The 72,089-nt window shown below is 38.9% G+C and overlaps 1 protein-coding gene and 1 pseudogene across 1 annotated transcript; both read left to right on the top strand.

The window, feature by feature from the left end:
• The first annotated feature begins 17,333 nt into the window (after positions 1 to 17,333).
• LOC113637373 (C-type lectin-like) lies at positions 17,334 to 18,211 on the top strand. The gene is made up of 3 exons (XM_027137974.2): positions 17,334 to 17,651; positions 17,743 to 17,828; positions 18,020 to 18,211. Exons 1-3 carry the CDS (start codon positions 17,363 to 17,365, stop codon positions 18,119 to 18,121), a joined length of 477 nt encoding a protein of 158 aa, XP_026993775.1. The 5' UTR covers positions 17,334 to 17,362; the 3' UTR covers positions 18,122 to 18,211.
• Positions 18,212 to 25,354: 7,143 nt separating this feature from the next.
• On the top strand, positions 25,355 to 53,116 carry LOC113637402 (annotated as a pseudogene).
• The last annotated feature ends 18,973 nt before the right edge of the window (positions 53,117 to 72,089 follow it).

Here is a 72,089-nt window from a genome sequence, read left to right as displayed (position 1 = left end):
GTTTTTTGTTTATCATTTAACTAAACGATCCTGAGATTCTTTATGAGTGTTGCCCAAGTAGCAGATACAAAAGCAGGCTCTGAATTTTCTGGATTTCTGGGGTGATGCCTGTTGCATTGTTCAGGGACAGGTGTGAATGGATATGCTGGATAATATGTAGATCTCTCTTTCAGTTAGTTTATTCTTCCAGTGTACTGCAATTATGGATACACAAACAAACTGTAGCAAGTGCAATGTTCGCCTGTGCTTCTCAATAGAAAAGAACTGCCTTAGGGCCTATCACTGCAACCAATCACAGACTTCCAATCAAACCGAAAGTGACAGAAACAAAAGCTCTCCTAAATTTTTCCCTCTCTCAATACCCATATCAATAAATACATCATATGATTATGCACAGTAAGCAATCAACCCTGCAAATGAATCCCTAAATGCTCTGTGATCCCTAAATGATCAGGCAAAGTGAGTACAAATACAGAAGTTTCCCTAGAAAGAACATTTCCCTAAAAACTTACTAAAATGTAAAAAATAAAACAAATTTCCCCTGCTTTCTCTTTTTACTTCTCCCCAGCATTCAATCCTTTCGTTCATCTTCCTACATTTTCCCTCATCAAATGTCCCTCCATCAGGCCACTGCAACTGTAACGAAGCGAAGTCGTAAGGATTTGCAGCGTTTATTTAAATTAGACAGAACAGACAGGCAGGGTCAAGCATGGCAAACACAATGTCAGAGAAAGGCAGATCGGAGTCGAAGAACAGGCAGGAGTTCAGGGCAGGCAGCAAAGAATCAGAGAAACAGGTAACAGAAACAGAATCAAAACAATCAGAACAGACAATCGGGAAACGCTCGGAATGACTGCAGAAGCAAGTCGAGACTTCACAATGAGGTCAAGTTCATTTCCTTATTTAAGCACGTCAGCTGATGGGGAACAGTTGGCACTGTGATTAGGCTGAGCGGGGTGTAGTGGGAAGTGTAGTCCGGGAGCGCTTAGTATTCCGGAGACGATTCTCTCCGTTGTGAGTGAGGAGGTGAGGCAGGTGTGCTGATCAGCGACAGCAACTCTCTTTTTGTCCATTCTTGCCATATACTTTTTATTCCTTTTCAGCATCTTTGTGATTTATTATTACAATTGCAACTGGTGTGATTAGACTTTTACCCTTCTCCATCATGCACCCTTGTCTCGCTCCTGTGGCACTATCTCTTTAAGAAATAAAGTTTTAGTTACTTTAATTGAACATCTATCTATCTATCTATCTATCTATCTATCTATCTATCTATCTATCTATCTATCTATCTATCTATCTATCTATCTATCTATCTATCTATCTATCTATCTATCTATCTTTCTATCTATCGATCTATCTATCTATCTATTCTTTTTGTTAAATGTGGTTGTACAGGATTCTTTCTAGTTTGGCTCTCAAGAAGATTTAATCTGTTCAATAAGGCAGCTATTGCAAAATCAAATTGTTAACATTAAATTAAAAAAATTTATTAAGTTGAAAAAGTTAAAGTGTTGCGGTTGCTCAGCAAATAATTCTACCAACAGTTCCTCATCTTCATTAAATGGGTCTTTAATAAAAGTTCACGCCTATTGATAAGCCCTTTGACCACCAGGGGTTTCTACTAGGACTCTTAATACTGGGCTCAGCAGTCAGGCCGACAGAGTGCTTCTGCCCTCATACCACTCATCACATGGAAAGAAGCTTTTTACTGCCTATCTTTAATCAAAGCCTGTCTTTCTACACCACTTCTATCCTTATACACTTTGTCAACAAAATGTGTTCTTACTCCCTTGGTTTCTCCAAATCTGTCTCTTCTTCACTATCTGAACTCAATTGTTCATCATCCTTAAGTCTATATCATCTATTCACTATGTAATATGTTGTGTTATAACTTAAAATGACCTGACCAGTAGAGGTCAATAGTGTTGTGTATGTGTTGTGATGCACTGATGAGGAAGTAGACGAGGTGTTGGATGCAGCCCGGACCTGTGCTTGTCTGTGACTTTTTTAATACGAGGAATTAAAGCTTAAAAGCGGTATGACGTTTCTGTTCTTGCATATAAAATACAACACATTAATTCTTTCTCATGTGCTCTCTCCATACAACCTTGTGTGTACTATATTCTAATGTTCTAAATGTTTCGTGCAGTGTTGTAATGTAACGGAGTACAATTACGAAATACAAAAACTTCTGTACATTACTGTACTTCAAGTAGGAATTTCACGTATCTTCCTCTTTACGTCGCTATTTAAATTTATGTGAACTTTCATTTTTACTCCACTAATTTCCTAGATACAATGAATACTATGCATACTCTTACTCCGTTATTTTCCATAAGCATCTTCATTACTCATTACTAAAAACCAGAGATGGGAAGTAACGGAGTAAAAATACTTCGTTACTGTACTTAAGTAAATTTTTCTGGTATCGGTACTTTACTCCACTATTTATTTTTCGGACAACTTTTTACTTTTACTCATTACATTTTTACAATGTTTTTTTTTTACAATTGTTTAATATTTAATATAAACATTTTTAATATCTGTACTTTTTACTTCTTACATTTTCAAAATGGACTCGTTACTTTTAGTATTATTTCTTATCATTGAGCGCTGTTTCCAGCCTATCATCCTATCATTGTGCGGCTTTTTCCCCATGTGACTGGTGTACTGTATTATTTACTGGCTATCAAACATAGACTAAGGATAGCAGAGCTAGCAATGAGCAGCACGCCTACAAAAGGTATGGCTAATGTTAATTCAGAGGGAGTCACCGATGTTAAAATAACTAACAACGAGGACATTCCTGAACACCCATGGCCATATATGAGGGAGATGTTTGTAATAATCGGCGTCAAAAAGGATTCCTGGCGAATGCGTTGCGAATTGTGTCAACCAGGGGCGGTTCTAGCCCTTTTTTAGTGTGGCTTCAGCCCACTGTCTGTAATCTCAGCCACCCTAAAACTATAAGGATCATTTTTACTTTCATAAATAAACAATAAAAATTACATTAAAATGCAGGACATGTCGTCGATGGGAAAGAAAATTATTTATCAGTTTGATCCAAGAGCGATTTTTTTTTTACTTATTCCATACCTATACACGCGTGGACACATTAGATAGTACAATGGACATTAATCTCTGAAAGGTTGCTCCAGCATTAAGAAGTCCAAAAGCCATAACACGATATTTCATAAATACATCAGGAGTGGCAAAAGCAGAGATTTCTGATGCACATTCAGTCAAAGGTACCTGCCAATATCCTTTTAGCAGATCTAATTTAGTCACACACTTTGCATTCCCTACTCGATCGACACAATCTTCCATGCGGGGAAGTGGAAAAGAATCAGCTTTTGTTAAAGAGTTGACCTTGCGATAATCCGTACAGAATCTGGTTTAGGGACGAGTAGACATGGAGAACACCATGGACTAGCACTAGGAATAGCTAGATAACAACAATAACAACAGGTCTACTATTGTCAGACTCAGAACCTGACACTGGGTGCTCAGGCAAATCAGACAACTTGACGGCAGCTTTTATGCAATGACTCAAAGTTTGATCAGTACGTTGAGCTTCAATCAACATTGGTTTACTCATGGGTAAATCGAGATTTGGCAGTTCACACACTTCTACAGTACGTCACATGAATCCTTATTTTCCTTTACATTATCTGAATTTTCAGCATAGAGAAAAGAATCTGAGAGATCTACAGTATCTCTAAATTTACATGCTTGAGATCGATTAACAACACACGTGCCAAACACATCAGGAAATTCCTTACACAAAACATCGCCATCAGATGCAACAGGGGCATCAATCACCTCGGGCAGACAGAAAACTTTGTTACCTGCTAAATCATTCCCAAGAATGAGCGACACATCTTTAACAGGTAATTGTGTACGAATTGCCAGTTTAACATTGCCTGAAATAATTCCTGAATGCAGGAATACTTGATGCAAAGGAGCTTTAATGGCAGTGAGATCAATTCCTCGAATTAATACACTAGAACCACAGCTAGACTGTTCAGAAAATGGCAACACACTTTGCAAGATAAAGGACTGAGCAGAGCCAGTATCCCTGAGAATGCGAATACGCTTTGTCTCAGAACTGGTTTCAGACAGTGAAACAACACCATCATAAATGAATGGTTCAAAAGTTTACTCAATTGACAAATTTACAGATTCGTTTGCTCGAGTGGCAAACCTGACTTCTCAACAAATGCAACACTTTTTGAAGAGTTTACCCTACTGGTTTTGCGTTTCAAGGTGGGACAATAAGAAATGAGGTGCCCAACCTCATGACAATAATAGCGCTCACGGCTTTCCTTGCTGTCAACACTTCCCATTTTATTATATACTACAGCAGTATCCTTAACATTACATTTTACAGGTGAAAATGCTACCCTGTGCGTGAGTACAAACTCATCCGAAAATGTTGCGGCTTTAGAAAGTGACGACACTTTCTGTTCGTTTAAATACACCACAATTTTCTCTGGCAGATAATTCTTAAATTCCTCCAGCATTATTAATTCTTTAAGTTGCTCGAACGTGTCTACTTTATTTGCGGCACACCATCTATCAAACAAGTTTACTTTGTCTCTAGCGAATTCAACGAACGTTTGGTTAGGGGTTTTCACACGATTTCGAAACTTTTGCCGGTATGCTTCGGGGACTAACTCATATGCACGCAATACCGCATTTTTCATTACCTCGTAGTCTACGCTCTGTTCAAGCGTCGATGCGGAGCAGACTTCTTGAGCTCTACCTACGAGTTTGCATTGCAGCAACAGTGGCCAGACATTCCGTGGCCATTTCAATGTAGCACCAATCCGCTCAAACACAGTGAAATAAGTATCCACTTCACTTTCTCAAAACAATGGTACAAGTGAAATTTGTCGGCTAATATCAAACTCAGGCTGGGCTACCTGTAGATTCCGTCGGGGTGCAGGAATAGGGCTCGGGGTGAAAGCATTTATGGGTATCGGCACTGGCGCGCTCACGCCAAGCGCATCTGCAGCAGCTGAGGGTTGACCAGGTGTTTTATTTCTAAGCTCGAGCTCCAACTGCTTGAGCCTGATTGCTCTTTGAGACTCGATTTCAAGACTTTTGAGACTTCGTGCATTGAATAGCTGACTCTGGTATTGCTGCTTACTTAACTCCAAGTCAAGTTCCTTTAATCTGATCGCCAACCGACATGAAATGCACATGACAGCTTAAACTATGTGCCAAATCTTATTAAACTGTGTAGATTATGTATTGTTGAAAATGTAAAAACAAATGCAGAAACCTGAAAAATCACAATAATTAAAATCACTTAACAAATATTCTGGAGACATGATCAGATCTTCACAATATGATCCTAAACCACTTTGGAAGCTCCCGTTCTTTCCTACCCTCCACATCAAGGTGTCTAGGCCCATACTTGGCTCCCTTATAATAATAATAATAATAACAATAATAATAACAATTATTATTGTTATTATTATTATTATTATTATTATTATTATTTTTTCATAAAGCACTTTAAAACAACGAAAGCTGAACACAAAGTGGTTCAGATTTCGCTTTTGGTGTCAAGAAGCATTTGATGAGCTGGCCTAAGCGATCTTCCTTATTGTTGTGGGTCTTAGTGTTCATGGATTTGTGAGTCAGAGAAGCAGGAGATTCTGCACTTACTGTGCCTGGTTCAGGCTCTCAGTTTTAGAGTTTGGACCCAGACCTTACCCCTGGGACCCAGGTCATTCAGGGCTAGTTGATGCCTTGCTCGCATAGTCACCTGTGATGTTATCAGGACTCTGTTGGCCTGGCAGCATTGGTATTAATGCCCCCAAAGTGTCACATAAGGACAAGATGAGAGAATACAAGGACAAGTAAGACAATTAACTGAGAACAGCAAACACAACACAAAGCCAAAAACTGTATATTACTCCCAATCTAGCCACAGGGGATGCAAGCCAGTGATTTCTGTGCGGGCCCAAGCCTGGATAAATAGAGAGGGTTGCATCAGGACGAGCATCTGGTGTAAAAGGTGCCAAATTTAAACATGCGAGTCATCACTGTCTATACCATACCTGATTGGTCAATGACCACCACTGGCAGGGTGCCGGGGGAATTGGGCTACTGTTGGTCGAGGAAGGAGAGGAAAGTAAAGGGTTTGTAGACAGAGAGAGAAGAGATATATGTATATTTTAAATGAGGACATGAAGGTAACTGGTGCGAGAGTAGTGGATGCAGAGTATAGAGTTAGGTGGAACAGAAAATATGTTATGATATGCTATATTTTATATCTTTTTATGTGACAACACTGAAGAATTGACACTTTGATACAATGTAAAGTAGTGAGTGTATCTTGTATAACAGTGTAAATTTGCTGTTCCCTCAAAATAAATCAACATACAGAAATTAATGTCTAAACTGATGGCCACAAAAGTGAGTACTCCCCTAAGTGAAAATTGTCCAAACTGGGCCCAATCAGCCATTTTATCTCCCTGGTGTCATGTGACTCTCTCATATTGGTCACTGGATATTCAACATGGCACGGTGCCTTAGTGGTTAGCACGTTTGCCTCACACCTCCAGGGTTGGGGGTCCGATTCCCGCCTCCGCCTTGTTTGTGTGGAGTTTGTATGTTTTCCCCGTGCCTCGGGGGTTTCCTCCGGGTACTCCGGTTTCCTCCCCTGGTCCAAAGACATGCAAGGTAGGTTGATTGGCATCTCTGGAAAATTGTCCGTCGCGTGTGAGTGAGTGAGAGTGTGTGTGCCCTGCGATGGGTTGGCACTCCGTCCAGGGTGTATCCTGCCTTGATGTCCAATGACGCCAGAGGCACAGCCTCCCCATGACCCGAGAAGTTTGAATAAGCGGTAGAAAATGAGTGAGTGTTTACTCTTTTTTTAATATATTAAAAATATATATACAGCTCTACTTCAGTACAATTATTAATTAACACTGTTTATATATTTCAGTATATGTTATACTTGTGTTTGGTTAAGTATGTGACAAATAAAATTTGAATTTAAAATTTAATAACTGAACATAATCATCACAATGAGTGCAATGAAAAAGAGAGCTTTTAAACTGTGACAGTGAGTACATGTTGATTGACAACTGTGAATGTGGAAGTGCATGAGTGTTCTGGATGTTAGAGCCTCTGCCAGTTTGGGGAGGATGTTGCAGGTCATGCTCTTACAGCAATAATAATAGCAAAGTGATACCTCCATTCCTGACACAAACCTCCCATTTTCACTCCACTTGAGCACTATTCGGACGGGACTAGTTTTACGTGGGGACGTGGAGTAATGCAATTTTACCTCAGGACGCCTGTAATATTAATTGGCCAATTCGCACGGGACAAGACATCTCAGTAAAACTAGCAGAAGTGGGAGGGGTAACTCACTTTATGCACCTCCTTGTCGTCATGTGCGTATGACATTGCTTCCTGTTTCAAGTGCCTCCATGCTTGCAAAACGTGCCAAAAACTACTTTTAAACAGGAAATGACGGAATTTTACCGTACATATTTACAGCGGGTCTTTTCGGACGGGATTAGTATTACCTGAGGTAATTTTTCCGGACCTTTTTACAGAAGGTAAAAGTCGCCGTAATCTTTACTGACATTGTCCGTAATGATTAGCGAGATGGCACATTCGGACGGGACTAAAATCACAGAGAAGCTCTGGTAATAATTACTTTACCCCCACGTCCCCACATAAAACTAATCCCGTCCGAATAGTGCTTTGGTCTGTGTGTCAGTCACTGACATTTGGTTTTTAATCAGAGATTATGTAAATTAGGAAAAAAGGGACAGAGAGTTTGAATAAGCTAATTTGCCTTAAGGAAGACAAATTAGCAGCTGAGTTTATAACTAAATAGGAAAATGGCCACTGAAGGTCACATAAGAAAATAAAAACATAACATTGATGTTTTCTATCCAAATTTCAGCAGCATAATAATACACTACTCAAACACTCAAGCTTTTAAGACTTAAGGCAATGTACTATTTGCTATAAAGTGTTATAACTATGTACTTTTTATGGTTTCATTTTAATACTCAGCTTTCATACTCGGATTTAAAAGGTTTGTTTGTGTGCATTATGTAGGAATTATATGTCTGACATTTAAACTAATACTAATATGTCTGATATTTATAATACTAATAATACTAATTTAAACTAATACTAATATGTCTGATATTAATAATACTAATAATACTAATTTAAACTAATACTAATATGTCTGACATTTAAACTAAAAACTACTACAAAAATGACATTTTAAATTTAAGTTTGCGTAGCCAATTAACCCCTCCATAAACTTCCACCCACACTCTGATTTGGTTTAATTAAGGTTTTATGTAAAGTGGGTCTAAGGTACAGAGAGATTTGCATAAGTTAGCTTGCTTGAAGTAAGCAAATAAGCCATTTTCACCTGTTCTTCATGACTTTCCCACCAATTATCTTACTCCTTCAGCTTTCTTGAAGTTCTTTTTGTAATCATTAATGTAACCAGCTAATCTCAAGGTAATTCATTGTGGATTTATTCAGCCATTTATGTTTAATATCATAAAAGACCCCTAGCAGCTGAAGCACATGCTGTATTTCATCACATCTCCACATGACCAAAAACATTTTTGTCTAACAGTGAACAGTATATTTGTATATTTTAAACAGAAAGTCTATTATTTTTTGAAAGTGATATGAGGTAAATAAATAAATAAAGAAACGAAATTACAAAAGAAAAAGCATGAACAAAAATGTATACAATGTACTCAAGTGACTGTGGATGCCAGGTACATCACACAGCTGCTTTTCTTAAGCAAAACAAAGGTTCTCTGCAACATTTGGTCAGAATGCGACAATGGGCCTGGTGCCATGTTTTAAAAACAGGAGGGTGTGTGAGTGTCATAAGAGGCCTGATCATGGTCCTGTAGGGATTATACAGTACAGCACAGTGCAGCTTAACAAGTACAGAAAAAGAAAAAGAAGTAAAGAAGAAAACTCAACTGACTTAAACACCACCAGATTCATTCACCAGACATTCACCAGATTCAATATATATATTTTTTTTACAGTGCTCCTATTTATCTTAATTCATGTTCTCTTGCATTTTGCATTATTTAATATTTAATACTTTTAGCTAAATCCATTAATATGAACTGATTGGCTTTCACTATAGTTGAACAACTGAATTTGTAGTGTAATTAATTAATTAATTGATATGATATTTATATATGAAAGTGCAGTAACTCATTGCATTATTATATGAAACCAAACGATCAGGATAACCAACAATCAAGTTGTGTTAGTTCTTATTCATAAAATTACACACACTCAGTACCACAAATTGGGTATGAATATTTTTTAACATTTACTGGATTTTTAAAAATAAATTCTTCTGAAACTCGTTGTACAAAACATACTCAAATAAATAAGGTCCAGTGATTAAATTTCAGCTTTCCTACACAACACACTACACAATTTAATAAACATTTGGAATATTTACATTTAGGTTGTTGCTGTTTCCCAGTTACACTGTGTATGAGCAGATGGTAAAATCATACAGAGCGATTCAAAATATTGATTTAAATGAATTCCTCTCAAATTGACAGGATTTATGATTCCCTCTATACTGACACACCATTTACTGTATAATGCCAAAGACCAAACATTGTGTCTGTCTTAATAAAGTATGAAAAGCAATGATTCTCAAACAACAGTTCTTTGTGGTTCTTTAGGCACTCTCTTCCCTGATATCAGCCTTCTCCAAAGTGAACCCAAAGCAAATTCGACCAGTGTGCATGTGTGTGTGTGTGTGTTTGTCACGTGAGTTGAAAAATGAGGCAGAGGATGCAAATGCAGGTAGAAGATTTTGATTAAACAAAAGCACAAAGTAATCCAGGCAAGGGCAAGGGCAATGACGAAACAGGTCGAGAAACATGAAACAGACGTTACAGACAACAACCGACAAATAACATGGCACTCAGGGCCAAATACACATGGGGAACCAATGACAATGAGAACTAAACAACACATGACTAAAACCAACAATCACAACATGACACATACACAGGGCAATATGAGGGAAAAGGAAGCAAGACACAAATAAAGGTTACAAAATAAAAGACATGAAATGCATGACAAAACCCAAAACCTATGTTGCTCTGTGTGTGTGTGTGTGTGTGTGTGTTCACAATGCAGAAACAAACAGTCCCAATACCATCTCACTATGTATATATCTTTCTCCCAATACCACAGCCTTTTCTGAAATTGTCACACACATACTGTACACTAGCTGATGTTGGGCTTTCTCCATTCTATAATCTATCTATATTAAGTGAAACGACCTTCTTTATGAGCTCTGCACATGCACACCATGTGATCCGATTTGAACATGAAGTATATTTGTTGAAATTATCACCTGTTCACTGATGGAAAGTTGAGAGCAAATATAAATAAGAAATAAGTTCTGACCATGTTGTTGTAAATGTTTATGAATAATGAGCTCTTTGTGCCAAGTTAAATTGTTAAAACTAAACTGTATCATTCTCTTTCAAATTACACACTGAAGATAAATTTAAAAGCATCTCCAGAATTATGTTTTTCACGCCCTGTCCATCTCCGATTTACATACTTTTTTTTTTGTAAAGGAGAAAAGTGAAGGTGGAGGAGAAGATTTGCATTTGCAGTAAAAGAAGGCAAATAGTAACTCTGTTAGTCAGACACTGCAGGATACAGTGGGATCAGTAAAAGCTATAACACTGAGAGTTCACTCCTTCATATTTCAGGTATGTTTCTGTTCTTTTCTGAAATACTTCAGTTACAACACTTTATCAGCAAGAGTTTATAGAGTTTAACATGTGGAATAATGCATGTCTTTGGTATATTTGTATTCCTTAGAGCAGAGCTGTACAGAGATCTTGACACCAGCAGGTGGTTACTAGAGTCTAGAATATAAGAATCGGACCCACATCTAACTATTAGAAAAACTTGGACAGAGTCCAGAACATCAGTGGTGATGAAAAAAATAAATTAATATACAATACTATAAGTGTATACTGAATACTGTTAAAATTGATTGTTAAGGACAAAAACTAGTGAGTTCTACATTATTTATATACATAATTTGTATGTACTTAATACAGAGTTTTAACATATTTATATTGCAATTACTCCATTATTAATTAAATCATCTTTGATTATTTTATTTACATAAGCCTTTCTTTAACCAAAATGTTGTAGTACAAATGAAAAATAACCTAGAACTGAGTAAATAATCTTATTTTGAAAAATTATTAAACACCAAAAATGGCCATGTGAGCTCCATGAGAAACTCAATCAAGTAAAGAAATATAAATAATATCACAATTATACAAAGTATTACATTATAATAACTCCACATCATTCCTAATTGGAAAATAAAGTATCTTATCTCTGCATGGAGAACGGCATAATAAATTGGCAAACATAAAACTTATTCTCTGTCTTATGAGAATACACTCATATACTGTACTGACTCTAGTTACTACAATATAAAATTTTTCACCCCACATAAATTATACTTCATGGGTTTAAGCAAAATGAACAAATGTAAACACTGCCCTACATCCATAGATAATTACTATCATGCTCTCCAGATGTCCATACATCTAGCCCTTTTGGTCCTGAACACCTGTCTAAGATCCTGTGTGATGAATGTGCAGCCTGTGGTGAAATTATGTCCTTTCCAGATGCTTCCTTACCACATATTATTGGATCGTCTCCTGTTTTCATATTTTTTTTCGTAGTTTTTTGTTCTCTTTTTCCTTGCTGTTGTGTCCACTTCCTGGCCTGTTGAGCCTGTTTGTACATGTAACTTGTTTTATTGGTTTAAACAAACAAGCAACCAAAGAAAAAATCATTGAAAAATTTCCACCTCCTTTCAGGGTGAGCAAAATTTTAGATTTTTTTCCAAATAATTCTGTAAAGATTCATGACCTAGATGAGACTCTTGCAATCTCGCACACTTTTTCAACACTTTTTGAGCTTTTCTTTGTCGCTCTTACAAAATATAATATACACATACAGTACATATACATATACAGTATAACATAATACCTGCAAAGATGGTGAAACTGAATCATGTTCCACATGACCCCTCTTGAGGAATGATCTTGCTCACTAATTACACTCTGTCTACATGTTAGGGATCAGCGTGGATCAGTTAGGGATCAGCGCAGACTTGGTGTCATGTGCATTTGTTGTTTGTTTGTGTCACGTGATTGCCCCGTCCACGTCTGCTCCTCCCCGGTCAGCACACCTGTTTCTCATTGTGTGTGATTGTCCGTGTCGCTATATGTGAGCCGCGTTGCATTAGGCAGCGCGGCTTCATTGATAATATTGTTAGTTCCCCGTGTGTTGTGGTTTATGTTTGTCTTCCTAATGTGTTAAACCCCTTTTATTTGAAGCTATCCTGCGTACGGGTCTGTTCCAATCCACCTCTGCCAGTGTCCAGACAGAATGAAGCCGCCTCGACCATGCAGACCCAGCAGGATAGCTTCCAGCTTGGACCGGCTTTTTTTTCATTTTCCCCCTAGACTGTTCCTCCAGTCCTTCCGGTCACATCGCTCCGCATCTCGCCGGTGAAGGACGCCGCTCCACTTCCGGTTCCGTTCCGAGGAGGACGCCGCTTCACCACTTCCGCGGAGGGTGTCACCATGTTATTGGGGTTTCTTTTTTTTTTAGGTGCCCTGTGGCATCGCCCCGCATCTCTCCGGTGAAGGACGCCGCTCCACTTCCGGTTCCGTTGGTGCCCTTTACCTCAGCTCGCCGAGGCGTGGGTTTGGCCGCGGTGCGTCGGGGGAAGCTGCTCGGCCCTTCAGCTCGGCGGTGGATGTCACTCGGCCCTTCAGCTCGGCGGTGGACGTCACTTGGCCCTTCAGCTCGGCTGTGGACTTCGCTCGGCCTTCAGTTCGGATGCGGACGTCGCCTCAGCCCCTTAGCTCGGCTGTGGACGTCGCTCAGCCCTTTTCCGGCTGCGCTGCCGAGTGCCTCTGCCCCCCCCCACCACCTGCCTCGCCGTGTGCCACTGCTCCACTCGCCTACCTCGCCGTGGTCCTTGCTCTCCTCACTAGCCTCGCCGTCGTCCGTGCTTCCCTCACCTGCCATTCGCCGTGGACCTCGCCCCCCCCGGACCTTGCCGGGTTTTGCCGCTTCGGGAGCCGCGCCTTAAGGGGGGGATGCTCCCTGTTCCAATCCACCTCTGCCAGGGTCCAGACACTATAACTCCCCTATATTGAAATTTCAAAATTAATTGTATGTAGTGATCAGAATAAGAATCACAATTATTGGCAAGTAACATGGGTTTATATGAAAAAGGAATTTGTATTTGTCTATTGTCATTGTATATTAGTAATAATAAAGCAAAAAAGCTTAAAAACAAACATTTGTGGGTGGAAACATTTAGTCTTGATGGACTGCAGCCTCCTACTGGAGGAGAGTGCATTGTAAAGACCAGGGTCAGCCACAATCTTAACTGCCTACTTCAGGGTCCTGGATGTTTTTCAGGTCCTGTAGAGGCAACAAGTTGCAGCCAATCACCTTCGCAGCAGAGCAAATAACACTCTGAAGACTTATTTTGTCATTGACAATAGGAGTGGCAGTGATGTGATTTAATGTGATGTATTGTAATGTGATATTTGTAGTTATCAGTTTTACTGAAGCCAGTGTTTTTGATCACGTTTCTTATTTCTTAGTGAGTTTCAACACATCAGTGATGGAACAGCGTCTGTTCATACTCCTGTGTTTCACAGGTGAGCGAATAATACAGCAAAGAATACAGGCCACCTCTACCAAAAGAAATTATAATATTTATAGGAGACATGGTACTAATTACATATATATCATGTATATACAGTATATATGAAATACAAAGAATTACATTTAATGATTTGCATAAATAAATAATTAATTATTGTTGACACTGATCTAACATTGCTCTCATGAAGTGGAGGCAGAACAAGAAACGAGGCAGAGTCCAAATAACCAGAAAAGCCATCAATTAGGCAAATCCAAAACACAGAATCCACAAACACAAAACAAAGAAAACAGAAAGCTAGATCAAGACACAGAAAGAAAATGTGAACAAAGGAAAGGAAGTAAACTTAGGATTCTGTTCATGACTCCCTCTGGGGGAGGTGTGACTGGAGTTGTAACAACTGCATAAAACCTTAAAATATATCATCCACAGGAGCCGTCCATCTCGTCCTGTCTGTCCCTATTTACTTTCTGATCCAGCAGGGGAAAACATGGAGTGATGCTCAGGCTTACTGTCGAGCTGAATACACTGATTTGGCTATCATCAAAACCAGTTATGAAATTGGTCAATTTCAGTATGAAATACAGGGACAACAATTCAGTTCCAGTGCTTGGATTGGACTGTACAATGCCATTAACAGCTGGCGCTGGTCTATGGGAAATGAGCCACTGGGAAGTGCGAAACTGTGGAATCCAGGACAGCCTGACAACTGGGGGGGGGATGAAGCATGTGTTTTGTTGTACGGTTCTGGATGGTCTGATGAATCATGTAGCTCCACATACCCCTTTGTGTGCTTCGATGGTAAGGAACAGCATTTTTTTTCTCAGTAGAGAAGGACATAATAAAACTGTGTCGATAGTGTGATGTTAGTGTTCTCATTAAATATAACTATTCTCTAATATTAATAAATACCAGTATCATTATTGTGGCAACCTAAAAAACAACACATCTTTAAGACCTTTCCATTTGATGCAAAAAAATAGTTTACTGGTGTTCATACTTTTGAAGATATCTTTTAACTTGTATACATTCTATGTGTAATTACATCTACAAGTTTATACTTTTAGAAGTAATCCTTTGAACTTTTTTAGTTGCATTACAGCCATGCACACTGACAGAGGGAGATGTAGACCTCATTCCAGTAACAGCGTGCTGTGATAGATTAGTCGCTACGATGTTGGCCTCCTGATTAGTGGTTGTGAATTTAAATCTCATCAAGGTCGACTACGCTGCCACTGCTGGGCCCATGAGCAAAGTACTTAACCCCTAACAGCTCAGTTCTTATAAAAATGAGACAAAATGTATGTTGATCTGCATATGGTTTTTTGGTCAAATGTCTTAAAAAAAAGTCTAGTTCTATAAGACTTAAGGGAAATACATATTTATGTGAATGAGTGAAAAGTTTGCCACTGACTCTTCTGTGTAGATGAAGCTGCTAAACTGAATTTTTCAGTTTTTTGTAATTTGGGATTACAGAGGTCTTTGTGGGGAATAAAGAAAAGATCCTCTCTTTAGTTTGAGTAACAAGTTTTTGCTAACAATTTTTAAAAGTTTTTTTTTAAATTTAAGATTCCCACAGTTTAACACATTCCTCGCTTTATTTTATTTGTGCTGTTGGTTTTAGGCCTTTCTGTTTTTTTTTTAACCCACCATCACCTAATGCTTACTGGTGGATCAGTGTGTTAGGGCATTTGTAATAGCAATTCTGAGAACCAGGTTCAAGCTCATGTTTCTCACAGACTTTCTGACTGATTAAAACTGTGTGATTGCATTAAACCAAGTGTGTCCAATCTTATCTGGAAAGGGCTTTAATAAAACGAATGTGTGGCTTCTGCATAATTAGAATGAAAACCTGTACCCACACTGGCCTTTTTCGGAAAAGATTAGATACCACTGCATTACAGGGTTGTTAAGTTGTTCATCCTCATTACAGTAACATGTGACAAACCCTCTTTTACAACTTATGAATATTGCTGCAAGCAGCTATGGTGGCCCTCGCAGGTTTTTTTATCGCTATACAGTGCCTCCCAGAAAACAATGCACGGTGGGCAAGTGCATGAAGTGGGTAAATATCAATGGGATATTTTATGTTGTTACTGACCCATTTGGGGACTGTAGGTAAATGAAACCCCACATTTTAGACAAATGGGGGCGGTAGTGAGCCAATTAAGAGACACACCTTTGTCTGACCTTTTTGTCCAAGCTTAACAGCCGACAAATGTGATGTATATGTCAAATTTCAAGTTAATCTAAGCACTCCAAAAGCCTTAAATATGCCTGAATAAAAGTAAACTTTGACACAATGCCATGGCAACAGTGTTTGAGATATCAAAAATCCGTTCGCAATTTCGCATTTGATTCAATCGCATGAATCCTCTAGGAGGAGTATTTAAAAGTTCATTGCATGTAACTGTGAAAAAAATCCACCTTCGTGACTGACACACTTCCTGGGGCCTGTTGGTGGTGCTATGTCCGAGATTCACAATAAGCACATCGATACGATCGGAATCCTTGGCCGAACATACACACCGCGTGCCATCCCAATAAGACATTTTTTGCTTTAGATATTAGACACTACCTGTTTCTCTGAATTCGCCATAACTTAGTCGCCTTACCATGGCAGCACCGTTTGAGATATCAAAAATCCCATCGGAATTTAGCAAGAGCAATGTCTCGGCATCATGTTCACCACATTTGATGTCAATCTCATGAATTCCCTAGGAGGAGTATTTAAAAGTTAAAAAATCCACCTTTGTAACTGACACACTTCCTGGGGCCTGTTGGCGCTATACCAGGGACTCACAATAAGCACATCGATGCGATCGGAATCCTTGGCCGAACATACACACCGCGTGTTATTACACTAAGACATTTTTTGGCTTAGATAGAAGACACTTGCTGTTTCTCTGAATTCGCCATAACTTAGTCGCCTCGACGTGGCAGCACCGTTCGAAATCCCTTCGCAATTTAGCAAGTGCAACGTCTCGGCATCATGTTCACCACGTTTGGTGTCAATCGCATGAATGTCCTAGGAGGAGTATTTAAAAGTTCACCGCATGCACTTATAAAACAATCCAAAATGGCCGACTTCCTGTTGGGCAGAGCTCATAGTTTAGGCGTGAAAGTTGTCCGGGTCGATGAGATCTATATGCGTACCAACTCTCGTACATGTGCTTACATAATTGCCCAATCTGTGCACAAATGTTTGTTTTTGCATTACAGGGGGCGCTACAGAGCCCCCCGCCACGTCCGTATTCCAGCCTTTGCTCGAGCCTAGTGTTGCACAACTCTGACGTGTGTGCCAAATTTCAAGAGTTTTCGAGCATGTTAAGGGACCCCAATTGGCCAATGTGTGCAATAAACAAACAAACACAAAAATAAATAAATAAATAAATAAATAGATAAATAAATAAATAAATAAATAAATAAATAAATAAATAAATAAAAAACCTGAGCAAAAACAATACGGCTTTGCACCATTCGGTGCTCGGGCCCTAATTAACAAGTGGTAATGTTTTTATTCTTTCAGGAAATAAAACTGGCAATCAGAGGTACATTTACATCTCTAATAGAATGACATTGTTGGCAGCTCAGTCTTACTGCAGAACATATTATACTGATCTGGCCAGTGCTAGAAATGCAACAGAGAACTCAATTATAGCAGGACTGAACCCTAGCTTGGTTTGGATTGGTCTGTTCAGAGACTCCTGGAAGTGGACAGACAATACCAGCTTCTCCACCATCAGCTGGATGTCTGGAAAACCTGATAATGCTCTGGGGAATGAAAACTGTGGTTATATAAATAATGGTCAGACTGCTGATGCACAGTGCTCAGACATAATGCCTTTCTACTGTTACTCAGGTGAGTTAAAGTTTCATTGAGTCTCGTATTTAAATAATTATTTGAACATTTAAACATGTGTTTGTATGTGTCTATACATTTCTATATCCAGCAATCGAAAGACAAATTGTAAGGGTGAAGGTTCAGTCAAGTCAAGATGTGAATGATCCTGCACTAAAGGAGGCCATGTTGGAGCAGGTGAGTCTCATCCTCCTAAAGACTCCACTTATAACATACTTTTTCCTTCTTATTACTGCAGACAGAACCAGACACTGACACACTGTACTGTAATCACATTCTGACTGTTGTTTTCAGTTTCTCTAGTATTTTTACATATTTCACATAGTCTCTACCATGTGTTATTGAGTAATAAAAATCCTGTTTTTCAGATCAAGCAGAAGCTAAAGGATCATGGGATGGCAGAGAACATCACAGTGAAATGCAAAGAGAAACCAGATGGAAATGTGTTTTACAAGGAGAAAAATAATTAAAGTACAGGATAAGAATAGCTCTAGTCTGTTTCTCAAATTATAAAGATCTATATTATAATAGTATATAGTGTAAGTTATATGTGCATTATAGGCAGGGTGTAAACATAAATATCTATATATCTATATCTATTACATCTCTATCTCTATATCTATATCTATCTACTGTACATCTATATTTATCTATCTATATATATCTGTATCTATCTATCTATCTATCTATCTATCTATCTATCTATATATATATATATATATATATCTATATATATATATATATATATATATATATATATATATATCTCTCTATCTATCTATATATATATATATATGTGTCACTTTGTGCCAAATCTAATTAATCACCTGAGCTGTATTTGTCTATTTTTATGTTTAGGATTTTAAAGTAACAAACATGTAATAAAATACTATCATACCAAAAATATTGTGTATTTTTATATACTCACTTCATATAAATTTTCAAGATATGTAATCTTGTAATATTCCTATATAGATATTATATTGTTTTTTAATTAGAGATCATAGACTATGTGATGTGAGAATAAATTAATAATGTGCAGGACATTTCTGCTTCCTCCTGAGCTCCAAGCAGGAAAGTGAACAGCAGTGGGCTGAACACGGATCTAGTTGCAGAGGGAGGTGTTTAGGCCCAGCAGGCTCAGCTTCTTGATCAGGTGCTAAGGGATGATTGTGTTGAATTGAACTGAAGTCAATGAACAGCAATCATGTATGTATCATTATTGTCCAGGTGGGTGAGGGCCAGGTGAAGTGTTGCGGCACTGGCTTCGTCCATGGACCGGTTTGGACGATACACAAACTGCAAGGGGTCCAGTGAAGGTGGTAGCTGGGTCTTGATGTGCCTCATGACAATGGGTGTAAGTGTGACAGGACTATAGTCATTGAGTCAGTACATGCAAGACTTCTTTGGCACAGGAATGGTGATGGTTGTCTTGAGGCACCTAGGAAAAATGTTGAAGATGTCAGTGAATATATCCACTAGCGGTTCTGCACATTCCCGGTGCACTCTGCTCTGGTCCAGTAGCCTTCCGTGGGTTACCTCTGCATATAGTTTTCCTCAACCGGGCCATGGTTATACAGAGTACCTGTTCATGTAGTGTGAGGGATGGTCTTCCTTGCTGCTATGTTTTTTCTGCATCTCAAACCGAACATAGAATTAATTCAGCATCACTGTCACAGGCTTGTAGTTTGCTTCTCTGATGACTCGGGACAGTTTGGCACTTGCTGTTCTTAGGGCCATCCTGTCCTCTGCTCTGAAGGCTAAGTCTCTAGATTTCAGCAGAGCACTGATTTGGGATTTGCATGAATGAAATCTCCCACGATAATACACAGTCTGACAGGGTGGGCATACTGCAGATCGCTAATAGCTCCATAGAGTTCAAGTAGAGCCTTCTTAGCATTAGTGCTGGGTAGAATGTACACTCTGACAATGAAAATCATTGTGATTTCCCATGGTAAATTAAATGGCCTGCATCTAACAGTCAAAAACTCCACTAGTGATGAGCAGTAACTAGAAACATGCAGTTCTTTCACCAATTTGTGTTGGTATAAAGCCTTACCATATGTAACCCAGTTCCCTGAGAAGAGAATGAAATACTGCATCGCTTGCCACACTTCATGCATTCATTAGGTCTTTATTTCAGACAAGTTGAAGCTAGAAGGATGTGACCTAGATGCCTTTTTATGGTTTTACTTGCACAAAAGAAGAACATGTATACATAGGTTGTGTAACCTGGAAGCACTCTTTACAGGTATTTGCTGTAATATCACCATAATTTCAACCTACTGTCATACTATCAGATAAGGACAGGTTTGTGGATACAAGTACAAGTAAGGCAATTAATTAAGAAGAGCAAACAATTACAAAACATTAGCTAAAAGACAGCATCACAAACAGGCAGTGTTGAGGTTATCCAGTGGTATCAGTGCTAGGCAAAACACAGAGGTCAGAAGTTAAAAATCAGGAGAGCATCATAGAACAAAAGGCTTGGTAATATCACCTACTCTGTTTGCATCCCACAAGCTTGATGATTTCAGGGCCAGAGTCAAGTTACAGAGGGACAGTTGGGCCTGCAACATCCTCCGCTTAACTGTGACATTGCTGAAAGTAACTTTGCCAACCACGCCGTCCAGCCGGCAAAGTTCTTCTCTGTTTACCGCATGGAAAGATAAGTAAAGTTGTGGAAGTCAAGGAAGTGAACACTAGGTGGTGTGATAGCACTAGCGTTGTATACATTGTATTGAATGAGGGGTAATATGTTAAAATGCTGTTTATTGATTACAGTTCAGCATTTAACACTATTATCCTCTCCACACTCACCAAAAAAAAAAAGAAGAACCTATAAAACAGCGCTATAAAACAAGTCAATTTAATACACAAAACAAACAAACAAAAAATTTATTATTTTTAAAATGAATAAAAGAAATTTGTATAGGCACTTAAACTTTCAGTATGAAAATAGTGATCTCTATTGAGTCTAATTTATATCTTTGCAATGAAATAGTGACACAGGAGTATACACACAAACACACACAGGGGAAGTAACACATTACAAATTATGTGATGTGTGAGTCTGTGTTCTGTTTCACCCTTTTCTAAATGCTAAAGGTGGAGTATAACACTTGGATAGCCTCTAGTGTGTGCACCATGCAGAGCCATTTGACAATATCACACAGGGCATGTGACGCAGGATTTGTTATAAACACTTTCTCACTCCGGTCTTTTACATTACTCAGTTCGTACAGTGTTGAACCTCTTGTGCATCTTGGATCTGTGTGACCTGTTTAAATTGTTTATGGATATCATTTTATTTTTGAGGAATGTTTGTTATTGACAGATGATATAACAGAAATACCCACATTGAACTTCTGCAGCCCCAAGAAAATCTACCTTTGTTGTATAGTTCACTGCTTAATTAACTAATAATAATAATAATAATAATAATAATAATAATAATAATGCTTTTTATTTCATGGCGCCTTTCAGAACACCCAAGGTCTCCTTACAAGCAGTATACAGTACAGGTCACTGCATAAAATAAAACACATAAACAAACAGCATATACATATAAAGTGCATTTAAGTCTTAAAACTGGCAGATGTCAAATGAGATTTTAGTGTTATGAAGGAATATTTGTTATCAAACACACTAAATGTTATGTCCTAAGGGTGTGCAAACATTTTCACTCGGCTTGGTCTGTGTGTCAGTCACTGATTTGTTTTTTAATCAGAGATTAGGTTTGCATAAGCCAATTTACCAGAAGAAATACAAATAAACAGCTGAGTTTGTAACTAAATAGGAAAATGACAACTGAATGTCACATAAGAAAATAAAAACATGACATTGATGGTTTTCCTTCAAATTTCAGCAGCACAGTAATATACTACTCGAACACTCAAACTTTTTTCTGCACTATTTGTATACCACAAAGTGGTATAACTACTGTATGTATTGTTGATGGTTTTTAGTTTCATACACAGCCAATGTGTTTATCGGCTTCAAAATACTTGTTTTGGGGAATTTTGGAAATTTGGGAATCCATGTCTGGCTTTTTTTCTCTCTCTCTTTTCTACATTACCCTTTGAACCCCTCAGACACACACCACAAGTCCATGCTATGTATGACAACATTTTTCTTATTTAACTGGGGTTTTCTTGTGGGCTGTTACTGGTGTGCATTGATTAATACATAACAAAACGGCTCCAAAGAAGGAGAACCGGTGAGAACAGGGTGGAATGTGATATTTATTAGTTAATAAAAAAAGTGTAATTGTTGGAAAATGCTTAAAGACATACTACAATATGTCTGACTACTAAAAACTACTCGAAAATTTAGGTTTGTGTAGCCAGTTCACCCCTCTGTATACTTGATTACCAGCAGAGGTGGGAAGTAACGGAGTAAAAATACTTTGTTACTGTACTTAAATAAATTTTTCTAGTATCAGTACTTTACTCCACTATTTATTTTTCGGAAAACTTTTTAATTTTACTCATTACATTTTTACACAAATATCTGTACTTTTTACTTCTTACATTTTCAAAATGGACTCGTTACTTTTAGTATTTTTCTTCTCATTGAGCGCTGTTTCCAGCCTATCATTATATCATTGTGCGGCTTTTTCACCATATGACTGGTGTACTGTATTATTTACTGGCTATCAGACATAGACTAAGGATAGCGGAGCTAATGAGCAGCACGCCTACAAAAGGAATGGCTAATGTTAATTCAGAGGGAGTCACCGATGTTAAAATAACTAACAACGAGGACATTCCTGAACACACATGGCCATATATGAGGGAGATGTTTGAAATAATCGGCGTCAAAAAGGATTCCTGGCGAATGCGTTGCGAATTATGTCAACCAGGGGCGGTTCTAGCCCTTTTTTAGGGTGGCTTCAGCCCATACTTCTTTACTTTAACTTGATTAAAAGAGTGTAGTCACTACTTCTACTTTTACTGGAGTCTTTTAAAAAATGAGTATCTGTACTTCTAGTAAAGGATGTGTGTACTTTTGCCACCTCTGATTACCAGCCATACAATGATATGGTTTAATTAAGGTTTTATGTAAAGTAGGTCAAAGGTACTGTACAATGTGGTTTGCATAAGCTTGCTTGCTTGAAGTAAGCAAATAAGCCATTTTCACCTGTTCTTTATTACTTTCCCACCAATTACTCTACACTTTCGACTTTCTTGAAACTTACTTCTCTATTTGACTAATGACTAATATAACCAGCTGACCTCAAGGAAATTTATAGTGGATTTTTTCAGCCAATTATGTTTAATTTCATACAAGACCTCTAGCAGTGGAAGCACAGACTGTATTTCATCACATATCCACATGTAGTGATGGCTGACACAGCAACAAATGGAAATGGTTATGATTTAATGTCTTATCAATGTATGAGTGTTTAACTCAGTTGCATTAGTTTTTGAAACAACTGATGGAGTGAAAGAAACATTTCAAAATCATGCTTTTTTTTGTAAGCTTTTGTAAGTTGATAAAGATTAGTTTATTAACTTTATATCTTTAAGACACCCATGTTTGCACATCAATGCCTTTTCAAATGTGTTAAATTGATTGTATTAATATCTGCCGGCAGCAGCGGGATGAACTGGTGAACTGGATTATTGAACTGCTTCATTAAAATGAACTGTCCGAAAGAACCGGTTCACAGAAAAGAACCGAACTTCCCATCACTAGAAGTTAGATACTGTGTGTGCAGGAGACCAAGTGGAAAGGAAGCAAAGCACATACTGTACATAGTATTGGAGGGGGACACAAACTGTTTTATAATGGTGTGGTTAGGAAGAGGAATGGTGTACTGTTCTCTTTATATGTTTATCTATCAAGCATTAATATAAATAAACAGCAAGCCAAACTCTGTTCAAGATAATGATAACTTTGCAGTTACAGGGCAAACTCACAGATCAATGAACCGAGTAAAATGAATGAAAGAAATAACAAAACTTATTCAAATGCAAAATAGCATTATACTCATCAACAGTGATTGCTATCTCAAATTAAACAAGTGGCTAATGTAGCACGCTAGCGCAGATCAGCAATAACAAACATCTCCAATTATAAAGTGATTAAACTAAACATACATTTTAATGTTATGTGCCAGAGAGATACATTATTTAAAGTAGATTTACAACCGGTGCTTCTGTAGCATTTTGAAGAAGGATTAACTTGGATGCAACTCAAACATACACTCAGTGTGCACTACACCATGCTCGCTGCTACCTGGTTACCCAACATGCCGCGCTCGCATAGGCACGTCAAAATAAAAATTCTCCTATACAAAGTTACACATAAACGGCAGGTAAAGGTAAATGGATTATGAAAGGCATATTGAACATTAAGCAATTACAAAAATAAGATGAATATAAATGTAAATGTCCATTATAAATTACACACAGCCTCTAACAGAGGCAGAACAAATGGAGTAGGAGTTTGTGAGGAATGTTTAAGAGGTGAAAAGAGTGTCAGAAAGGGTAATCATTTTGAAATTAGAAATTGAAGGGGTGAATGTCATCTGTGGTTATACTCCAAAAGTAGACAGAGTTAGAAGAGAAGGAGAGATTCTGGAGTGAGTTAGATGAGGTGATAGAGAGTATTCCCTTCACTTCAGTGGGCATGTTGGTGTGGGAAACAGAAGTTATGAGAAGGCGTTGGGTAGGTTTAGTGTTAAGGAAACTAACCTAGAAGGACATATGGTGGTGGACTTTGTTAAGCAGAAGGAAATAGCTGTAGTTAACACTTATTTCCAGAACATTGAGTTGCATGCCTTTTTACACCTGGTCACTTCATGTGCTGTCTCTGATCCGATACAGTAGCTATCTGATTTGTAAAAACTGCTCCATTTACATTAGGCCACATAAGTGCGTCTTGGCGAATTGGATATCAATCTGATCTTTCTACTCCCGCCCAAAATGCTACAGTAATATATTTTACCTCATTTCCGGGGTAATTGAAATGGAACACGCTTTGGTGTATGTGGTTGCTACAAAAAACAGCATTTACTGTTTGCTGCATTTTCGCTGGTGCATTTTAAGACCAAATGAGACACCTGGGTGAAAGATCATAGCCAGCGCTGGTGGGAAAACATTTGTTTCTGGCGCGATGCACAACTCGCAGATTTACAGATATGATCAGATTTACAGATATGATCAGGGAGACAGAAAGGAGGGTGCTAGGTGTGTCAACTGGATGGAGAAAAGAAGATAAGGAAACATGGTGGTGGACCGAGGAAGTACCGGACAGCATTCATAGAAACGGCCTGAAGAAAGTAGGCAGGATTACAAGAAATCACAGCACAGAATGAAGAGGGATGTGGCAAAGGCCAAACAGAAAGCATTCACTGAGTTGTATGACAGGTTAGACACGAGGGAAGCCAAGAAGGACTTGTACTGGTAGTGAGACAGAGAGATAGAGATGGGAAGGATGTGCAACAGATAACAGTGTTTAAAAAAGGTGATAACAGGTATGGAGAGTGTGCAGAGAAGATTGAAGGAGTATTATGAGGAGCTGATGAATAGGAAAGGAAAATGAGAAGGCAAGATGAGTGAATATTCTAGAACAGTAAATTGTAAAGATTGGAAAGGATGGAATGAGAAATGCTTCAAGAGCTGTGGAAGTGTCTAGGAGAGACAGCAGTGGAGTTTCTATCTAGATTGTTTAACAGGATTTTAGAAAGTGAGAAGATGCATGAGGAATGGATGCGAAATGTTCTAGTGATCATCTTTGAAATCAAGGGTGATGTGCAGGGTTCTAGCTACTACAGAGGTATAAAGTTGATAAGCCACACAATGAAGCTATAAGAAAGATTAGTGGAAGCTAGGCTAAGAAAGGATATTTGTGAGCAGCAGTATGGCTTCATGCCCAGAAAGAGTACTATGCAACTTTTGCTCTGAGAATGTTAGAGAGATGGTCAGAAGGAGCTGGACAGAGAGGCGTCTTTGTGGATTTAGAGAACGCGATGGGGTGCGAGAGAGGAGCTATTGTACTGTATGAGGATGTCAGGAGTGGCAGAGAATTAGTTCAGGATATGTATGAGAGGAGACAGCAGAGAGATGTGCTGTAGATCAGACAGAGGAGTTCAAGGTTGAGGTTGGGCTACATCAAGGATTGACTTTGAGTCCCTTCTTCTTTGCCATGGTGTTGGACAGTTTGACAGATGAAGAACAGGAATCACTGTAGACAATGATGTCTGCGGAAGACATTGTGATCTGAGAATAGGGGAGTAGGTGGAGGAACACCTGGAAAGGTGGAGGACTGCATTGGAAAGTAGAGGAATGAAAGTCAGTCCTACTAATATAGAGTACATGTGCATGAATGAGAGAGAGGGAAGTAGAGGTTACAGTGGGGTTACAGGGGGCTGAGGTCAAGAAGGTGCAGGAGTTTAAGCATTTGGAGTCAACCATCTAGTGTGATGGGAAGTGGTGTTGAGTGGTAGAAGTGTGTCAGCAAGGAAAGGTGTACAAAACAGCAGTGAGACCAGCTATGCGGTATGAGTTAAAGATTATAGCAGTGAGGAAAAGACATGAGGCAGAGATGGAGGTAGCAGAGATGAAGATGTTGAGGCTCTCTTCAGGAGTGACAAGGATAGACAGGATTAGAAATGAGCACATTAGAGGGACAGCTCAGGTTGGCTGTTTTGGGGAAAAGTTTAGAGAATCTAGATTGAGATGTTTGTGCAGAGAAGGGGGAGTGGTTATATTGATAGAAGAATTTTGGAGATAAAGCTGCTAGGTAAGAGGTCAAGAGGAAGGCCAAAGAGGAGATATATGGATGTGTTAAATTTGGACATGAAGGTAAGTGGTGCAAGAGGATAGAGGATAGACTTAGGTGGAAACAGATGATTTGCTGTGGCGACCCCTAATGGGAAAACCCAAAAGTAGAAGAAGAAATAAATTTCTGACACAGAGCAAACATTGCTTAAAACCTTTAAAGCTCTTCTGTGTCTGTGCCTTGTTATTACATTCTAATCCAGCAGGGGAAAACATGGGGTGAAGCTCAGGAGGGCAAAACAGTTCTGGGTGTAGATCTCAAAGACTGGTGACTGTGGAGTGGAAGAGGTTCTTGCATCTTCCGCTGCTGCTGCACCCAGTGTCTGAAGTGCACAGGCACCAAAGGAAACAACACCTGGGCAGCTGCATCCTAGGTGCACACGGCATGTGCAGAGAAACATGTGGATTTGTAGTGGTGGGAGCTTCACACCACAAATTTATCTAATGTTATCTAAGGGTATCTAATGTACAGGGCACTGTGGACACCATGCACATCACACAGAGAAACTGCTTTTCTTATGCAAAACTCTTATTTCGAAATGTATCATGTGTCTGGTGCCATGTTTGAAATAGCAGGAGTGTGTCTGAGTGTTATAATATGCCTGTTGATGGCACTGTAGGGATTATGCCGCATATTATACAGATTATATCTAAATCTCTTTTTCACTTCATAAAATGGCTGATAGTAGAGAAGAAATGATAGTAGAGAAGGATGAAACAGATTCTGTTTAAAATCAGCAGCTCAATGTGTAAGATATATTTAATGTGAAAAGCTTATTGTTAATTACAACCTGAATTCCTTAACATAAAAACAATCAAATTATGCAGTAATAATAAATACAAAGTTACTTAAATAACTCTTTTCTTTTTGATAATTTCTTATTAATGTCTTAATATCCTTGTTATCATCTCTGTTTGGTTTCTCTCTGCACTTTTTCAAGTGTATTCCACACACTACACTAACTAATGTTGAGCGTTATCCAGATGCTTGTTTTCTGTGTTGAGTGAGACTCCTTTCTCACTAGTGGTGGGTGCTCATCAATATACCATAAAGATCTACAACACACTTCTCTGTCTTGCACCCTGGTGGATGAATGAACTTTGACTAGATGTCTGAACAGCTGGTTTATACATACAACTGGGCCCATTGTATGTGAGTCTGTATTTAGCCTGCTAACAGATATAAAACAGCACACATATGTGTAAGGCAAACATCCAGGTTTATATGTAAAAACAAAGTCATAAAAACTATTTTGTCTCAGTTTTCTTGCCATCTGGCTATGAAATATTTATCATGTGAGAACACACAATTATTTAATATTACAAACATCAACCAAAGACTGTAATCTGGATAGGGCTTATAAAATATGTAAAATATGTAATAATCCATTTAAGATTAATTATACCCTATATAATTTTTTTTACCCAAAAAAAATCATTAGAGATTAAATAAGATTAATTATACCCTATATATATTATAGCTTCTATTATGTAAAAAAAAATGGGAGCAATTACTATGGCAGTATGGATTAAGGGTTGGAAAGGTTGTTGTCTGGGCCATGCAAACTAGATATTTTATCAGCCTTACTGTTCTTGATGCCAGGTCTGAGACAGTGAAATTAAAACATGTAAAGAACACCGTTTTTGATGTGTTCAAGGTTTTTGTGATCAGTGATGACTTGGAATGGGAATTGTGCTACCTCTAACTAGGCAGGTGAAGACCTACTTATTCAGGTCTTCTTGTTCAGGAAACAACTAGCACTTCTTTCCTTATCTTTTGCATTAAAAAAAAACACAACCTTTGACACTTTTTCATTGTAACTTTGCACAAATGTTTTAAACTCATGGTATCTTAAGTATTTAACCTAGTGAGCCAGCATTAATGTAGACAATGTTAGAGATTTGTGACTTGAGACTTATGTACGTCGCTCTGGATAAGGGCATCTGCCAAATGTTGTAAATGTAAATGTAGGTGTCCTCACTCCTCCAGGGTGCCACTGATTGATAGTAGTTCCTTGTTCCCCATGTCATAGTTACCCCATGTCACAATTAGAGGTGTCTGCTTCTACAATTAATCGGGAGCTGGGGTCTGGGTGTCTCATAATTAGGGCAGTGGTGAAGATTTCCTTGAGCTCCTTGAAGGATGCTTAGGCAGCATTGTTTCTGCTGATTTTCTTGGGTTTTCCTCAAACTAGCACAGTTACAGGGGCTGCAATGGTGTTATGAAATATATCATAAAATTATGATAAACATTGGCAAAGCATAGGAAACATTGGACCTTTTCTGAGTTTTGTACAGGCCACTCAGTCAACATGTGCACCTTGCTCTGGTCCATGTCAACTCCTAGATGGCTGACGATATACTGTATCACTGAAAGCTTGTGGTTGTGGTACAGTGGAATTCAGTGGACTCTAAGAGACACTGAAATCTATAAAAGCTACAGCACTGAGTTTACTAAATTCACATTTCAGCTATGTTTCTGTTCTTGTGTTCTTTAGAGCAGGGCTGTACAGAGATCTTTACACCAGCAGGTGAGTACAGTTTAAAAGAAACTAATGGATCAGAGTCTAGAGCGGGCATCACCAAATGGCGGACCGCGGTCCGGATCCGGACCGAGTGACGACTCTGCCCGGACCCGTTAAAATTCTAATATTATCATATTAAGCATCTCCTTATTATAATCTAATATTATAAGATTAAAAGATTAGCATGGACAGCCCGCTTCAAATCACCCCACAGATGTTCAATGATATTCAGATCTGGAGACTGGGATGGCCATTCCAGATCATTGTACTTGTTCCTCGCCATAAATGCTTGTGTAGATTTTGAGCAGTGCTTTGGGTCATTGTCTTGTTGAAATATCCAGCCCTGGCATAACTTCAACTTTGTGACTGATTCCTCAACAGTATTCTCAAGAATCTGCTGATATTGAGTGAAATCCATGTGACCCTCAACTTTAACCAGATTCCCAGTACTGGTACTGGCCACACAGCCCCACAGCATGATGGAACCTCCACCAAATTTTACTGTGGGTAGCAAGTGTTTCTCTTGGAATGCTGTGTTATTTTGTCGCCATGCATAACATCCCTAGTTATGACCAAATAGCTCAATCTTTGTTTCATCACTCCACTGCACTTTATTCCAAAACGAAGCTGTTTTTTTCCAAATGTGTGTTTGCATACATCAAGCGACTCGTTTGAGTCCGTTTGTGGTGTGTGTGTGCAGAAAAGGCTTCTTCCGCATTACTCTACCATACAGCTTCACCTTGTGCAAAGTGTGCTGAATTGTTGAACGATGCACAGTGACACCATCTGCAGCAACCATCCTTCGCCTTTGCCTCTCCAGTGTTTTATGTGGCCTGCCACTTCTGGCCTTAACAAGAACTGTGCCTGTGGTCTTCCATTTCCTCACTATGTTCCTCACAGTGGACACTGACAGCTTATATATCTGTGATAACTTTTTGTAGCCTTCCTCAAAACCATAATGTTGAACCATCTTTGTTTTCAGGTCATTTGAGAGTTGTTTTGAGGCCTCCATATTGACACCAGGAGAGTCAAGGGGGCTTTTTACACCTGCTCACTTCATATTTTTCTGTGATCAGATAGCTATTTGATCGTAAAACGACCAGGTCTAAATGCCCTCCGAAATATTTTTGAGACGGATATAAATCCGATCATTCAAACCACTTCAGGAGGTGGTCTGGGACGCATTTCAGATGAAACTGGACAGGTGTAAATGAATGTGGTTGTTCAAGCCACATATGACAGCGCTATACTCCTCCCAAACGGAAGTACGTCACTCGCAAGTGACTCACGAGTTGTGCATTGTGCCAGAAACATGTTTTCCCACTAGTGCTGGCTCCGATCTTTCACCCAGGTGTCTCGTTGGGTCTTAAAATGCACTGCTACTGCCAGCAAAAATGCATTTCAATTACCCTGGAAATGAGGTAAAATATATTTGTATTTTGGGGGGGGGGGAGTAGAAAGATCGGATTGATATCCATTCGCCAAGACGCATTTATGTGGTCTAATGTAAATGGAACAGTTTTAACAAATCAGATAGCTATCGGATCAGAGACAACACATGAAGTGGCCAGGTGTAAAAAAAGGACCAAAGAGAACAACAACTTGTCATTGGCCACCTTAAATACCTTTTCTCATGATTGGATGCACCTGTCTATGAAGTCCAAGGCTTAATGAGCTCACCAAACCAATTGTGTGTTCCAATTAATCAGTGCTAAGTAGTTACAGGTATTCAAATCAACAAAATGGCAAGGGTGCATAAAAATGTATACACCTGTCTAAATTCGTTTTGATGCGTCCAATCCGTCTAATCTGTCCTCTGCAAATGATCCAAAATGCAGCTGCCCGGCTTGTTTTCAACCTGCCAAAGTTCTCGCATACCACCCCCCTGCTGCGATCCCTCCACTGGCTTCCTGTAGCTGCACGCATCCGATTCAAAACACTGATGCTGGCCTACAAAGCCAAAAATGGACCAGCTCCCTCTTACCTCAAAGCCCTCATCATTCCTCGCACTGCACCCCGCACACTCCGATCTACCAGCACTGCTCGACCGGTTCCACCATCTCTCAGAGTAAGAGGCAAGTATACTACAAGACTCTTCTCTGTTCTGGCACCAAGGTGGTGGAATGAACTTCCCCTAGAGGTCCGGACAGCTGAGTTACTGGCTATTTTCAAGCGGCGGTTGAAGACCTACTTATTCAGGAAACACTTCAACTAGCACTTCTTTCCTTATCTTTTGCATTTATAAAAAAAAAAAGAAAGAAAAAAAAACCTTTGACACTTTTTCATTGTAACTTTGAACAAATGTTTTAAACTCATGGTATCTTAAGTATGTAACCTAGTGAACCAGCATTAATGTATTCAATGTTAGAGATTTAAGCACTTATGTATGTCGCTTTGGATAAGGGTGTCTGCCAAATGCTGTAAATGTAAATGTAAATGATGCATATTGCACATTTTCTGTTAATCTAATAAACCCCATTTCCATACTGAAATTTGATCCAATAAACCTTATTTCCCTACTATGCCTTTGATTCTTGTATTTATATAAGCCTTTTATGATCCCAAGTGTAGCTTAAATGAAAATAAAACTAAAGCTGAAAGATTGTCATATTATTTCTTAAAATTATTAAACACCAAAAAATTCCAAAAAATAAAAAGCCAATTCAAGAGAAATATCACAAAAAAAAAAAAACTGTCCAACGGTGGATTCGAACCCCGAATCTCTGCATGCTAAACGGATTCGCTATCCACTACGCCATTTAGGAACACGAGAAAGCCTTTGCGGTTTTATGTATTAATTTACTAATGTGAAGAATGGCGAGTCTAACAGTACCCAAGTTTTATTATATTAAAGTCATTCTTATCATTCTTTGTGATATACGTGTCATATCATGTCAAAAAAAAATTATGTAATGTGAGGAGACAAAGAAAAAATGCGCTTAATTTTAATTAATGGGTGGCTCTTAAAAGAGCCGTTGCTGCTCTTAAAAGGACATTAGTTTAAAGTGAATTAAAAAAATTATAAAAACTACACTGATAGTTGAAAACAACAAAAAGTTATACAAATGGCAGAAACAACAACATATGTGACCGCCGTGCTGTCCAAGGCACGCGACCACTAGGTTTAAGCATTAAATACACGGTTAAATGTTATATTGTTTGAAAGCTTAGACTCTCGGGATTTTATTAAGCCCACACACAAAGCATAATATGATTTATAGCCATCACACTAATTTAATCCAAGTTGATAGTCACCGGAAATAGGCGGCGCTTACCTTTCTTCACTGGGGTAATATTTTCCAAAACAAATGCTTGTAAAAAATCCCCAAGAGTCTAAGGAACTGGAATATGTAAGCCTTTTAATCCAAAACGCGTTTCTTACCGAAAACTGTACTTCCTCCTTGATCTTTTTCTTCCAACGTTGTGTGATCTGACAGATTCACTGGTGTCTGCTGCCCTCTTTTGGATGTTAGCACATCTACAGAGAGGTTTTAAGAATTCCCCATTCAAGTCTATGGGGGGAAAAAACACCCCTTTGAGCTTCCATACTGGGAATTCTGGAATTCTGATCGCTTATAAAATCCATAGCACACCTCTCCTCAATGAGCCGGTCGATTTGACACCTCATTTATGGGTCTAGGACAAAAGCTGCGGGACAAGTTATGCGCCGAAAAAGTGTCCGGAAGAAGATGCATAATAATAATAATAATAATAATAATAATAATAATTATAATTATTATTATTATTATTATTATTATTATTATTATTATTATTATTATTATTATTATTATGTGCTTTGCAAGCACATTAATAATAAGTATGCAAGAGAATAAGAATGTGCTTTAGCAAGCACATTAAGTATGCAAGAGAATAAGAATGTGCTTTAGCAAGCACATTAATAAGACTATACATCAATCACTTTCCCCACATACACATAGACACACGTGTAGATAAAAAAGTTAACTTTTCCCATGAAATAAATGCCAATAAGTCTATATGTTAATTACTTTACCCACAGACACCCAGATAGAAGGTCATTAAGAGAAGTGTTCTCTCTATTTGTTTGTACATTTTTAGGTTAATTTGCATATGTTTAGGTCATAAAACATAAATGTTCTCTCATTTATTCATAAAGGTTTATGTTAAAAATAAAATATTATAGATGTTTTACAATTCTTATGTGACAGACACACACTGTCAGGAAATAAATGATGATAAAACGTTATATTAATTACTTTTAACACACACACTAAAAAAACAAAACTCCATTTTCTAACTTTCTTTACATACTTTCTTTCATATAAATTTTTATTCATGTAAGGATAAACTGCACTAATGAATTAATGAAAGTAGGGTATTTATGTGTTTATGTCTAAAATCCCCTTTTAGAAAATTTTTTTATAAAATATAAAAGAAAAAAATGTATTTGTTGAGGCAAAAGACCGAACCAAAATGGGAATGAACCCCATGGGAATAAAATGTCAAAAGACACACTCATCCTCTCAGGAGATAAAATGGTGAAAATAAATCATTTTACATCATTAACTTGTAATTAAATCTTTACAGTTAGAAAAACATTTAGTGAAGCATGTATGATTTTGTTCAGTGACAGCAATGAGTCATTTTGCTTAGAGAGAATGTTATATGTGTAGTCATCCTGTGGGAAAGTCATGAAAATACGACTTTTAAACATCTAAAACATTTCTTTTAATCTACACCTGTGTAAACAAATGACAGCTTTACTTTTTATGACCTATACACATACAAAGAAATAATAAACATTTATTTTTATGACCTTATGATAGCTGCCATGACCTTTGAGGGCTTAATAAAACTGTCAATTAATTTGACGATTTGTGTAGTACTGTATATATAATATATATGATGCTCATCTACACAACTGGGGCAAAGGATCTCTGAAACAGCAGGTCTTGTGGTTACTGGTGCATGTGATGTTCATTATTTTAAAAGTGTATTTTTTGGAAAATGCTTTAAGGCAAATATGTTTGACATTCAATCTAAAACTACTCCAAAAATTGACTCTTCACCGCTCCATAAACTTTCACCCTGACTCTGATTTGGTTTAGTTTTATGTAAAGTTGGTCACAGGTACATTTGCACAGGTGGTTTGCATAAGTAAGCTGGCTTAAAGTAAGCAAATAAACCATTCTCACCTGTTTCTAATGACTTTACCACCAATTATCCTACTCCCACTGCTTTCTTAAAACTTCTCTATTTTTAGTTTTCTTTTGTAATGATTAATGTAACCAGCTCATTTCAAGGTAATTCATAGTGGATTTACTCAGCCATATTTTAATTTTATATAACAGTGGAAGTGCATGCTGTATGTATTTCATTACATATTCAGATGTCCAAATACTTTTCTTTTTAATTGTGAACAGGATTTTTTTTATTCTATTATTTTGAAATATGTTTTTATTTTAAATAAATAAATAAATAAATAAATAAATAGATAGATAGATAGATAGATAGATAGATAGATAGATAGATAGATAGATAGATAGATAGATAGATAGATAGATAGATAAATAAATAAATAAGCAGAGAAAAAAATTATCCAATATACCCAAGTGACTGTGGACACCAGGCACATCAGACATGGAAGCTGCTTTTCTTATGCAAAAAAAAGAGTTTATCTGCAACATTTGGTCAGCATGTGCCTGGTGCCGTGTGCCTGGTGCTCATAAATATGCTATAGTTAGTCCAAAATGCAGCTGCCAGAGTTCTTACCAGGACACAAAAATATAATCATATATTCCCCAATTTCATCACTTCTATATTGGCTATCTGTTGTAAGAAATTACAGAAATTGCACCCAAATTCCACTCCAAGGTACACATCTAAAAGAGCTCATTCCTAAAAAGGTTCAAGTATCATAAGGTAATACGTTTAGGACTCTAAACGTATAAACTTGATTCATTTATAAATATGGGAACGGCAGCAGGACATCAAGGATCACCATGAACAAAGGGTTTACATGACCGCGATTACCATTTAAAGTGACCATTTGGTTGATAACTGTAACAATACCAAGCCAAGGTCTGCGTGACCGTGGTGAACGCGATTACCATTTAAAGGGACTATTTGACTGATAACAATTGTAACAATAACAAGACAAGGTATACGTGACCGTGATTAACATTTAACCCTCTGGGGTCTGACCATTTTGGGACACTGGCAGAGGTTCTGACATGCTCTTACATTTGGTCTTTTTTCAGTTATTTCAAAACATATTAATGGCTAATATCACATAACATTGTATTCAGCACAAACTGGGCTACAATATTATGTAAGTAAAATGTATGCAAATGTTTTTATTTTTAAGTAAATGATGTTTATGCGTGAGTAGTAAATATTGTCTTTTTGTGTAATTTGTATGATTACACGAGTGAATGAATCTGTTAAAACTTTGTGCTTCTTATAGCATTGTTTGGGGGCGTTGATCTTGTTTGCGTAGCCCGCACAGATCATTTTCATATGAATGGCGCGCGCGCGATAGGTGGGATCACATTAAGCGCTAATGAGGTCGAGCCAGAAAAACTGTACCTCTCTTTACTTACATACAGATTACACAAAAAGAAAATATTTGCTTTCGATTTTAATTACCTCATTTAAAAGACATTTCAGGCTTTCATTAGACATATGTATCATGTATCAAAGGAGAATCTCATTTAAACTACAAAGAGGAAAACAGTATAAAATGTGTGAGCAGGATTTGCTCTGGGTTCGTGTTCTGACCGACTCCGACGAACCCAAAGTACGCCATGTATTTTGTCACTGCTATGCTGGAATAAACTTCTTGTTCTTTATTAAGATCTTCAACATGATCGTCTTATTTTTACACTACGCATTTTTTATTTCTTACACTGTTAAGTTTAGAATTGGTTACAAATAGCTGATGCTTATGTACAATGCACATACAGTATCTAACCAGTCTTCTAACACACTATAATCCGTCACACTCTCTGATAACAAAACTCAGGACTTCTGGTAGTTCCCAGAATATTAAAGTTTACTATAGGTGGTAGAGGGTTTTTGTATTTGGCTTTTCAACTCTGGAATAGCCTTCTTGACAGTGTTCATGGCTCAGAAACACTTTCTCAGTTTAAATGTAGATTAAAGACATTTATCTTAAGCCAGACATACACATAATATATCCTCCAGTAGACACACACTACTGTCTAGTTCTGGTATAAATTGAATTGAACCTTATGATTCACCCTATACTGTCTGAATCTAGTCCCAGCTCATAAACTTGATGGTTTTTTAGTCTTGATTTTAATATTTTATGCTTTAAAGGTTGTCCTTGGCCACAGCACATCTAAACATATTGTTCCAGATCGTTTGCGGTGATATAGGTTGGCTTAGATTTTAGCCCACACATGTGAAGAATACAAGAGTACAATTCCCGGAAGCTATATGTATAATCACACCTTCCAGTGTAACCCAAATGAGGATGGGTTTCCTTTTGTGTCTGGTTCCTTTCAAGGTTCTTCCTCTTCCATAAAAGGGAGTTTTTCCTTGTCACAGTCACCTCAGGCTTGCCATTAGGGATAAATACAAACACATTTAAATATAAGTCTAATATTAATCGTGAATTTTTAAATTATATTAATGTTCATATAATATATTTTTTTGTATTATGTTTATGTTCTGTAAAGCTGCTTTGAGACAATGTTCATTGTTATAATTGCTATACAATAAATTTGAATTGAATTGAGTTCACAGTGGGACCAGTTGAGCAGTGCTAGTAATTCAGAGGAAGTGCGTTGCAGTGTGAGGAATGACAAGAGCTTGTCCATTTTTGGTTTTGTAGGCAAGCATAAGTGTTTTGAACACGATGCGTGCAGCTACCAGAAGCCAGTGGACGGAGCATGGCAATGGGGTGGTGTGTGAGAACTTTAACAGGTTGAACACAAATCACGCAGCTGCATTTTCATTTCATACGAAGACCTGCAGTAATCCATCCTCAAAATGATGAGACTGAATAATCACCGAGCTTATCGCATTAGCAACATGCAATGAAAAGGACAAATGATTGTCCAGGGTTACCCCAAGGTTGTGAGCTGTGGACAAAGGGGAGATCAGAGAGTTGTGAAAGGATACTGCAACATCCTCACCTGGGGATGATCCATCTTGGATGACCAGCAGTTCAGTTTAAGTTTTCAACTGATGACCCGTTCCATGATGACATTTCTGCCAGACATGCTGAGATTCATGCAGAAGCTGTGGTACAGTATTGTAGGGAGGGATGAAGAAGATAGGTTGAGTGTCATCAGTATAGCAGTGGTAAGAGCACCCATTTGAGGATATGACTTCACCAAGAGAGTGAATAAAATTGGACAACAGTGACCCTTTGGGACACCAGTCGAGAGTCTAAGTGGAGCAAATACCGCTCCCCTCCATGTTACCTGATATGAGCGACCTTCCAGGTTGAACAAAAACCATTGCCATGCTGATCCACAAATTCTTGGGATCTTAGAGGTTGTTCTGTGAGAGATAGACAGACAGTTGATTGTAAACAATGCCTTAAAATTTTGAAAGAAATGAGAAAAGTGATACCGGTCTGTAGTTGCTGATGTCTGATGGATCTTGAGCAGGTTTATTGAGGATGGAAATAACCCTTGCTCTCTTAAAGATAGTTAACCACATACTATGTCTTTCGTGATGGTCTGGAGTATGGTGAAAGGGATTGGATCCAATAGGCAGGTGGTAGGATTGCAAGAATGGATGACGTTGGTTGAAAAACATGACAATAAAGGAATAAGGGAATCCTGCCTGTAAAATATAGGCATAGTCAGGGCAGAAGTGAAGGTCTGGTAGATTGTCTCAATCTTCTTATTGTAAAAGGAGGCAAAGTCTTCAGCAGTTAGGGCAGGCGTGCTTCATCCGAAGCAGGTGGAGCAAAGAGAATTTAGCCAGGAGTGTACAGTAAGTCCAGATCTGCGTCGAGTTGTGATTTTTTTCTCTACTTTATCTCAGCTAATCTAATTTCTCTGCAATTGCTGTCCAACACATCTAATAGCCAAGGAGCAGGAGTTTAGTGGACAGTGGACAGAGAAGGCCCATGGTTGAGGAAAGAGATGAGAGGAAAGTGTCTGTGTACAGTATGAGTCCAAGGTTAGAAAGAAGAAGGTGTCAGTATCAGGAAAAGATGAACGAGTGCCAGAAGCTTCAGAGGTAGGGGAGATTATGACAGAAGTTACCCTGGAAGTTGGTTTTAGGTACATTTTACAGCATTTGGCAGATGCCCTTATCCAGAGCAATGTACATAAGTGCTTAAATCTCTATCATTGGTTACATTAATGCTGGTTCACTATGTTACATACAGTACTTAAGATACCATAAGTTTCAACGTTTTTTTTTTTTTTTTTTGAATGGCAGTTCAGTTTTGCTAGGATTGAGCTTAACTGATGACCAGTCATCCATGATGTTATTTCTGCCAGACATGCTGAGATCCAATCAGAAGCTGTGGTATCTGAGTGTGGGAAAGAGAAGATAAGTTGTGTATCATCAGCATAGCAGTAGTAAGAGAACCCAGGTGAGGAAATAACTTCACCAAGAGAGCGAGTATACAGGGAGAAAAGAGGTCCAAGTACAAGTTACCATGGTAGGATAGAGAGCGTGATAATGAAGGATACCAGGTGATTATCAGAGATGTGAATTAGTGTAGATCCAGAACATTTCCTTCCTTGTGTGTGGGGGTCAGCTGTTGAAAGTCAAGGACAGGGAATCCATAAAGGCAAGAAGACTGAAGCTTGTCAGAGGAGAGGCTGAAATCGCCTCTCTTTCAAAGCACTGTCAAAGGGGTACTGTCAGAAGGGAAAGCACTGAGGATTGTGTCTAATTCTTTCAGGAATTCTCCTATGGGACCAGAAGGATGGTAGATGACAATGATGCGGAGTTTAATTGAAGAGGTAACTGAAACTGTATAGAATTCAAAAGAAGAGATGGTGTTTCACACCTATCTCCTTGTCTCATTTAACCATCTCCTTGACAAAGGTACAGTAGGCCTGTACCACCACCCCTGCCTGTCTGTTGTGGTGAGTGAGAGAAAGCATAGGCAGAGGATAGAGCAGCCACTGTAGAAGTGTTCTTTGGGATATCCAAGTCTCAGTTAGCTCCGAAAATACTAGATGATGTGTAAGTGATATAACAGGATATGTGACTTGTGCTCTCTGGATCAGCGCACCTGCATCTGTAATTTTCCTCGTCAACCTGCCTCTTAAGTCATATGCCACACCTCTATTGACACCTTTTGTCACCCATTGTTATCACCTCGCTCTGTCTCAGTATTGCTATTCAAACACCAGTGATATTACTGTTAGATCAGACACATCAGTATCAGTGCAACTCTACTTTATCTGATGTTGGGCTTCCTCTATTTCCCTTTATCTATTTTGAGTGGGAAGACCTTCTTTGTTCGGTTGTACAACACGCAATCTTATCCAGAATGAAGCCAGATGAATTGTCTTGAACTTCTCCAAGTTCTCCCTCAACAACTTTTTTGCAGTGTTCAATTCACTGGTATTCTGTAGCTGCTGCATCAGATAAACACTGACATTCAGCAAAAAACAGAAAAGTTAAAGCACTTGTCATACCCTACGATGAAGATCTACAACACCACATTTTTTTTAACCAATGGAAATTTCTTGAAGCTTATTGTAATTGATTCAATGATGTTCTGTATTTAACCTGCTAATAAATATTTTTTTTATCTAATGTGCAGAGAAATTGAGACTGAAATTGTTTTATAAATATGATCTTTCTACCATAGTTAAAAGAATGATAAACAATAAATCTTCAGAGCTGGATGGCTTACCCTTTGAAGTTTTTTTTGGGATTCTATTTGGCATCTTTAATGTGTAGATAATGATGAATTGACAGAATCAATGGAAAAAGGTCTAATTTCTCTTATACCCAAGCCTAATAAGGATTTAAAATTTTTGAATAATTTGCACCCAGTTACTTTTTTGAGCTCTGATTGTAAGTTTTTGTCTTCTGTATATGCTGAAAATCTCAAACCCTTGTTTAGCAGACTTAAGAACTTTGATGGAGTTAGAAAATAGTGTACTGGTGTTCATGTTTTTGAAGTTACCCTGTAACTTGGTTATATTCTAAGAGTAATAACATACAAAACATATAATCCATTTAATTTATTGTGAAGTGTAGTCACATAACACCAATACACTTCCTTCCAGTAATAGTGCAGATTCATTACACCTATACGAATAACATCAATAAGTAGAACCCTGTTTTTGAACATGGGTTAAAAACTCAGTTTTTGTAAATAAGGCTGGTACCCTGCATATTTCCTGGTTCTGCAGTTCCAGAGGTCTTTCTAGAGAAAAAATAAAATAACTTTTTAGTTAAAAAAAATATTTATTTTATTTTCTCATTAAAGATTAGACTAGGTGATCTACACTCACCCGTTTCACTGACAAGATGTTTAAATTTAAAATCTCACCATTACTACTCATAATTAACAAGTGGTTGTGTTTTTATTCTTTCAGGAAGTAAAACTGGCAACCAGAGCTTCATTTACATCTCTAATAGTATGACATGGTTAGCAGCTCAGTCTTACTACAGAACGTATTATACTGACCTGGCCAGTGTTAGAGATGCAACAGAAAACTCATTTTTAGCAGGACCGAACCCCTTGAATGTTTGGATTGATCTGTTCCGAGATGCCTGGAAGTGGACAGACAATACCAGCTTCTCCACCATCAGCTGGATGTCTGGAAAATCTGATAATGCTCTGGATGCTGAAAACTTATTACATTGAAATTAAACTGGTTATATAAATAATGGCCAGGCTGCTGATGCACAGTGCTCAGACAAGATACCTTCCTATTGTTACTCAGGTGAGTTAAAGTTTCATTCAGACTTGTTTTTAGACTATATTTAGAAATGTAAGGTTGTGCATTGAATTTTGTGTTTTTATGTGTCTTTAAATTTCTACATTCAGATATCACTGGAAAACAACAAATCCTAAGGGTGAAGGTTCGGTCCAGTCAGGATGTGAACAATCCTACAGTAAAGGAGGCCATGTTGGAGCAGGTGAGTTTATATCAAGCTCACACTGAACTGTAATCACAATCTGACTGTTGGTTACAGTTTCTGTAACATTTTTACAGGTTTCACAAAGAGGAGTCTCTACCATATATTATTGAGTAAAAAAATTGACTGTTTTTCAGATCAAGCAGAAACTAATGGATCGTGGGATGCCAGAGACCATCACAGTGCAATGGAGAGAGAAACCAGATGGAAATGTGCTTTACATGTCTGTATTATGATCGTTCTAGCAAGCGTGGAAAACATACTGAGAAGTTAACTTTAAGTTAAAGTGTAGATAATAAATGTAAGTGTCTTAATCAACGATAGACATATCTAGCTTTCATTTTAGAAGTATTAATATTCAATGTTTAAAATTTTAAATGTAATTTTAAAAGTAGTAAAAAGTAACATTTTTAAATTAAGATGATTTGACATTGTGACATTGTGTGGAAAGAAACATTTACTTACTATTATTATTTATCCAAACCTGTTAAGACAATGTTTGTTTTAAAGCAATTACCCTAACACTTTATTCTGTCTCTGCAAGTGTACTGCTCATATGCTTCACTAATTCTAAATAGTTTACTAATTAATTAATCAGAAGTAAAATATCTCACAAACAATTGATATATACTGTGAGTCCTCATCATACATCTTTAAGGATTATCAATATTCAGACAGATTTATCAATAACTACGTTCTGCATAATGAAATGGTATCAGATAAAATTTAAAAAATGGTATGATTCAAGATCAGATTGTTTCAATAATGGAAATCATTGGATGTCATACCCAAAATATTTTGTGGAAAATGCATTCAAGTCTTTGTACACTCCCTCCAAATAACATGTCTAGGATATGTAACCTTGTATAATTTATAATAATTTAGTATAATTCATATAATTTATACTCAAGTAAAAGTCTTAAAGTATCTGATATATACTGTACTTGAGTATCAAAAGTAATTTTCTGTTATTTAATGTGCATTTGAAATAAAAATATAAAGTAAAATTTCAGTGATGTTCGGTAGGCATAAGTTCAGGGGCGGTTCTAGGATTTCATCTTTAGGGGGTTTAGCCCTCAGTGAGAATTTAAAACAAGAAGAGTCTTATGTTATATATTATATGACTATGTAGTAAGCCAAAAGTTATGGTATTATTAAATGGCAAAAGAGGAAACCAAAATTTTATGCATGATGTAATGATGCCAGTCTTGAATCAAATCAGTTCATGTATATGTGCATTGCCTACAAACAGTTTGTCCAATGAATGCAGTCATTAATATAGAAATATTCACAATACAAAGACCAAATAAATAAATGTTATTTTTATTTAGTATTGAATGGATTGTTTGCATAAAATTTCTGTTTGTGCTATAAACTCTGGTAATAAGAATAGTGACATTTCACTTTTTTGTTTGCCGTCTTTGTGGCTTTCCGCCGATTAACACGCTGCGTGTGCCTGTGCTTCTCCGTAGATCGTGCGGAGCGTAATGCAATCTAGAAGCAGTGATTCGCCAAACCTCCCTTATTGCAGTCGCACACATTTCTTCTGATTTTATTTTGTAGTAACGAGTAACGACGATGCTTAGTGGAAATATAACGGAGTAAAAGTATACATTTTGTCTAGGAAATGTAGTGGAGTAAAAGTTCACCTAAATTTTAATATTGAAGTAAAGTACATACATTCATTCATTCATTCATTCATTCATTCATTCATTCATTCATTCATTTTCTACCGCTTTTCCGAACTACTCGGGTCATGGGGAGCCTGTGCCTCAGGTGTCATTGGACATCAAGGCAGGATACACCCTGGACGGAGTGCCAACCCATCGAAGGGCACACACACTCTCATTCACTCACGCAATCACACACTACGGACAAATGTCTTTGGACCGAGGAGGAAAACGGCGTACCCAGAGGAAACCCCTGAGGCACGGGGAGAACATGCAAACTCCACACACAAGGTGGAGGTGTGAGGTGAGCGTGCTAACCACTAAGCCACCATGCCCCCCCCCCCCCCAAAGTAAGGATATGTGAAATATCTACTTAAGTATAGTAACGAAGTGCAATCACAACTAACACCACACTGCTCTCTAAATAATAAGGCTCTTCTCATAGCTATCTATATACTATATACTATCATTTTAATAGCTCATGCAAATCCAGTAACTGACTTCAGCACTTTAGTTATTCGAAAATACATTTACATCTCATGTTTGTGGGTCTGGGTTGGGGCCCTAAGGTCCTGTTCGGTGGGTATAAGGCTCATCGATCGGTCCGAGGGTGGGGCGGCTATCCAATGGTTTCCTCTCCCAAACCCATTCGGACCCTTGTTGTTGTTGGGGCTGGGGTGGGCTGGGGTGGCGCTCGAAGGTGTCCAGGAACACCTCAGAGTCGTCTTCGGCACAGAGCTTCCTGAGCCTGCGCTAGGCCTCGTGGGCGGGATCAGGGAGGGTAATTGATGCGGTGGGGGTGCCGAAGCTCCAGTAATTCTTCTGTGGCCCTCTTGACACTCTTGGCCAACACTCTTGGCTGGGTCACTTCGTGCTGATGGAGGCTGGCCTGCATAAGATGCTGTAACACCTACCCCACAGAGGGCTCTGAAATTGCTTCTGTGTCCGCTGCCTGCATTCTTCACCAGTGTATGGCTCTTAGAGAGATGGGACATGGATGAAGAGGCACAGAGACGGGATTAGCGTAAACAGTGAGGGTGGTATTTATTTTCTTAGGTAATTAGAAGTGCAGAAAAGAGTCAGGTAAGGAGAAAAATAAACATTTCCTTCCTTTAAGGGGCTGTAGGGGCATTTAGGAAGCAGTCCAGGCGACAAACCTAGGCAGCAGGAGGAGGACGGTGGTGAAAAGTGCAGCAGTCCTCTCTAGGAGCTTAGCACAGGCTCAGCCAGCAGTCTTGAAGTTCGGGATCAGCTGGATGGGTCTGAAAAAAGAGAATCAGAGAGACAACAAGCATTACTTTTCCTATGCACGCCCCCTTTTCCCCTCTCCAGCCGCTGAGCCTCACTTCTGGCTGTGCTTTCCTCCTGGAGGGTGAATGCCTCAGCAGCACTCCTGATTGGCCCCTGTTTTTCGGCGGGAGTTTCGGCCGCTCCACCGCTCTCTCACTCCCCGTGGCGCTGGCCACGGTGCTGAAGTTCGGGAGTTGATGAAAAAGATAGATTAAAAAGTATGACATGAACACGGGGTTTCTTCACTGCCAACTTTTTGGGAAATGAAGAAAACCGCGAGTTCTCCCTCTCGTGAACAGGCAGGCAAAAGCAATCCATCTTGTTGTAACAAACTAATAGAATGCAGATGAACTAAAACTACAAACAAATGACCTAGGTACATTTTATAAACAGCTGTAATCATATTCAAAATATTTGTAAATATTTAAATTCATATTTCAATCTGTCACATGTATAGATCATAAAAAGTAATGTTGTCATTTGTTTACACAAATGTAGATTAAAAGAACCAAAACCCCCTGGGGAAAAAAATTCCAAAGACACACTCATCCTATCAGGAGATAAAGTGCGTAGGGCCCCGCAAATTACGCAAGGCCCCGCCTCCCCTGCCTCGTGTTAATGTTTACTGTGTAGATGACAATATGAAGCGGAGCTATCCATCTGGCCATGAAAAGAGAAAAAAGAAACAAAATGAGAGTGAAATGCAAGGACAGCAATCAGGTAAAACTTGTGTTCAACACAGTGATACGGTATGGCAAGCCATTTTAGCTTTTATACATTCACATGATATGGATTTTTGATATCAAGAATTCAGTTTTCAAGACTTAAAATTTAAATATTAATAGGAATATCAGGAATTACATTTAAATTCACTTGCTAATATTCAACTCAAATGGAGCAAACTTTTTTTTTAAAGGAGGGAGGTTTGTAGAGGGAGCAGTGGGGTGTCAAGTGTGAATGTGTGGCAAATGGTTTACATGGCTCACGGGTCAGGTAGGAGGGCCCCTTAGCAGAATTTTGCTTAGGGCCCCAGGGAGGTCAGGATCAGCTCTGGTCATATGTTATAGATTAATTACTTCAAAGAGATATATAAATAGTAAAAAGCATCACATATGACAACCAATGAGCAGTACAATAAGTGGTCCTGGGTTTATCAGACAGAAAAGGTCCATGGCTGAGGAAAAAGAGGAGAGTATTACTGTATGTCTGTGACTGAGTCCAAGGGTAGGTAGGAGAAGGTGTCAAAATCAGGAAGAGATTAAAAGTGCAGGAAACTACAGATGAAGGAGAGATGATGGAAGTTGGTTGTAGGTAGACCTGTAACACCACCCTTGCCTGTTTATTGTGGTGAGTGAGAGAAAATTTAGGCAGAGGATTGAGCAGCCGGTGTTCTAGTGTTCTGTGTGAATATCCCGTCTGCTAGAGCCAGAAAATCAAAGGAGTAATGGGAGGTTAAACCAAGACAAATTCAGCTTTCCTTGTGGTGGACTGACAATTCCCATGGCAGACTGGCAATTACCATTGTGCAGAGTTTTTTTTATTAAGGGTTTAAGGATTAAGGGTTTTTGTCATTATTTTTACAGAAAATACATTTTTTTGTGTTTTTTTTAAACACAAATTTCAGTTTTTAGTGAATTTAGTTTTTAGCAAAAAAGCAGCAGTTCCAACATTGATTGTGCGACATTGGCTCGGTGTATTTTCATGTTTTACCCACCTACCAAAAGGTCTAAAGCTATAAAACTGAATGGAAATATTAACGTATTTTGAAGCATAATCCAATAGTAAGGCAGTAATTTAGTGCATCAGGAATGATCCAGGAATGATGGCCAATGAAAGTAAAAGACAATAAGAAGACGTTTCTTTAAGCAACAGACAGATGATATTTTATAATTTGACTGGTTGTTTTCTTGAAATATGATTTATAATCCTAAAACACCAAAGGTAAGAGCAAATTCAGTGTCATGCTTGGTTGTTTTGCGTTTTGTTTTCGGTCTGTCCACTTAATTGCTTGGTGTTGGAATTATGCTAATTGATGTATGGTCTTATTGCCATTTATTAACTGAGAATGAGTGTTTGTGTCACATAAGACTTTTAAACATTATTGTACTTTTAACATACACGTGTATAAACAAATGAGAATAAAACACTTAAAGGTTCTTCAGGAATGTTCTAGATGTTTAAGTCTTATGTGACTTAAACATCTAGAACATTATTCCTGATGAACCTTTAAGCTACACCTGTGTAAACAAATGACAGCTTTACTTTTTATGACCTATACACATACAGCTTTTAACATACACGTGTACAAATAAATAATAAACATTAATTTTAATGACCTTATGATAGCTGCCATAACCTTTGACTTTTAGGGAGTAATAAAACTGTCAAAATTAATTTTACGATTTGTATAGTATATATAATATATATGATCTCTAAAACAGCAGGTCTTGTGGACTTTTACTGGTGCAATTTGATGTTCATTAGTTTAAAAAGTGCATTTTTTGGAAAATGCTTTAAAACAAATATGTCTGACATTCAAACTAAAAACTAGTCCAAAAATTGAAAATTAAGTTTAAATTTGTATAGACTCTTCACCGCTCCATACACTTCCACTCTGACTCTGATTTGTTATAGTTTTATGTAAAGTAGGTCACAGGTACATTTGCATAGGTGGTTTGCGTATGGCAGCTGATTTAAAGTAAGCAAAAATGCCATTCTCGCCTGTTTCTCATGACTTTACCATCAATTATCCTACTCCTTCTGCTTTCTTGAAACTTACTTCTCTATTTTTAGGGTTTTTTTGTAATGATTAATATAACATATGTTTTTAATTTCATACAATACCACTAACAGTGGAAGTGCATCCTGTATTTCATTACATATTCAGATGTCCAAATACTTTTCTGAAAAGAATATATATATATATATATATATATATATATATATATATATATATATATATATATATATATATATATATATATTAAAAAGAATAATATTATTTTGTATTTTGAGATATGTTTGTTTAAAAAGTCTACTGAGTGATGTCTGAGGTAGGTAAATAAATAAATAAATAAATAAATAAATAAATAAATAAATAAATAAATAAAGCAGAGAAAAAAATTATCCAATGTACCCATGTGACTGTGGACACCAGGCACATCACACATGGAAAGTGCTTTTCTTATGCAAGAAAAAGAGTTTATCTGCAACATTTGGTCAGAATGTGCCTGGTGCCATGTGCCTGGTGCTCACAAATACGCTACAGTTAGTCCAAAATTCAGCTGACAGGGTTCTTATCAGGACATGAAAATATAATCATATTTACATTTACAGATACATTTACAGCATTTGGCAGACGCCCTTATCCAGAGCGACGTACATACGTGCTTAAATCTGTAGCATTGAATACATTAATGCTGGCTCACTAGGTTACATACTTAAGATACTATGAGTTTAAAACATTTGTTCAAAGTTATAATGAAAAAGTGTCAGTTTTTTTTAAATGCAAAAGATAGGTACTGTAAAGTAGTGCTAGTTGAAGTGTTTCCTGAATAAGTAGGTCTTCAATTGCCGCTTGAAAATAGCCAGTGACTCAGCTGTTTGGGCCTCTAGGGGAAGTTCATTCCACCACCTTGGTGCAAGAACAGAGAAGAGTCTTGTAGTACACTTGCCTCTTTCCCTGAGAGATGGTGGAACCAGTCGAGAAGTGCTGGTAGATCGGAGGGTGCGGGGTGCAGTGCGAGGAGTGATGAGGGCTTTTAGGTAAGAGGGAGCTGGTCCATTTTTGGCTTTGTAGGCCAGCTTCAGTGTTTTGAATCTGATGCGTGCAGCTACTGGAAGCCAGTGGAGGGGTGGTATGCGAGAACTTTGTCAGGTTGAAAACAAGCCGGGCAGCTGCATTTTGGATAACTAAACCTAACCCTGGGTCTATGGTGTCCACCATTACAGAGACAAATTTCGGGTCCTGGGGTTAGGAACAGCTTAGGTCGTGCCATTGGTTACAGCTCCGAGCTGTGAATGGCCTCTCAATTCCTTATATCGACTATTTAGAGTTGGATGTACAGTTTTGTGGGCGTGTGGTCTTCGGGTGCGGAGTGCTGGTGGTCAGAGATCCTCCCGGTGGTTTGTGTGCTCAAGTTCCTGGTGTTCCGGGAATGAATGTCCTGAGCCGCTGCTACCGGGAGCTTTTTGGCCAGCATGGCACAAGTCTCACGAGAAACAGGCAGGGGTGGTGGTACAGGTTTATTGTTGTCAAAGAAATGGTGTTTTACACCTCTACTCTTCTCTCATTTAACCATCTCTTCTTTTGAATTCCATGCCATTTCAGTTACCTCTCCTATCAACCTTGTTATCATTGTTGTCTACCGCCCTCCTGGTCCTTTCCTGGAAGAAATGGACTCACTGCTTAGTGCTTTCCCTTCCGATAGCTCCCCCCTGACAGTGAAAAACTTCTTGTTCTGCTCCTTGGTTTTCAGATGTGCTGCGCAACAATCGAAGAGAGCTAAGATCATCAGAGAGAAAGTGGAAGAAATCACAACTTGATGCAGATCTTGATTTTTACAGAACACTTCTTGTCAAGTTCTCCTCAGATGTGACTTCTGCCAAGACTTCCTTCTACAAGGAAAAGCTTGAAGCTTCCTCACATGACCCTCAGAAATTCCACAACATCATCTCTTCTCTGCTCAACCCCCCAGCTCCACCTTCTTCATCCTCCCTGACTGCAGAAGACTTTGCTTCTTTCACCAGGAGAAGATTGAGGAAATCTGCCGGACCTTCACTTCAGCCCCGACTGCACTTACATCTCAGAGTATGTATTCCCCTACACCTTCGTTGTCACATTTCTCAACTGTGGCAGCAGAAGAGATTTTACAACTCATCCAGTCCTGCAATCCTACCACCTGCCCATTGGATCCACTCCCTAACACTATGCTCCAGACCATCTCACAAGACCTCTTGCCCTTCATTTCCACTATCATCAATAGATCCATAGCATCTGGTCAGGTACCAACTACTTTCAAGAGAGCAAGGGTTCTTCCCATCCTAAAGAAACCTGCTCTGGGTCCATCAGACATCAGTAACTACAGACCAGTATCACTTCTCTCATTTCTTTCAAAAATTCTTGAACGCATTGTCTATAATCAACTGTCTGTCTATCTCTCACAGAACAACCTCCAAGATCCCAACCAGTCTGGCTTTAAAGCAGCTCACTCTACAGAGACAGCCCTTTTGGATGTCTCTGAGAAGCTACATATTGTTAGATCAGCCAAACTGTCATCCGTCCTTATCCTCCTTGACCTTTCAGCAGCGTTTGATACAGTCAACTACAAGACTTGCAGATCAGCTTGGGAATGCTTTGCCTCCTACCTGGTCTGCAAATGATTTGCGGATCAGCTTGGGAATGGTTTGCCTCCTACCTGGAAGGACGCTCATATCAGGTAACATGGAGGGGAGTGACATCTGCTCCACGCAGACTCTCCACTGGTGTCCCACAGGGCTCAGTACTTGGTCCTCTTCTTTTCTCCCTGTATACTCACTCTCTTGGGGAAGTTATTTCATCACATGGGTTCTCTTACCACTGCTATGCTGATGATACACAACTTATCTTCTCTTTCCCACCCTCAGATGCCACAGCTTCTGCCTGGATCTCAGCATGTCTGGCAGAAATTTCATCATGGATGACTGCTCATCAGTTAAAGCTCAATCCTAGCAAAACTGAACTGCTGTTCATCCCAGGTGATTCATCCCCAGGTCATGATCTTGCTATATCCTTGCACAACGATCTGATCTCCCCTTCAGCCACCGCTCGCAACCTTGGGGTAACCATGGACAATCAACTGTCCTTTTCCTCTCATGTTGCTAATGTGACTCGCTCATGTCGGTTTCTTCTCTACAACATTAGAAGGATTCAGCCATTTTTGTCCACACAGACTGCTCAGGTACTTGTTCAGTCTCTTGTCATTTCTATACCGGATTACTGCAATGCACTGCTGGCAGGTCTACCTATGAACGCAAACCGTCCTCTGCAAATGATCCAAAATGCAGCCCGGCTTGTTTTCAACCTGCCAAAGGTCTCGCATACCACCCGCTGCTGCGATCCTTCCACTGGCTTCCGGTAGCTGCACGCATCCGATTCAAAACACTGATGCTGGCCTACAAAGACAAAAATGGACCAGCTCCCTCTTACCTCAAAGCCCTCATCATTCCTCACACTGATCTACCAGCACTGGCACCAAGGTGGTGGAATGAACTTCCCCTAGAGGTCCGGACAGCTGAGTCACTGGCTATTTATTTAAATAGCCAAATGCTGTAAATGTAAATGTAAATGTCTCTTTGACTTACCCGTTGTGTCACGGGCCCCTATTTCTGTTTTCCAGGCCTTACAGCATTGCCATCACATCGACGTCCAGCCAGTTTTAGATCAGGGGAGTCGAGTCAAGGTGTGTGGACGCCGGGCGTGTCGCATCCCAAGGGGCACCATGAAAATGGTTGCTGTAACCTGTTCTGCACAGTACTCAAGTGGCACCATATTGTTAGAACCTCCAGATTCTGGCCATATAACAGGTTTGTTGGCATCTCCTGCTTTGGTGCATGTGCACCATGGCACGGCTTATGTGCCTGTGGTTAATGTGGGTACAATAAATGTAGTGATGTATGCTGGCACGATTGTAGGCACTGTCAACCATGTCTATGTTGTTAGCTTACCCCCAGAGGTCACTGAAGTTCAGGAGGTCTCAGCTACGGTGAGTACACAAGTTGTGCAGGCTTCCCCTTCTGTACACCAGCAGATCAGGGCAATTGACTTGTCTGTGTTGTCAGTGGAAGAGCAAGGCAAGGTGAGGGCACTACGAGATCTGTATTCATCTGTGTTTTCCATACATGATGGGGATTTGGGATGCACTAATCTCATTTCCCATGACATCCCCTTATTAGATGAAGTCCCTGTGCGCCAGCGGTATAGGCGTATTCCTCCTTCCGAATACGAGGTAGTGAAGGCTCACATTAACCAAATTCTTGAGGCCCAGGTAATTAGAGAGAGCTGCAGCCCTTACACTTCACCTATTGTTTTGGTCAAGAAGAAGGACGGTAGTCTACGAATGTGTGTAGACTACCGGCATTTAAATGCTAAGACCAGGAAGGATGCCTTCCCTCTACCTCGTATCGAGGAGACGTTGGACTCTCTGGCAGGGGCACGTTCATTTTCCACCATGGACCTTGCCAGTGGGTACAATCAGGTCTCTGTTAGCGAGGCAGATAGATCCAAGACAGCGTTTTGTACTCTGTTTGGGCTCTTTGAATGGAACAGGATGCCGTTTGGGCTTTGCAACGCCCCCAGCACCTTCCAGAGACTAATGGAACGATTGTTTGGGAACCAACAGTGCCAGTCTCTCCTCTTGTACCTTGATGACATTGTTGTTTTCTCCTCGTCAGTTGATCAACATCTAGCTGGGATGGAGGTAGTCTTAAGCTGGTTACGCAGGGAAGGTTTGAAGGCCAAGTTGTCCAAGTGCACCTTTTTCCAACGTGAAGTGCAGTACCTGGGTCATGTGATTTCCTCAGAAGGGGTCTCCACAGACTCAGGCAAGATTGAGGCAGTTTCTCAGTGGCCTCAGCCAACCAGTGTTGCAGGTTTGCGGTCATTTTTGGGGTTTGCCAGCTACTACCGCCATTTTGTTGAGGGGTTTGCGTGGCTGGCTGCCCCCTCCACCGGTTGGTAGCAGAGCTGGCAACCCCAAAGTAGTCAAAGTCTGGGTCCCGTGAGTTTGCTGAGGTATGGTCTAATGAGTGTCAGAGTAGCTTTGAGGAGTTAAAGAGTGGACTTACCACAGCCCCTGTGCTTGCCTATGCCGACTTTTTACTTCCTTTTATTTTGGAGGTGGATGCCAGCCATGGGGGGCTAGGGGCAGTGCTCTCACAAGAGCAACAAGGTAAGGTGCGTCCCATAGCTTATGGTAGCCGAGGTCTTAGGCCCACTGAGCGCAATACCTCAAACTACAGTTCTATGAAGCTGGAGTTTCTTGTGCTCAAGTGGGCCATGACCGAGAAGTTCCGGGAGTACCTGCTGGTACACAAGTGTGTAGTCTACACCGATAATAATCCTCTTAGCTACCTGACCTCTGCTAAGCTGGGTGCCATGGAACAGCGCTGGGCTGCCCAGTTGGCGGCCTTTGATTTTGAGCTCAAGTATAGATCAGGTAAGAGCAACCACAATGCTGATGCCTTGTCATGCCAGAATCCATCTGCTGTGGAGGTTCAGTATTTGTGCCCAGGTGTAGCCGTTCCTGCTGCGTTGCGTCAAGTCGACCAGGGCGGATTGGTGACTTGGGTTAACCAGATCGTATACTTTCCTGGTTATTCAATCAGTGATATGTCTGCTCAGCAGCAGGCCGATCCAGTTATTGGAGAGCTGCTGGTGTTTTGGAGGTGGAAATCTGTGGCACAGGTTTTGGTTGTTGAGTGGTTCTGTAAATTTGGGGTGCCTGGCCGTATCCATTCGACCAAGGCCGTAACTTTGAGTCGACTCTTATCCATCAGTTGTGTTGCTTATATGGAGTTGAAAAGTCACGCACTACTTCATGTCACCCTGCTGGAAACGGCCAGTGCGAGAGTTTCAACAGGACGTTGCACAACCTCTTGCGCACCTTGCCTGTGTCAAGGAAGGGGGACAGGCCATCTTGTCTCCCCCAGGTACTGTTCACCTACAACACTACCCCTCACCAAGCTACAGGGGAATGCCCGTATTTTTTGATGTTTGGGCAGCAGCCTAGACTTCCAGTTGACTTCTTGCTTGGTAGAGTTGAAGAACCATTGGCCGGTAGTGTTCATCGTTGGGTTATGGAACATCAGGATCAGTTGCAGGTGGCGCTCGTGAGCGGTTGGAGGCCGATGCTGATCGCCGAAAGGCCAGGCATGATCTGCAGGTACAAGAATCACCACTGAAGGAGGGTCAGATGGTATGTCTCCGTGACTATAGCGTGAGAGGTCGACATAAAATCCATGACCTGTGGAGCTCAGTGGTGTACTGGATTGTGAAGGCACCTAAGGAAGGAGGTGTGGTGTATACAATTGCTCCCACCATGGATCTAAGTAAGTTAAAGCATGTGCACTGATCTTTGCTGAAACCTCAGATTGGTAGGAACTCCTCCCCCACATTGCAGGACACTCAAGTAGTGGAACTGTTGCAGCCTCGGGAAGAGGAGTGGGATGAGGGAGATTTGTTTGTCCTGGTACCTGAAACACTGCAGGTTAGTAGTAGGCAAGCACCTCAGGGTATGGTTCAGTCTGAACCCCAAGGTTCTGGTGAGGACCAAGAATTAGAAGAAATCCCTGGGGCAGAAGTGAATGTACAGCCAGCAGTGAACCTTCCTTTACCCTCTGCTTCTGTGGGTGAGAGTGTGGTGAGAAGGACTGGAAGGAGTACGGCTGGGCAGCACTCTAATGTACATCACCTTCCGCGATCACTGGGGCCAGGTACGGTGTCTAGTATAGAGGGTGGTACAGTTGGGGCTTTGTTCCGTCCTTGGGACTGAAGGTTAAGAGTGTGGGCTTTTGGGTTAGTTCACCATCGGGGCGACAATGCAGAAGCCGGGGGTGAATTGTGACCATATGAACGAGGTATGAGTGGTGATTGACGCTCATGACCACCAATCAGTATCGAGCAGGCACTATTTAGAGCGGGTTGGTTTTGAGCCTGGGATGCGTCATGTCCGTATCCTCCCCTTTTTCTGCTACTATAGTGGTTTCAGGTATGTGCTGTTAGCATGTCGCATTGGCTAATTCGTTTCTTATCTTTACTCGTTGCACCAATGGCTCGTTTATTGCACCCTTAGCCTGTCTTTTCATGATTGTGTGTGTCCCTGTCGGATGCTGTTCGGATCTGTTTACTGCCCACCTTTCAGGTATGAGGAAGTTGCATTACAATGTCTAGCTTCAATACGGGTTGGGTGGCGTGAGTAATGTGCAGTCCTTGTACTTCGGTTTAACAGCGAGTTATTTGAGGACTGCGTATCCTGAGCGGTGAATTGATCCTCGTGAACTCATCTATCTGCACTTGGTAAGTTTTGTTCGGTTTTGCTAAGGGGAATTTCAGCATGTATTTGTGCAATTACTAGTAATTCTGTTTTGTACTACTTGTTGTAGGATTCTCCCTCTCTTTTTTTTTTGTCCTGGGCAATTATCACTACAGTTTGGTTTTTCCTCCACTGTGCGCCGAGTGAATAACATCGGCTTACAACCATTTAAAGGGACTTCTGCTGCTGCCGTCTGGTTTCTGGTTCTGGCCTATTCTGGGGGGAAGATCGCGCATTTCTTTGGGCTGGCCTAAGAACGACGTGGCCGCTCCTTTGAGTCCTGTTTCCCTCAAACTTTTTATAAAGTTTTCTGTTGTGTTGAATCATGACTTCTATTTGCTTTTCATTCATTTCTGTTTAGGAGAAGTATTTATATTGGTATTTTTGGGTCCCATGGGTGAAAAACCTTTTGGTGGTGGTGCTATTTTAACCTGTGCCATGCGACATTCTTGAAGTGTACGAGTGTGTGCTCTGAGTTCACGGTGAGGTGTGTGTGTGTGGAAGTGTGCAGTTGGATAACGAGCCCTGGTGATCACCTCGGTGGATAACCCCAGCCCTGTACTTAATTATGATATTTGGTTTTGTTTGTTTGGAAGTTGCGTAAATTGGTTGTTTAATATTTCTCTTATTGGACCGTTGTTATTTGTGTACTTGTCTGTCACTGGACCTTCTTAACAGTGAGGACATTTTCTCTTTTTTTGTTGCTTTTGTAATGGTTTGAGCTGTTAGGGCTCTTTAGGATTGGGCATATTTTAAGTGAGTTTCTATTTTAATTGCAAGTATTCAATAAACGTTGTACTTTTTATATGATGCCCACGTTTCTTGCTTACACTTATTCATAAGAGAAGCGAACTTGTGTGATCTGATAACAAACACTGGGGTTTACTTCTATTTCCTGGGTCTAACCCTCCCAGGTGGCAATGTCGAATTGGTTACAAATAGATAAACTTGGGTTTGTGTATCAATAAGTTGTGTATCATCAGCATAGCAGTGGTAAGAGAACCCAAGTGAGGAAATAACTTCACCAAGAGAGTGAGTGTACAGGGAGAAAAAAAGAGGACTAAGTACTGAGCCCTGTTGATGCCAGTGGAGAGTCTGTGTGGAGCAGATATCACTCCCCTCCATGTTACCTGATATAAGTGTCCTTCCAGGTAGGAAGCGAACCATTCCCAAGCTGATCCGCAAATCCCAAGACTCCTGAGTGTGGATAAGCGAGTCTTGTGGTTGACCGTATCAAATGCTGCTGAAAGTTCAACGAGGATGAGGACGAATGACAGTTTTGCTGATCTAGCAGCATGTAGTTTCTCAGAGACATCCAAAAGGGCTGTCACTGTGGAATGAGCTGCTTTAAAGCCAGACTGGTTGGGATCTTGGAGGTTGTTCTGTGAGAGGTAGACAGACAGTTGATTATAGACAATGCGTCCAAGAATTTTCATATAATCATATAACCTCGATTTCATCACTTCTACATTGGCTACCTATTAAGTTTAGAATTTGTTACAAATTGCTGATACTTATGTACAAGGCTTGTATCTAACCAGACTTCTAACACACTACAATCCCTCACACTCGCTGTGATCACAAAACTCAGGACTTCTGGTAGTTCCCAGAATATCAAAGTCTACTATAGGTGGTAGAGGGTTTTTGTATTTGGCTTGGAATTTAACCTTCCTATTTTCCCTGGGTCTTTTTGACCCGACTGGAAGATTTTAATGTGTCATAACTTGGGTTTTCTTCAACATATTTGCCTGAAATTTACCAGGATTGTTCCAAATCATGAACTTTGCAAGTAAAACAAATTTTGTCTATTTTCATTTGATCTATGTGTTCAGACCACTATATACTTTGTGTTTTGGATCCGCTTGGGTCCTTTTGACCCGGCCACATTTAGTAGGTCACACTTTTGCCCTTTTCAGCGCAATGAACATACATACAGACACAAAAATGCACACATAAAATGTCCACTAACATACGCACCCAAAACACACACTCACACCCCACACACACACACACACGCAAACAAACACACACACAAATTGGGCACAATATTAGGCCTCCAGAAAAAATACATATATATATATATATATTTGTAAATATTTCACACTTTTGATATGCCTTCGCCTAGCAGAGGGCAAGATATGATCTACTGAAATGATGCTACACACACACACACACACACACACACACACACACACACACACACAGTCAAAAACTGGTCAAAGCATTGGTCATTACAATTCAGTTGGCCTCAGACAAAACAAAAGCTACACATTTGTAAACATTTCAAACACACACACACACACACACACACACACACACACACACACACACACACACACGCATACACACATATGCACACACACAAACACACACACACATATTGGGCATTGCATTTCATTAGGCCTCCAGAAAAAAAAGCTACACATTTGTAAATATTTCTCACTTTTGATATACCTTTGCCTAGCAGAGGGCAAAATATGATCTCCCGAAATGATGCCACACACACACACACACACACACACACACACACACACACACACACACACACACTCATACACACATATGCACACACACACAAACACACACACATACACATATTGGGCATTGCATTTCATTAGGCCTCCAGAAAAAAAAAGCTACACATTTGTAAATATTTCTCACTTTTGATATACCTTTGCCTAGCAGAGGGCAAAATATGATCTCCCGAAATGATGCTACACACACACACACACACACACACACACACACACACACACACACACACACACACACACAAGCACTGGGCATAGTAATTCATTAGGCCTCCAGAAAACACAAAAGCTACTCGTTTGTAAATATTTCACACAGGGCAAAATATGATCTACCAAAATGATGCTACACACACACACACACACACACACAAACACACACACACAAACACTCACACACACACTCACACACAGACACACACACACAAGCATTGGGCATTGCAATTCTTTGGGTCTCCAAAAAAACAAAAACAAACATTTGTAAATATTTCACACTTGTTATATGCATTTGTTAAGCTGGGGACAATATCTTCTCTTCTCTTCTTCTTCTACCAACAATCTTTACACACACACACACACACACACATACACACACGTTGTGTTTTCATTTTTCAATTTCATATTTGTTTCCTCTCTTTTATTTATGAATTTAGTTGCATCAGTCAGCTTTGGCCTGGAGATATGCTGAGTAATGTTTGACATATATCAGTCAGTGGTTATCCAAAATAGTATTTAATAACTTCTGCTTATTTTACTCAAAACATGGCAAAATTTCATAAGGTTTATCGTTCATAAATTAAGTATAATAATAAAACATAAGCAGGTAAACAAAGTTTTATTCACATGAAATTATGGCGTGTGTGTGTGTGTGTGTGTGTGTGTATAGCCTGTTGTTGGTGCCCTTGAAATATACCAGCCTGTAATTGTGCATCAACCTTTGTGCCTCTATAGTGAAAATAATTAAAATTTTCTGTTTTTTTTACTAAAAAATTTTGGTCGACCCGGCCGACTCGGCTGGTTCCGTCGGTTCGGCAGGTTCCGTCGACCCGGTCGGTTCCGTCGACCCGGTCGGTTCGGCGGGTTCCGTCGACCCGGTCGGTTCGGCGGGTTCCGTCGACCCGGTCGGTTCGGCGGGTTCCGTCGACCCGGCTGGTTCTGTCGATCCGGTTGGTTCCGGTGACCCGGCTGGTCCAGCTGGCGGCTTAGGGATGCCGGCCGCCCGAGCCGACCTCATTGGGGTATGTGCCAGTTTGGAGACCAGCCGGTTAACACAACCCTCTGCCGAGCTCGCCGGTACGGTAGCCATGGCCACTACAGGAGACATGGGACTGAGAGAACGTACCTCTGTAGCCCTGGGGATCCTTAAACTTGACATAACTGGATTTTGACTCTTAGACACCTGTACAGACGTCATCTGGGGGTCCAGTAGACTAGACACTAGTAGTTGTGGCTTAGCAGGAGCAGGAGAGGTAGGTGAGGCAGCCATTTTGTGAAGTGGTTGGGGTGTGGCAGCCATTTTGTGCAGTGGTTGGGATGCAGGAATGGCAGCCACCTTGACCACAGGTTCCCGGGATGGTGACGGCCCTCTGAGGGACAGGTGTTGTCAGGACAGTGGCTTTTTTAACCGCTAGTGCAGATACGGTAGTAGCCCTCTTGAAAACAGGGGCAGGTAAAATGGTAGCCATTTTAGGGGTAGGTGCAGACCCGGCAGCCTTGCTTGCGAAACGTTCTCTTCTGATTGCCCTCCTAGACAAGGGTTCAGGCATAGTAGTGGTCATTTTCTGATATGAGCCAGGCGTGTTGGTGGCCATTTTGTCACCCGATTTTCCATCTGGGGTTTCCCACAAGTTCCATCGGGTTCGGCTTTCTAAGTTGCTGACAAAACCCCAAAGGTCCAAAATTTGTAAGCTTTGCATTTCTGCTTGCGACAAAGGTTTATCCAAACAGTCATTTAAGTACAACTTTAATTCCACATTACTGAGGTTCAAACCAGTCGCACATGTCCAGAACAATTGGGCAAAACCACTCACCGCTCGTCCTTCTTGGCGGAGAGACATCAAGTCGTCCAACCTGTCCCACCATTCTTCTTCAGTGGACGGGGGTAACACTTGGACTTGTATGCCACTGTATCGGTACATGTCGGGGTACGGGAACACAACAATCGGAACGGGGAAAGATCACTGCTGAATCCTTAGATGAGGGGTCGGAGAAGGTGCCGGAAGACTTGGGAATGCTGGGTTTGGTTGTTGGGTTTATGGCTGATGCAGTGATGAAACCAGGGTGGATGCAATAAACTGCTGGATCTTGTACGGCGAGGTATTCTGTCACGACGTGAAACAGGTTAGATCCAAATGCTGGTTTATTAGGCAATATCCAAGACAGGCAAGGGTCACACATCAGGCAAACAACAACATCAAAGGAAATCCAAAAGCAGAAGTCAATAATCCAGGCGTAGGTCAGGGCAGGCAGCAAACGTTCACAAACACAAAAAACAAGCAAGGTCAAAAACAGGGAAACAGACAGAACAGAATAAACGCTTAGTATGAAGACAGTGCTAACAATACCTCGCGATATGAAAGGGTTCTGAGTGAGCTTAAATAGACCGGGTGATTACAGACAGGAAACAGGTGTGCTGTGCAATGAATAGTGGGAAATAGAGTCCTGATACTCAAGTGCAGCAAATCCTCTGCAGGCCAGCAGAGGGAGCCCTCATATGTTGGCTTGAATTTTTTTTTGGTCAGACTAGTGTAGCAATTTTGGCTCGCAAAGCAAGGTAAATATTTCTAAGTAATTATAACTTGTTATAGTGACTCCTGAATATTTTAACCTAAGTTGAAATTAACAGTAATGGAATTAACGTTACACTTATTTGGTCTGTTCATCCGCCGAACAGGCCGTGTAACCTTTATTAATTCTATGAAGGCGGTATCTTCCCGGCCAAGAAAGATTCACTTCCCTTTTACTTTACACCGTAATTTGAATTAAATTAACTTAATAGAGCATGTAGTTCAGACCAGATGTTGCAGGTACCTTAAGTTTGTGAGCGATACTCAAAGACAATCACTTGTGGCACAAAAATATGGCATTTAGTGAATGAGACAAACACAACATAAAACTAACTACACAAAGAAACAAAAGAAATAGGGAAAACAAAGATGAAAATAAAATAACAGAGAAGAAATTAGATAATAAAGAAATTAAAATTGGGGAAAGGGAGGAAGAGACTGGAAAGAAGAAATTGCAAGCTTAAACTTCAAGTTATCCTGAAGATCAGAGCAGTTGTCGTTCTTGGAAGTGAAGCTTCCTGGAACCTCTTTGAAGGAAGATGGAGTCGTCTCCAAGCTGTTCCGAAAGTCTGACCACGGATTGGTGGTGTTTGTGACATTTTAAAGGTCCCGAACTCCACCCATCTTTGGGGAGATGGCCAATATTCTGGCCTGAAATTTCAGAGGGAAAAACTCCCTTTGTTTCAGGTGTCTGTGGGTGTGGTTTAGCTATAAAACTTTAAAGTTTAAACTTTAAAGACTTTAAAGTTTTATCCAAGGTGTATTAAGACGGTATGGCACCTTTTGTGCTCAAATAAATTACACCATTGTTTGAAAAAATGAGTAAACGATAATTTTGTGGTCATTTGGATACTAAACATGAAGGGTACTGACGGTATAAAGGCAGCGGTACATTACATACACAGATCAGTAATCAAAGTGTAACTGATGTTACTACAGTGTTGTGTTCTGACACATGAATAAAATACACGCTTGTCAGGAAAGTAAGGAGTAAATAATTTTAAGTCAGGCAAGCCTTAACAGAAGAAACAAATTACAACAGAGTTATAAGAATAAGAATCTTAGAGTATCTTATCTACTTGTTTTATTAGTAAAAGGAATGTCTCATTGTGTTTTGTGTGTGTGTGTGTGTGTGTGTGTGTGTGTGTGTGTGTGTGTGTGTGTGTGTGTGTGTGTGTGTTCTGGTTGAGGGCCCCTATGAGTTCAATCAGAGAAGCGGCATGGGGTTACCTGGTCTTTGTGTAGGCTCCAGTCATTCTGGAGCCACTTGTGTGTTTGTAAAACTGGCTTGCTCATCGGTTGATTGAAGAGTAGATGCCAAAGTTTAGGGTGCCTGGGACCTGAAATCTAAATGACCTGTAACAGATGCTACACTAGCCATCCTATCCCATAGCCGACACGTGAAGAATACATGAGTTTGTTGCTACATGCTGATATTCAGAACTTGCCACATTTGCATTTACATTTGCAATTGTGGCATTTGGCAGACGCCCTTATTCAAAGTGACTTACAAAAGTGCTTTGACGACTCTATCAATGAACACATTAACACTGGTTTAAGAGGTAACAGATTTAAGAAACCTTCAACCTAAAACTCTCTTTAGTATTTTCTTTTTAAATATACACATAAACTACCAGGTATTTTCCCTGTTTGTTTTAAGTGTTTCAGGAAGAGGTAGGTCTTCACCCATCATTTGAAGATGGCCAATGTCTCAGCTTTATGGCCATCCAGGGGATGTTCATTCCACCCCCTTGGAGTCAGAACAGAATGGAGTCTTGCTGTATACCTACCTCTTACCCTGATAGTGTTTTCGTATTTTTCTCTCAAACTTTGGAATAGCCTTCCTCATAATGTTTGTGGCTCAGACACACTTTCCCAGTTTAAGTGTCAATAAAAGACATATCTCTTTAGTTAGGAGTACACGTAATACTTCCAATAACCTTGTGCTCTAGTGCATCTGTTGAATTTCATATTATTATCATCTTATGCTTGCTGCTATTATAAACAGCAGCTATGCTAATTCCTTTCCATTGCTTCTCTTTTTCTGCCCATCCCTGATGCATCCAGACATTGTACCAGATCTTTTTGTGTTCCGTGTCATGAAGATTTTAGACCTTTCGACCATCATTAAGATTTTGGTCCTTCACAGGCCAACCCTGTGAGGATTCTGCGGCATCTAAAGATGTACTGGATTTCGCTTTGGACATTCTAAGAGGAGATACCAACTACATGTGGTCTTTGAGGCCAACAGCCCCAATAAATACACAATTTCCTGAATGTATTTATAATCACACCTTCCAGTTTCACCCAAATGAGGATGGGTTTCATTTTGTGTCTGGTTCCTTTCAAGGTTCTTCCTCTTCCATACAAGGGAGTTTTTCCTTGTCACAGTCACCTCAGTCACCTCAGGCTTGTTGATTAGGGATAAATACAAACACATTTAAAAATAATTCTAATATTAATCTTGACTTTTTCAATTATATTAATCTTCGTAAAATATAGATATTTTTTGTTCCGTGAGAGATAGACAGACAGTTGTTTATAAACAATGCCTTAAAAATTTTTGAACGGAATGAGAGAAGTGATACGGGTCTGATGTCTGATGGATTCAGAGCAGGTTTATTGAAGATGGAAATCTTCAATAAACTTGCTCTCTTGAAGTTGCTCTTGCTCTCTTGAAGTTGACCAGATACTATAATCCATTGTTGATTGTGTAGATGGAGGGCAGGAAGTCTTGCGTGATGGTCTGGGGCATGGTGAAAGAGATTGGATCCAATGGGCAGGTGGTATAGTAGGATTGCATGACTGGATGGTGTAAAATCTTTTTTTCTGCTAAAGTTGAAAAACATGACAATAAAGGGAATCCTGCCTGTAAAATATAGGCATAGTCAGGGCAGAAGCTTTGGTAGCCAGTGTAGCAGTGTTCTTTGGGGATATCCAAGTCTCAGTTAGTGCCAAAAATAGTAGATGATGTGTATGTGATATACCAGGATATGTGATCTGTGCTCTGTGGATAGAGCAGCCTCATCTGTAATCTTCCTCATCAACCTGCGACTTAAGTCATATGCCACCACCTCTTTTGACACATTTTGTCACCCATTGTTATCGCCTTTTGCTGCAAATAGATGAAAGACCAAACCTTTGAAGACCAAACCTTTAAACTTTGGAGAGCATTGCTACTCAAACACCACTTCTTTGTGCTTCTTTACTCTGTTTCCTGACATTACTGTTAGTTCAGTAGCATCAGTATCAGTGAAACTCTAATTCTATCATTGTGCATGTGTGTGTTTACAATGCAGAGACCAACAAAGACGCCAACTGGCCACAATGCAATTGTTGTAAATACAATCTCACTATGTTCTTCCTCACAATACCACATTCAACTCTATTTTATTCTGCACACATACTTTATCTGAGGTTGGGCTTCCTCCATTTCCCTTTATCTATTTTGAGTAAGATGACCTTCTTTGTCAGGTTTGCACTTGCACAACATGCAATCTTAACCAGAATGAAGCCGGATGAATTATCTTGAACTTCTCCAAGTTCTCCCTCAACACATTTGCAGTGTTCCATCTACTGGCCATCTGTACAGAGCAAAAAACAGAAAAGTAACCACTTATCCTGCACCTAATACAGAAGCTCTGTGAACATCTGAACCTGACCAATGCACACAGATATGTAAACTCCTATAGCCACATGTTCACTAGTTAAATCTGTTTTTTCTCAAAAATCTCATATAGAAATGTTACTAAGATCATAATGCAACTCTTTTAATTTTATTCGATTTTATGCAACACTTTTAATATTTGTCATCAGCAGAAATTTCACCCTTACTTTTAACAAATCATTCAGTAATTGATATTATTTTATCTGATGGAAATTCTAAGAGAAGAAAAGTAACCCCAGGTTACTGAAAGTTTAATTGTTTTTATTTACCATCAGACTCATATTGTCTGGAAACTCAGACAATTGCTTATGGTGTGAAGTCACAGGTTATTATCTCAGCAATAACTTTAAAAGGAACTATTTAAATATGAATGTAGTGAATTCTCTGTTAAATTTGGACAACCTAGAATGTCTGTTAAAATTAAGGAAATTGCAGATTTAATTGGAAAGTCACAGTCAAAGTTAAAAACATCCAAAACCAGGAGAGGATGACAAAGAATCTCTTTATAGAATTACAATGCAGTCTGGATGATTTTTTTTTTCTAGAGAAAGCAAGGGGCTCCTATATTAGATCGAGAGCCAAATGGCTTGAGTTTCGAGAAAAAAATAATTCTGATTCCTTTTTCAACCTGGTAGTAATAAGAAAATCTATCTATATATTAATAATACATTGACTAATGAACTCTTTGTGATCTCTTTTCATGTTTTCAAATTTTATTAAAATTTACTGTATATACCTCTTCTTTTGACCTTAACGCTTCATCTTTATTTTTTCATAATATTCAATCTATTTTTCTTAAAATCTATTAAAATCTATGACAACAACAGAGAAATTGAAAAGAACCATTTCATAAAGATGATCTTTCTACCATAGTTAAAAGATTTATAAACAATAAATCTCCAGAGCTGGTTGGCTTTCCCTTTGAAGTTTTTTTGGGACTCCATTAAGCATCTTTAAGATGATGCCCTTATTGACAGTGTAAATTATGGTGAATTGGCAGAATCAATGAAAAAGGGCTCATTTGTCTTATACCCAAGCCTAATAAGGACTTAAAACTTTTGAATAATTTGCACCCAATTACTTTTTTGAGCTCTGATTGTAAGTTTTTGGCTTCTATATATGCTGAAAAGCTCAAAACCTTGTTTAGCTCTAACAATAGTAGATTCATTATAGATATTTTAGATTATTCTGAATTTATAAATGAAAAGTTGTTGATTTTGTTTATCGACTTTCACAAAGCATTCCATACAATTTCTTTATTTTTGAAGCCCTCAATAAATTTGGCTAAATTTGGTAGTTCAATTATTAGTGCAATTTATAGTATCTATAATGGAATTTGCAGATGTATGTCCTTAGCTTCCGTTGCTTCCTCTGGTTTCCTGTGTTTTGCGGTATTCGCCAGGGATGTTCATTTACATTTACCTGATGATATGTATATTTCACTTGATAATTTTATATTTTAAATGAATCACACATTTTGGTTGCCTTAAATGAATTGAAACTTTTCTCTAAAGCTTCAGGATTGGTGGTAAACAATCTTTCACAGGGAATGGTTTCTTCAGTGCTCATGGGAATCTGTTTTCTTTTCCTAATTTTGTGTCTTTGAAAGGTACAATTCAATTCAATTCAATTCAAGTTTATTTGTATAGCGCTTTTTACAATAGACATTGTCTCAAAGCAGCTTTACAGAACAAACACAGAACAGAAGGTAAACATAATTAATGATAAAGGAAATAACGAATAATAAAAGAAATAAGAATTTACAGAATACAAATTCTAGATTATTATTAGATGTATATAGTTCACAGTGTGTATGTATTTATTCCCCTATGAGCAAGTCTGAGGTGACTCAGGCAGCAGTGGCAAGGAAAAACTCCCTTGAATTGGTAAAGGAAGAAACCTTGAGAGGAACCGGACTCAAGGGGGAACCCATCCTCATATGGGTGACACTGGGGGTGTGATTGTAATATACAGTCAGTTAAATGTTGTATTGGTGTGAGGTTCAAGGACTTCTGATCTCCTGAGTACCACAGAGTCTAACTGGAGATGTCTCAGGATTCTTAGAGTCGGCCTCGGTTCAGTGGACGTCCAAAGGCTTCGTCCTACAACAATCTCACTAAGACAATTTAATAAAGTGATTTAAAGTACTCCTATTAGTTTAAAACCTTTGATTAAAGCGCAATGCAAGTTATCACATTGTTAACAACTATATTCCTACACTTACAATCAGTAGTGTTTGTCTTAGATCGTCTTTATTAGAAATGCTCTTTCTTCAGCCCCAGGAAGTCTCTGTAAAGCACAATCTAAATGAAGTATGCGTTACCCGAACGCTGACTTCATATAAAAACGTATGGACCTTTTCTCACAAACTTTCTATTGCAAACAACATTAAAGAACATTATTTTACAAATTATTTTTTTGAGTAGTTTTTCTGATAATGCTGCATCTTTGTGTTCATTTTGTAATGTTAAAGAATCTATTCTACATTTATCTTATCAATTCCCATTCTCCAAGTCTTTCTGGTCAGAAGATACCATCTTAATTGCTTGCTTTTGCTGTAACAAGTTGATATTTTATATTTTTATATATATATCGATATATATCGATATATATATTTTTTTTTGATATTTTTGATTTTTAAACTATTGTTTTATTATGTCTAAGGACATTAATCTTGAACAGACTGTTGTTGCTTTGTCTTCTGGGTAAATTTAATCTTCTCCCAAGCCAAAAGCATTCACTGTAACCCTTTAGAATTTTAGAATTTTTTCCTATTATATTAAGTCTCTTATTAATTAATTTATAAATATGTCATAACCTTTGAAGTCAATGGATGCGTGGTAAGGTTTCTTTAATTTATTTTATTTTACATTTTCTTTTTCAACCTTCTGTGATGTCCATTTGCTTCGTTAACTGTTAACCTATAACTCATGTTTGTTTTGTCATTTTCCTTCGCACTGGAAAAAAGACTTGGCAATACTTCACACTGAATGCTGGCACAAACACGGGTTAAATAGCCTAAAAACTCTGAAGTCACCTCGAGCCGGAAGTGTTTCAATATTAGGGTGATGGCTTCCTCTGGTGGTTTGATGTGGGCTGACGAGTCACACTTAATACTGCCCCAGGACACATCTTAAAGTATAATGATTGCTGGTGTTGACTACATACTCTGTATAGATTCAAGATTAATTTAGAATATACTGTAAGCAATGGCTTGCAATGATGTTTATCAGTTTCACTGAAGTCACTGTTTTTAATCACATTTCTTATTTCTTAGTGTTCTAACACTTCAGTGATGAAGCAGCACCTGTTTATACTAATGTGTTTTACAGGTGTGTGTGTGTGTGTGTGTGTGTGTGTGTGTGTGTGTGTGTGTGTGTGTGTGTGTGTGTGTGTGTGTGTGTGTGTGTGTGTGTTTTAAATAATGGCTGCACCTGTGCTATATAAAGGAGGCCTTATTTCTAAACTGATAGCCCTACTGTCTGATACAGGACACCTCCACCTACAGGAATTATAATATTTATACAAGACACAGCACTAGATGAAGCTAGTTACAGATATATGATGTTTATGTTGATGTGTTTATAAACAAATACATTTAGCATTTTATGTTTTACACTGATGGAATTATAAAAAAAAATCCAATTAAATAAAATTGTAATTTTTACAAACAGATAACATTGCATAAAAACTTTAAACCTCTTCTTCACAGGAGTCATCCCTTTCATCCTGCCTGTCCCTCGTTATTACTTTCTGATCCAACAAGGAAAAACATGGAGCTCAACACACTGACCTGGCTATCATCGAAACCAGTGATGATGTGGTTCAATTTCAGGATGAAGCACAGAGACAACACTTCAGTTCCAGTGCTTGGGTTGGACTGTACAATGACATTAACAGCTGGCGCTGGTCAATGAGAAATGAGCAACTGGGAAGTATGAGACCGTGGGGCCAAAAACAGCCTGACAACTGGCACGGAAATGAAACATGTGTTTCAATATACTACTCTGTATGGGTTGATGTAATATGTAATACCACATTGAACTTTGTCTGCTTTAATGGTAAGGAAAAGCATTTGTTTCGTCGGTAGTGAAGGAAAACATAATAAAAACACTGCTGGCATTGTGCTGTCAGTGTTCTCATTAAATCCCCTTAATCGGGTCAAACAAAAGAAACAACCTGTCTTTAAGAACTTTGATGGAGATAGAAAATAGTGTACTGGTGTTCATGCTTTTGAAGTTACACTGTAACTTGTTTACATTCTGAGAGTAATTACATACAAAACATATAATCCATTTAATTTATTCTGAAGTGCAGTCGCATAACACCAGTGTACTTTCTTCCAGTAATAGTGTAGATTCATTACACATATAAGAATAGCAACAATTAGTAGCACCCTATTTTTGAACATGGCTTAAAAACTCAGTTTGCGTAGATAAGGCTGGTACCCTGTATATTTCCTGGTTCTGCAGTTCCAGAGGTCTTTCTAGAGAAAGAATAACGAAAAGAAAAAAATACTTTTTAGTTAAGGAAAAATAATATTTTTTTTATTTTCTCATTAAAGATTAGATTAGGTGACCTTCACTGACCCTTTTCTCTGACAAGATGTTTAAAGTTAAAATTGATTTGTGAACCTAATATTCACCTGTCTCATAATCTTTGTTTTTCACCTCAATGCTTGCCTTTCCCAGAGAGGATCTCATTTTTCCACAGTTTATTCTGCCTGTGCTATCATCTCTAGGCCTTTCTAATTTTCCTGCACCACCATCTATTAATTCTTACTGGTGGATCAGTGTGTTAGAGCATTTGTGATTGCAATCCTGAGAACCAGGTTTAAGCTAGTGTTGAACACAAACTTACTGACTAATCGAAACTCTTTTATTGCACTACAGGATTTAGCTGTTCCTCCTGATTACAGTACATATTAAAACCCCTTTACTTCATATAACTAACAAGTGGTTATGTTTTTATTTTTTCAGGAAATAAAACTGGCAATCAGAGGTTCATTTACATCTCTAATAGTATGACATGGTTAGCAGCTCAGTCTTACTGCAGAACGTATTATACTGATCTGGCCAGTGTTAGAGATACAACAGAAAACTCATTTATAGGGGGACTGAACCCTTGGTATAATGTTTGGATTGGTCTGTTCCGAGATGCCTGGAAGTGGACAGACAATACCAACTTCTCCACCATCAGCTGGATGTCTGGAAAACCTGATAATGCTCTGGGGAATGAAAACTGTGGTTATATAAATAATAGTCAGGCTGTTGATGCACAGTGCTCAGACATAATGCCTTTCTTCTGTTACTCATGTGAGTTAAAGTCTCATTCAGACTTGTTTTTAGATTAGATATTTTAAATTTAAATAAAGAATGTAAGTTTGTGCATTGATGTTTGTGTTTGTATGCGTCTTTAAATTTCTACATTTAGATATCACTGGAAAACAACAAATCCTAAGGGTGAAGGTTCGGTTCAGTCAGGATGTGAACAATCCTACAGTAAAGGAGGCCATGTTGAGGCAGGTGAGTTTTCATCAAGCTCACACTGAACTGTAATCACAATCTGACTGTTGGTTACAGTTTCTGTAACATTTTTACAGGTTTCACAAAGAGGAGTTTTTACCATGTTTTATTGAGTAAAAAATGGACTGTTTTTCAGATCAAGCAGAAACTAATGGATCACGGGATGCCAGAGACCATCACAGTGAAATGGAGAGAGAAACCAGATGGAACTGTGTTTTACATATCTGTAATATGATCATTCTAGCAAGGGTGGAAAACATACTGAAAAGTTAATATTAAATTAAAGTGTAGATAATAAATGTATCTTAATCAAAGATAGAAGTATCTAGCTTTAATTAACTTTAACTTTAAATTTTAAATGTAATTAAAAAAGTAGTAAAAAGAAAAGTTTTTAAATTAAGATAATTTGACATTGTGTGGAAAGAAACATTTACTTACTAATATTATTTATCCAAACATGACAAAAGACAATGTTTGTTTTAAAGCAATTACCCTAACACTTTACTCTGTCTCTGCAAGTATACTGCTCATATGCCTCACTAATGCTAAATAGTTTCCTAATTAATTAACCAGAAGTAAAGTATCTAACAAACAATTGATATTTACTGTGAGTCCGCATTATAGATCCTTAAGGATTATCTATATTCAGACAAAGATAGATTTATCAATAACTACTTTGTGTATAATGAAAAGGTCAGATACAACAAACAATTGGCATGATTCAAGATCTGTATAAATTGTATATATATATTTCATTTTCATTTTGTAAGCATTAGCTATTTATTAGCAAAAGCGTATATCCATGCAACCACATGTTTAGCTAACATCACACTGCACTCTAAATAATAAGGCTCTTCTCATAGCTATCTATATACTATTGTCAGGGTTCAGCACGGACTTTCGGCCAGGTGTGTTTGTTGTCGTTCCTCGTCACGTGTCTGCCCCGCCTTCGTCTGCTCCTCCCTGTCGCCACACCTGCTCCTCATTGTGTCATTATTGTCCTGTGTTTAAATGTGAGCTGCGTTGCCGATGGTGGCGCGGATTCATTGGTTACGTCTAGTCTAGGTTGATTTCGTCATGTGTATTATTTTAGTCCTCGTTGTTGTCCTTTATTTGTCTTTATCTTTAATTAAACCCCTTTCATTTGAAGCTATCCTGTGTGCGTGTCCGCCTCCTTCCTCCTCTGGTTGTGACAACTATATGCTATCATTTTAATAGCTCACACAAATTTGTTTTGCAAATTTGCTGTAATGCAAATGATGAGACAGGAGTGCCAGAATTTATGTGTAGAGTTTAGTGGAGAATAAAAGCAACCAATCCAATATGTGAGGCAAAAACCAGGAACAGGCAGGGTTCAAGTAACCAGAATTAAATTAGTAATTAAAAAATAAAGGGTAGTATTTGTGATAGATTCAAGGGTTAATCAGGTGTGCTATACCTCTAATGTTCCACATAAAATAAATGTTACAGTTTTCCCTCCAAAAGAACTATATGCATCAGTCTTTGTCAGTTGTTGAATACTACTGTATCTGTAATAGATAAAAGAAGTAGCTTCATAGCTTGGCACACCCCATGGCATCACACCACCCACCCAATGCCCATTTCCCCAACTTAAATGGCAAAACTCACCCATCAGAAGGAAGGTAGCCAAGAAAGTGGAGGGGAAAAAAAGACTGTCATCAAACTGTGAAAAAGAAGCACAATAATTGCACATGGTCTCTCATTTTCTGTAGGAATTAGTTGCAGGGACTGGTGGGCATGGTCCACATTAATAGATTTAGGTTACTAAATTTTGACAACTTGTCTCTGCTGAACAGCATAGAGATCAGCCCAGGAACAAACTACATAGGCTGACCCTGCTCTGCACCTACAGTACTTTTATCTCTATAAATTACAAATGAATGCAAACAGCTTTTCAGGTCATTTATTTTAATGTGAAGAAATTTGTTTTTGGAGCACAGTAAATATGTTTAATTTTTTAAATATGTAAAATTTGTTTTACATATTTTACATATTTGCTGGAGCACATGTAAATTAATGTTTATTATTTGTGTTGTACACATGTATGTTAAAAGTTGTATGTGTAAAAATCATAAAAAGTAATGTTGTCATTTGTATACACAAATGTAGCTTAAAAGTTCTGCAAGAATAATAATTCTAGATGCTATGTGACACAAACACACACTCTCAGGGAATAAACAGTAATAAGAATATACATTAATTACTTTCTCCACATGCACATAGACACAGGTGTAGGTAAAAAGTTTACTTTTCCCAAGTAATAAATGGGAATAAGGCTATATGTTAATTACTTCCTTCACATACACATAGACACATGTAGATAAAAAAGTTTAGTTTCCCAGGAAATAAATGTAATGAGTCTAAATGTTAATTACTTTCCCCACTCAAAGAGTTAGCGGATCATTAAGAGCAGTGTTCTCTTTTTTATGTGACACAAACACACACTCTCAGGTAATAAATGGCAATAAGACTATTATTAAGACTAAATAATTCCCCCACATACACATAGACACGTGTAGTTAAAAAAGTTAACCTTTTTTTTTTTAATAAATGATAATAAAACTTTGTTAATTACTTTCTCTGCAGACAGAATGCACTTGTTCACCCCGCTATAAATAATATATCCACACACACACACACACACACACACACACACACACACACACACACACACACACACACACACACACACACAAACACACAAAAAACGCTCCATTTTCTAACTTTCTTTACATACAGTACACATTTAACATTTTAATTCATGTAAGGATAAACTACACTAATGAATTAATGAAAGTAGGTTATTTATGTGTTTATGTCTAAAATCCATTTTTAGAAAAAAAAATATTAAACAAAGTATTAAAGAAAAAAGGTAATTTATTAAGGCGATAAGACCGAACCAAAATCCCCTGGGAAAACAATGCCAAAAGACACACTCATCTTCTCAGGAGATAAAATGGTGATAAGTCATATGTTATAAATTAATTACTTCACACAGATACATTTTTAGCAGGTTTAGTAGACAGAGAAGGTCCATGGCTGAGGAAAAAGAGGAGATTATTATGTCTGTGACTGAGTCCAATGGTAGAGAGGAGAAGGTGTCAGAATCAGGAAGAGATTAAAAGTGTAGGAAGCTACAGATGACAGAGAGATGATGGAAGCTGGTTGTACAGTAGGTAGACCAGCACCACCACCCCTTCCTGTTTATTGTCGTGACTAAGAGAAAATTTAAGCAGAGGAAAGAGCAGCCTGCATGTCATTGTTCTTTGTGAATATCCAGTCTGTTAGAGCCAGTAAATCAAGGGAGTAATCTGTTCTTAAACCAAGATAAATTCAGCATACACAAAATGCTAACGCTAACATTCAAGATAGATCATTTTAGATAATTAACTTGTAATTAAATCTTTACAGTAAGTAAAACATTCAGTGAAGCATGTATGATTTTGTTCAGTGTCAGCAATGAGACATTATGCTTTGAGAGAATGT

This window comes from Tachysurus fulvidraco, chromosome 9 (assembly GCF_022655615.1).
Source record: "Tachysurus fulvidraco isolate hzauxx_2018 chromosome 9, HZAU_PFXX_2.0, whole genome shotgun sequence".
Lineage (NCBI taxonomy): Eukaryota > Metazoa > Chordata > Actinopteri > Siluriformes > Bagridae > Tachysurus > Tachysurus fulvidraco.
Note: the sequence above shows the minus strand (reverse complement) of the source record. Positions and strands in the feature narration are given on the sequence as shown.

Coding starts and splice junctions, on each gene's coding strand:
- LOC113637373 (XM_027137974.2), top strand. CDS start 17,363: ATGACATTGTTGGCAGCTCAGTCTTACTGCAGAACATATTATACTGAT. Junction 17,652..17,742: donor GCCTTTCTACTGTTACTCAG/GTGAGTTAAAGT, acceptor TTCTATATCCAG/CAATCGAAAGACAAATTGTA. Junction 17,829..18,019: donor AGGAGGCCATGTTGGAGCAG/GTGAGTCTCATC, acceptor CCTGTTTTTCAG/ATCAAGCAGAAGCTAAAGGA.